Source organism: Peromyscus leucopus, chromosome 5, assembly GCF_004664715.2.
Source record: "Peromyscus leucopus breed LL Stock chromosome 5, UCI_PerLeu_2.1, whole genome shotgun sequence".
NCBI classification, from domain to species: domain Eukaryota; kingdom Metazoa; phylum Chordata; class Mammalia; order Rodentia; family Cricetidae; genus Peromyscus; species Peromyscus leucopus.
Genome location: NC_051067.1, coordinates 143,906,990 through 143,979,078, shown reverse-complemented (window position 1 = coordinate 143,979,078; position 72,089 = coordinate 143,906,990).

Sequence of the window (72,089 nt, the reverse complement as noted above, 5' to 3'; positions counted from 1 at the left end):
CCACTAGCATATTTCAAGAATGTCTTTTTCTTTATATTAAAAATAACAAGATTTAGGGATGTAGGGAATCGCTACAAATTTGCCACTAACAAAATAATTTCAAACCTAGTTAAAATATGATATACTTTAAATGGATATTAGGTGCTGGGGAAATGATTCAGAGGGTGAGAGCTTGCTGAGCAAGCATAGTACCCAAATTCAAATTCCCAGAACCCATGAAATAATCCAGGTATGATTGCATACATGCCAACAACTCCAATGCTGGGGTCTTGGAAAACAGATAAAAAGACTTCTTGGCTGGGGTCTTCTTGCTAGCTGCCAGCCTAGCTCAGGCTCAGTGACATACTCTTTCTCAGGAGAAGAGAGCAGAGAGTGATAGAGCAGAAGACCTGACATCATCATCTAGATGCCACATGAATGCATGAGCATATGTGTCTGCACAGATCCACTCTTAGTTATGAGCTAGGGAGGCAAAACAATGGGAAAACACTTACCTGGCATATGCTGAGGCATTACATTTAATGTTAGTACCGCAAAAGGACACTATATTGTTTCTATATAAAGATATCCTATAACAAACCTTATTTATTAAAAAGGCAAAAGGGAAATACAAATATACACTAGAAGGAAATGTTGAAGTTGCTGAGTTATGGAGATAAGCACAAACTGAGCAAAGATGAAAAATGAATAATAAGCAGTATGGGGAAGCACACATAGCAAGACTGGCATCTCCGTCCAGTCTGTGAGCCAGAACAAAGTATCTGAGGCAAGGAAACATGTAAAGCAAAGAATTTTACTTGCCTGACAATTCTGGTGGCTGAAATTGGCAAAGGTTACTCTGGTTCCATCACAGTAGGCTAAAGGGGCAGAATGAGGATGGGCTGTGCATAGTAGACCTGTGGCGTAGCCACACTTTGTAACCTGTCCTTTCGAGTGTTAACTCATTCTGGAAGATGTGAATGAATCCACTTCTGAAGGTGAGCTCCCCTCACTACCACTTTAGAAACCCAGTTTCCAGCACATGAGCCTTTAGGAAATCCACTCAAAATGTCCAACATACCACTAGGCCAAAGAAAGACAAAGAGTTCACAGTCATGTTTTCTCAATTGCTTCCTGTGCTCCCCTATGCTTACTTACTTTGTGTTCAACTGTTGCTAACAGGTAATGTAAAACACGAACCTGCTGGAATACCCATACATCAATGGGAGTTTATTCCGAATGATTGCCATCACTCTGCTTACACTAATCACTTAGGAACTATTTTTGTCACATACATTTACAAATATGGATTGGACAGACTCTACCTAGGAACATATCCAATAAAAGTTGTTCAACAGCAATTTGGGAAATTTACATGGTGTTTTTAAAGTGCATTTTTGGAGGGACCTTAATGAACTGCATTTTAGATTGTATTCATGAATGTGAACATCCCAAATTGTAAAGGTTTTCCCAAATTGATAGATAGATGCAGAACAATGAAACATTTTAACAGGCTTATTTAAAAATTATTTAAAGATGATTTTAAAATGTGTGTGAAAGGATGAAGATCCCCAGGAGCCCAAGCTCTGTAGGTTTAAATTGAGAAATCTTGACATATATGTGGTTTACATACATACATGTAGTCAAACACCCAAATACATAAAATTAAAATAAAGTCTTCTTACAAAGTAATAAGGGATAAGAAGTCTTACTTTACTGGCTATTAAAAGCTAAATAAAATTATAGTAGTTCAGAAACTGTCAGGTGTAGTGGTGATGCAGTGTTGGGTTAGTGAAGCCGAGCAAATATGTCAGAAATGGGTTGAAGTACACACTTAAACTGGATAGATAACTGACATTGGAGACTCCTCTAGAAAGGGATCCTAATTCAGTAAGTGATTAGGAGAATGAAACCAAAGAGGTTCAATTCCATTTCTCCCATACACAAGAATCAACCATTGACAGGATCAAGGTCAAACTATAAAAGGAAAAAAAAACTATGGAGGAAAATATAAGAAAGCACTTCTGGTATCAAGTGAGGAAAGAATTTCTGAAATAAGAGAAATGAAAATGAATCATAAAGGGAAAAATGAATAACTTCACTTTCATCAGAATTGATAGTTTTATTCTTCAAAAGATAGCATAAAGAACATGGAAGGGCAAGTCATATACTACCAAATGATATTTGAAACACAGAATTGCCCAAGGACAGCTGTTGACTAGTAACTGAACAATGAAGATAAATAATGTGTAAAGGAAAATAGACAAAGAGAAGGTACATCACGGAAGAGAAAATAAAAATGGTCAACACATAAAAGATGTCCAACTTCGTTAGTCATCATAGGAACATGCATTGATATCAGAAAGCATACTATTTTCTATCAACATGTTCACACAATTAAAATGTGTTATCGTTCATTTTTGTCAACTTGATTGCACTGAAAGATGAGTACATTTGTAGAGTCTGCCTTCTCAGTATGGATATGAGGAGGATTACTGAGACAGTCACACTGTGCACGCTTTGACCAGGCCAAAGGTTCAACGCACTGACGACTTACGCTCCGAATAGTTTATAAGAAGTTGGTAGGACCATGGAGGCAGAGCTAGTGGGGGAAGTGGTTGCTGACTACTTGTCTTTGAGAGAGTATCCTGGCTCAGGCCCCTAATTTCTCCTGTCTGCTTCCTGGCTTCCATGAGGCAAAGAAGCAGCCTTTTCCCCCCATGTCCTTCTGCCAGGATGAGCTGCCTCCCCAAGGCGCAGACCATGCAGCCAGCTGGCCACAGACAGTAACCTCTTACCTTGTGAGCCAAACTATGTCCTTCTTTCTTTTAAATTGCTGCTTTCAGATGCTTCTCGGGGTAAGAACATTCTGATTAATACAGTCTGGCCAACCAAATGCTGGGGAATGTATTTGCCCAGTAGGAGGGTTCTAACAAAATACCTTAGATGATAAGACACTCATTTTCTACAGTGCTGGGTGCTGTAAGGACAAAGATAATGTTATAGTTTGGATGTGAGCCCCACAGGCTCACCTGGGAATGTGTGGGTACCAAGTGGTGGTGCCATTTTGGAAGGTTCTGGAACTTTTTAGGAGGTGGGGCCCACTGGCAGAAGTAGGTCAATAGGGGATGGGCCTTTGGAAATTATATCAGGTTCTTCTTCCTGTCACAGTCTGTGGTTTCTGGTTTGCAATGACATGAACAGCCTTGGCCATAAACTCTGGTCGCTGTGAACTTGGCTGCTCCCCACACCCTCCCTGCCGCAGTGGACTGAAACCCTCGGAAACCTTGAGCCAAAAAGAGACATATTCCTCCATGAAATCATTTCTTTCACCTGTTAGGGTCCCAGTGCTGTGGGAAGTGACTAATACTGTGGTATTGCTAGCAGAGTTGCTTTCTTGCGAGCCCTTTCTGCCTCGCTTGCATGAGTCCATCCATCCACCATCTTCACAAGCCCTGTCTCTTCTCTACATGTGTAGCGAGGTCTCTGATCTCTTTTTTTCTTCCTGTACAGACACATTACATGACAACTTATTGCTTTGCAACTACATCCTCGCGATATCATTTAGCCCCAATTCACTTCATTGGAGAGCCTACTTCTAAAAGCAGTAACATTGGGGCTTCATATTTAAGTATGTGAATTTTGTGGTACACAAATAAGTCCATAGCAATGATGATATGAAACAACAGGAACCCACGCTTTTCCGGTGGTGAGGTGTGTGCAGAAAACTGTTTCCATTATCTTAGAGAACATCGTGACAACACCCAGAGAACTGAAGCTGTGTGTTCCCCACGGCTTAGCAATTTCATTCTCAGGATGAGAATTTCACAAGGTGGTCAAACTTATCAAATAAAAATACAGGTTTCTTAGGTTAAGCTAAAAATTTTACTATAAATATGCCCCAAATATTACATGGGGTATATTTGTTAAAATATTTCATTTCAATCAGGTGACCTATATTTTATGTGTTTACCCTAGGTACTCAGGAAACACACAGAAAATGTCTATGACCATAGAAGTATTGTTTATAACACAAAAACAACCCTATGAACTGGGTATATCCACACTTTGCTCAAGTACCTGATGTGTGTGTGTGTGTGTGTGTGTGTGTGTGTATACACGTATACACACACACACACACACACACACACACACACACAAACACCGCATGGGTTATTGGGAAGTCAAACATTTTGATATCCCAGATGAATAACCTCACCTTGATACAGAGAGGAAGAAAACACAGAACAGTAAAAAGTAAACGGACAGTGATTACGTGGTTATAACTTCAAAATGACATAAAGGGAAATGACTCATTGTCTAAACCTTGTGGAAATGCCAGAAAACCATGCAGCAAAAGAAAAGGAAGATGAATGGAAGTTCAAAGCAGTGATCACTCCTGGGAAGAAAAGGGAGATGTGCTGTGTAGAAATACAAGGCCCTATAACAGTGTGGGTCATGTTTTAATTACTGAAAACATGAATTTATGTTCTGTTTTTATAAATTTAGAACACATTCATATATATATATATATATATATATATATATATATATATATATATACATATGTACTTTCATAATGGTTGAAACAACTTTATATATATATTGGTTTTTCAAGACAGGGTTTCACTATATAGTTTTGGTGTCTGTCCTGGAACTCACTCTGTAGCGCAGTCTGGCCTCGAACTCACAGAGAACAGCCTGGCTCTGCCTCCTGAGTGCTGGGATTAAAGACATGTGCCACCACCACCTGGCTGAAACAACTTTATATTTAGGAATAAATAATATCCCGTTTAATAAAAGCCCAACGGATGCCTCCATTGAGTGTATTTCTTACTCATTACTTGTCAACTGTTACATTCCTGACCATTTACAAAGGTCCATCCTATTTCTCCACAAAGAATAATCCTGATATGCCATTTGACATTATGTGTTCACTTGCTCATTTTGTGGTTTGCACTATCACCCTGCCTGGAATGAAGATAATCCTGAGTGGGTGAGCACTCTGTTATTGTCTTGCACACACAGCATGCTTGATAAATTATGAAGTAAGTCTCAAGCTTTGGTCTGATTTCAAATCCCAGGTCTCTTCCTATATACATCCTATGTGATGCTCCCCACTCTAGAGAACACACTGTTCCATTCTCAGGCACTTCTGGTTCCTTACATTGAGTTTTTACATCCACAATCATTAAATGTACTATGCTGCAAAGAGATGATAAAAATAGCAGCAGAATAGACAACACTGAAGTGCATTATATATAATGAGGGTAATTGCTGTTTTGCAGAGATTTTTTTGTAGAGATTTTTGTTTACATTTTGTGTATCTTTGTATATTAACGTAAAATATATTTTTTACTGTGGCTGCAGTCAAAAAACGTGAAGTCTTCTGACACAGATAACTCAATTATTTTCCTTCCTAATTGGACTTTTTCTAATTCCTCACCTCTTTTAACTTTTCACAAGATTAAGAATGGTGGTAAAGGTAACACAAAAATAATGGATATCTTTCAGTTGTGTTACTAATTCAAATGTTCACCCTACCAAACTGAGTAAATAAATTAAAAAATTATTACAATAGTCCTGTCTGTTCTGTTGAATGGAAGTAGAGATCAGCACATGCAACTTGTATCATGCCTGACTTATTTAGGGTTTCTATTGCTGTAATAAAACACTGTGACCATAATCAGCTTCTCAAGGAAATAGATTATTTTGCCTTACAACTTTTCCATCAGTCAGGAAATTGAGGGCAGGAACTCAAGGCAAGAACCCAGAGGCAGGAACTGATGCAGAGGCCATGAAGTAATGCTGCTTACTGGCTTGCTTCCTAGGAATTACTGAACCTGTTTTATATAGCACCCAGGACCATCATCCCAGTTGTGGTACTATCCACAGTACTGGGCCTTTCCACATAAAACATCAGTCAAGAAAATGCACCATAGACTCGCCCATAGGCCAATCTGGTGGAGACATTTTCTTAAATAGAGCTTCTCTCTTCCCAGATGACTCCAGCTGGCGCCAAGTTGAAATAAAACTATGTGACATGACTCAATTTGCCTGCATTTTCTGACCAACTACTCTACTCTTCATCATTTGTCCTCTTCAGGAAGAACCCCTCAAATATGTCTCTTGGTTTCTTATTTCAATTTGTTGATTAAAAAGAAAAATCAAAATCATTTTAAACACTTCTGCCTTTCAAAAAGAGTGCACTTCCTTCCTCAAAGATAGGAAATAAGGGGGGGAAACGAGTTCTCTGTTTTTAGAAGCTCACAAGGATCGCAACTGCAATTTCTAGAACTTTCTAAATTGCACATTCCTGGTTTGCTTTCCGTTGCTATGATAAGGGTCACATTAAGACAAGTTGGGGAATAAAGGGTCAGTTTGACTTACAGATAACAGTCCATCATTGAGGAAGCCACAGAAGGATTACAAGGCAAGAACCTAGAGGCAAGAACTCAAGCAGAGACCGTGGAGAAACACTGGCCTGCTCTCCACAGCTTGCTGAGCCTGCCTTCCTTTGCAAGCAAAGAGCACCTTCCCAGAGGTGGCACTGCCCACAGTGGGTCGGGTTCTCCCTCATCAATCATTAACCACGAAAATTCTTCATCGACTTCAATAAGCCAAATGGATGGATTTATTTTCTCAGTTGAAGTTTCCTCTTCCCAGATATGTACAGATTTGTGTCAAGACGACAAGCAGTGACCAGTACAGGTATAGTTCTTTCCTCTTATTGATGATGGAACTTAAACTCTTTGGCATAGACATAATCCTGTTTTAAAAGCCCTGCCTCTGCCTCGTGTCACCCCTCCTAGAATCTTCCTCCACCTCGACTCAGCTTAGTGAGCTGTTCACAGGACTCCTAAGGCTCCCCTCACCTGCTCTCACTCACCAACTCTGGAGAAGCAACACTGCAATAAGATCTGCTGCCATTTCCTCTTTAGATCACGGGACATCACTGGACTGGAACTGTTAATCCCCTATTTACCCTGCCACCAGCTTGTAATCTCTCTTAGGACACGAAAGATTTATTCACTATGTTCTCCCAACACCCATCCCAGTTCTGTGTGAATATTTCTTTTTGGAATGGACTAAAAAAGTACATAAATAAATTCCAAATGCAATCATAAAAAATTAATTCTGAAAAAAAATTGGATCGGATCCTCTGTAACTAGTTATTTCAAATGTATCTGTTATTAAGCAGCTTTTGTGAATATGCACCCTTCAGGGATAACAGCAGCTTTGTCAGACTTCTCAGAGGTCCATGAAAGAGCTGTGGAATTACACTGTGGTGGGTTGTTTAATCTCTTCCAGAATCACACTGATCCTATCGGTGGATGGACCACTCTTGCCATGGTAACATTCCCTTGGGCACAAAAGCTCAGCACTCTGAAAGCAATCACTCAGGGATGCTGTTCTTGCCAAATGCGAAATCCTGATTAACTGGGAACGTGGACCCAAGAGAGGGCCCACAGAACAAGTGATACTTTGTGATACTGATGAAATGAAAAGACGACATAAACTATGGCTTGTGGATCTGAATTGCAATCAATTGCCACAAAGAATGCTACACAATATTTTCTCTAAGCAAAGACCAAATATGAACAATATGGTTTTTTGGGGGTGGGGAATGATGATGTAACAGCAGAGCCAATGTGTTCTAATGTCCTATTGCCCTGCTCAAAGATTTGGTGCCTCCAACCAAGAACTTACAACTTAGAATAAGAACTTACAACTTTTTTTTTTTTTTTTTTTTTTTTTTTTTTTTTTTTTTTGGTTTTTCGAGACAGGGTTTCTCTGCGTAGCTTTGCGCCTTTCCTGGAGCTCACTTGGTAGCCCAGGCTGGCCTCGAACTCACAGAGATCCGCCTGGCTCTGCCTCCTGAGTGCTGGGATTAAAGGCGTGCGCCACCACCGCCCGGCAAGAACTTACAACTTCTTAAGGTAAATACTGGATAAGTCTTTAGTATTTTGAAACCCAGAGTTACTGAGACATGCAGATACTGATATGGTTATAGAATGGCAGACGGAAAGGGTTACTATTATTCTACAGCCACAGCTGTAATGTTGGAGCACCAAATCAGCAGTGAATGTCACGTGACACCCAGAGACATCGAGCCAAGAACTAGAGTGATTACATGTGTCAATACTGAAATACTTACTTTTGAACATACTTACGTTCTCTGTTTTGGAAAAAAATCTCAGATGCAAGCGAGGAATGAAGATTATCATGTGATTTATAAAAACCCTTGGCAATGAACTATAAATGTTTGAAAGGAACTAGGTTGCTAAATCACTACCAAATGTATTTCTCCTTGCCTGTGTGGGAGTGTCTCAGGTTTCATTTTATTTTTGTCAATCTGGTATATTATAAAAATGAAATAAACTGAATTAATTACTTGATTCAGCAAGCATCTATTGGATACCTATTACTCTACCCTCTTTTTTGATATTTAAAAATCTGAATTCTATTGATTTGTTTATGTGTGTGACTCAGTTCTCTTCTTCTACCATGTAGGTCCTGGGGATTGAACTCAGATCCTCAGGCTTGGGAGCAAACCCTTACTGCTGAGTCATCTCACTAGAACACTGGTCTATTATGGCTGAGAACTTCATTACGGTCAAGACGTCTTTGGAGACGTGTTCTAGTGAAAAAAGTGAGACAGACAATAAGCAACAGGCATAAGAAAAGCCACTAAGTGGTAAAGGATCATACAATAAAGATAACATCATGGTGGAAGAAAATGAAAACAGATCCAGAGATAGCCTGATAGTTGGAGTAAGGTCTAAGTGCCACAGAAATCTTAACCAAAGAATAAATAAAAATTAAAATTGTGCAGTTGCCTATAAAGGGGAATTTTAAGTAACTAATGGCCTTTTATGCCTCTGTATTAGTTATATTTCTCTAGAGCAGTAGAACTGATAGAATGAATATATATCTGCATGATACATAAACACATGTGTGCACGTGCACACACACACACACAGAGAGAGAGAGAGAGAGAGAGAGAGAGAGAGAGAGAGAGAGAGAGAGAGAGAGAGAGAGAGGAGAGAGAATTCTTACAGGCTGTGGTCTGTCTAGTACAACGATGTCTATCTCCCAGTATAAAGACCAATAACCTGGTAGTTGTTCAGTCCAAAAGGCTGCATGTCTTTACTGGTCTTCAGTCTATATTGGAATCCTGAAGAAATAAGTAAAGTGATTCCTCAGCATCAAGGCAGGTAAACTTTCCAGTGCGAGTGAGAACAAGCAGGCAAAAGTAAAAACTACCTTCTTCCATGTCCTTCTACACAGGCTGCCATCAGAAGTATAGCCCAGATTTGGGGTGGGTCTTCTTACCTCAAATGATCCAATGATGAAATCCTCCACAGATGTGACAGGTGTTTAGGGTTTAGTTGATTCCAGATGTGGTGAAGATGAAAACCATGATTATCTACCACAGCATCCTTCATTTTTTTAAGGGAACAAGGGTCAGTATGGTTAGTTTGTTAGTTAAGTTAATACAATGGAGAATCAAAGGTTTATCAGAGCAGAAATTTATTTTTGTTGCAAACAGTACAATGAGAAGAAAAGCAGTAACTTGGGGCTTTATTATATGTAGTCCATGTCTTTCAAGGTCACACTGTTATCTTGATATCCGTTAGATGTCAGAGTATGGAGAACTAATAGGTTTCAATAGGACTGGGTTAGGTTACCGATTCTCCACGTTCAGGGAAGGGGTTCCCACAGATGTGAGACTTTCCGTGTTAAAATGGGAATGGTCCTGGGAAAACAAGGACAGTTGGTGGCCATTGGTCAGCCAAGAGGCTATGGTCATGGGACACATGCCAGGGCCCCAAGTCAGTTATGTGACCTCATATAAAATAAAGGGGTTTAAAATTGCAATCAAAGTGAATGGCAGAACAGAGGGAATGAAGGCAGACAGGAGTGGGAATAGATCATGGGTGACAGACTACTAGAACTTTGAATTTTAAGTTCAATGAGGGAAGCGGAAAGTAGAGAAAGTTAAAGAGCAGAATATAATTTTTATGATTTTACTGTTATTTATTAGAACATAAAACATGCTTTAGATAATAAACTCTCCTGTGAGCATTTAAAACTATGCACACATTCGATGTTTGTTACTACCTCACAAAATAAGAGACCAATGTCTTGCATAGGCTTATGTATTTGAACATTTGCTCTCAGGCTAGTGGTGTCATTTTGCAATATTCTGGAATTTCTAGGAGGTAATGCTTCACCAGAGGGACCTGTGTGGCCAAGCTCTGAGGTTTTATAGACCAGTTTTACCTCCTTGCTGCTTTCTGCTTGTGAATCAAAAGCAATGCAATTGACTCTCTCATCTCCTTAAAGCAATGCAATTGACAGTCTCATCTCCTTAAAGCAATGCAATTGACTATCTCATCTCCTTAAAGCAATGCAACTGACTATCTCATCTCCTTAAAGCAATGCAATTGACTATCTCATCTCCTTAAAGCAATGCAACTGACTATCTCATCTCCTTAAAGCAATGCAACTGACTCTCTCATCTCCTTAAAGCAATGCAATTGACAGTCTCATCTTCTTAAAGCAATGCAACTGACTGCCTCATCTCCTCACAGTTATGCAACTGACTTCTCATCCCCTTACAGTCATGCAACTGTCTCATCTCCTCACAGTCATGCAATTGACTGTCTCGTCTCCTTAAAGCAATGCAGTTGACTATCTCATCGTCTCTGTGCCTTCCTTCCTGATGGAATATGTCTCAAACTGGAAGCCACAATAAACCCTTTGTCTTTTCAGTTCCTTCTCGAGAGATATTTAGTCACAGCAACAAGAAACGTCCCTAACACACCCTTGTTACTCTTTCTTGCGGAGGTGGGAACTGAGGCACAGTGAGATTCAGTAACTTGTTCAGAGTCATTAAGCTAAGTGATGGAGCTGATTCAGTCCAGGTCACATAGGAGAAGCTTCCACATTTTTAACCACTACAGTATTTACCGCCTACCCAACCCTGGGCTTCTGCAGAATCCTCGGGAAAGGAAATAGTGTGGTTTTATTTGTCCTGTCTGTGAGCCTGCTTGTCTAGCAGCAACCTCGATTCTCCTTCCAGAGTGATACGTCATGTGCTTGTGCCATTACTACTGTCCCCCAGATGAACAATGGCCAGCACAGCAACTGCACTGTGACACTGCGATGGATCCGAAAGGGACATGGGTGACAATGTAAGCTCCATCTCAGGCCTCCCAAGCACCTTTTTGCCTTTTTTTCTCCTTATTTTATAGTGTTAAGTTTGCTTAGCTGGGCATTGGTGGCACACACCTGCATTCTCAATACCTGGGAAATGGAGACTTGAGGGTTAGGAGTTCAAGTTCATTCTCAGCTACACTGAGAGTTTGAGATCTACCTGGACTACATGAGAACCTCTCTCAAAAAATCAGTCAATCAACCAATTCCCTTGCTTAATATTTCAGAACTTTTGCTTTAATTCCAAATAGATTTTTCTCTATTATCATTTTATTAAATATGACTTTTCAACATAAGCTCATGCTGTTGTGAAGATTTTAAATAACAAAATCAAAATCTTGGAGAATCTTGCCATCTGCTCTTACATACCATGAATTATAAAACAAAGGGAAGTATCTCTGGGAATATATTTAGTTGAATTCCATAATAGGCAGAGTAAACATTAATTATAATTTCTAACCAAGAAATGCTAAACGCACCAAAGGGTAATATGACACACAGTTTATTAGCTAAGTAAACTTAAAAAGAATGAGATGTCCCAGGAAAGATCCACAGTCAATACTTTTGACTCACAATAAATGGTATTTAGCAGTTCTAGCAGTGAGGACAAAACAGTCAGAAAAATCCACACAGACAACAGGAAAGAAAAGCTGTAGACAAGGCAGTCAGAGAAACTGAACAGGAACAACAAAGACAAACCACGAGTCTTGAAATTAAGGAGTGGGTCAGAAATACAGCTCCTGAAAACTGTGCATGAAATGATGAATGTGTTCAGACTTCAAAGTCACACAAAAGTTCTATCAAGGAATGTGATATTTTTCATTTTGTTTCTGGAAAAAAAAATAATTGAGTTAGCAATTTTTGTTGACAGATAAAACATGTGTTTGTGCATAGAAAATAATGCATACTCATCACTCAAAATACTCTGTCTTCATAAAAGCAAAAGAATTTCACCTCTGATAAACCTGAACACTAGGGAATGCTCCTAGTACCTATCTAAAATTTTTAAACATCCCTCGAAGCATTGGAGGGGGATTTAATTACCTCACACATATGGCACATTGCAAGGATGTAATTAGTGTACTTTCATTTCTTCTGTAAATTAAAGGAGGAAGGCCTTTGACAACCTGATTAGTGGGTCATGGACTTGGCTTCAGGGTGGGCAGCAAATCTAATAAGCATAAGAATTTATTTATTTTTATCAGTATATCATTACCAGGGAATGACGGAATTAGGATGCATTCATGGGCTTTCTAACATTAATTAGCTTCTTGTATGGTGAAATTGCTGGTGGCCGTTAGTAATCAGGCACCAACAAGTTTGAAGCGGGAGTTAATCAATGCAGGCTAGCTTCCTTATTTTAGGCTTTCATTGTGAGAGGAAAAGAAGAACTATGTTTATATAAATACTGAAATTTCTCAGCTCCAATATGTCAGATGATATACTGAGGTTAGAAAAATATGTTTATAACTTCTATTAACTTAAGTCATTAAATTATTATCTGTTTTATAGTGTTTCTACAACTTCCTACTGTGAGAGCATTCATAGACACACAGATATAAATAGTTTGGAATTGAATTCTGAGTTTTTAAAATTTAACAGTATGCATATTCCAAAAAATGTTGCAATACCTAGCATCACTGATAAATGACTCACAGTCTGTCTGCTGGCCTCAGAAACTACTTTAGCATAAGAATGTAGAAAGTAAAACATCCTAAAGGAGGAACCAACAGGTTGAGAGCAGCTGACCTAGGAATATTTTGGCTGGCTGGGATGGCACACACCTCTTTTTGTGTACCTGGAGCAGATGCTCCTGCTGTCCCAGTGCACACCCCTTTTCCTACCTCTGATTTCAACTACCACTGTGGGGGTCCCGCAGCAGGGGCTTAGCCTCACCCTGGCATCTGGCACCTCCAGCCTGGTCCCAGGCTCTCTGGCTTCCTGCCAGACCCTAAAGCATTTTTTTTTAATTTAGGGAAAACAAAACAAAACATGATGTAGCTGAGAACAATGAAGTGGTATTGTCTAATCACATGTGTTCTGTTAGAGAATGGATGCTGGCAACTATTAGATATTTCTGGTTTAACAATATGGGCATCAGGAGAGGGTAACAGAATGCGTGCGCTGTGAAGTCAGAAGGGAGGTTATTGCCAGGCAGGAAGGAGTCCAGCAAGAGGGGGTGGAGAAGCAGGGAATACTTTGGGCAAACATGAACATCATATAATATACAGATGTATGAAAATGTCATGGTAAAACGTATCTTTGTATGCTAACTAAATCATTGATTTAAGAAATAATCTGGGTGTCAATAATAATTTATATTTTTGTAACCATGCAAATGAGAGCCATGGGTCCCAGTGTTTGTGTGAATTGAACCAATTGACTCTTAACTAGACTTCAAAGGAAGAAACTAAACAGTGTTTTCCAATTAAAGCAAAAAGTCATGATGAATGAAAAGCCTCACCAGTTTAAAATCATAGCAGCAATACTCAGAATGAAGGCTTCTCCGGAAACAAATTGCAGAAGCCAATTGACTGGCCACACATGTGCACAAAAGAGCTTCTCAGCATCCAGGTTTGTGTGGAATGACAGCCCAAGGAAGCTTTAAGTGCCGTGGTTCCCCCTTATTCAAACATGGAATGCCCTAACTACACATTGCGCTGAGCCATAGATATACTACATTTGGCCTATGCCTCTGAAGAGGTCCACTTCACATGTTAGGTTTAGGAACAGATTGACGACAGCAACAATGAAATAAATCAATTATAACAATACACTGTCCTGAAAGTTCTGAAATGTAGCTTCTCAACCAAGACAGGACATTCCCCTGTACTATATTATAGACTGTGGCTGACTGGGTTATTTTATTGAAGCTGAGCATGAAACTAGGGTACATGGAGACTAATGAATATGACAGTTTAGACTATCCAATGGGCTCCTTAAAAGCTACTTAATCTGAAGCTAAAGAAGTGACTCAATGGGTAATAACACTGGTTCTGCGAGCACAAAGACACGAGTTCTCATCCCCAGCACCAACATAAAACCCAACTGTAGCTTCACATGCCTGTAGCGCCAGTGTTGAGGGTGGAGACAGGTGGGTTCCAGGAGATGGCTGGCTAGCCAGTCTAGCAGAAGTGAGAAATGGTGAGGTTCAGTGGAGGTGAGTGGTAGAGTGCTTGTCTAGCTAGCATGCGTGAGGCCTTGGATTTAATCCCAGCAATGTACACAAGTGACTTAATTGTATGTAAACATTAACATTCGCAGAAATACATCTAACTGGTAAAGCCTAAAGAGAAAAAGAAATGCTCCTTGTTTCCATTTTAAGCTTGTTTCTGGGACCCTCTTGGTAGTGGAGGTTTTGTGGCCGCACTTGTAGGAGTACTTGAGACTCACTGTCCTGTTCGCTCCGCTGTTCATCCCCTTTGGCTGTGTTCTGATCTTTCTGATGTCTCTGGCTTTTTGCATTTGCACACCAGTGACTGAGAGCAGCGCCCCCTATTTTGGCAAACAAGGCCCCTTCGTCTTTAGTGAGACTGCGGTCTGTCTCCACCTGTGCCAGGGTTGATTTCCACATGGTCCTTCCAGAGTGTGCTCAGTGAACTTCTGTGTCATGACAAATTTGGGGGGTTACATAAGTCTCGGTTTCGTTAATCTTTTAGGGATATCCATCATAAACCAGTCCAGCTACAGAATCATGATCTTAGCACCATACTTTCTGTCTGTTCTGGTTGGCCAGCTTGGCCATCTCCACTATATTAGTCTCAAAGCCAATTTTCAATGTGCTCAGACAAATCCAGATAGAGGGACATTTTATGGAAATATTTGAGCTGTACTCCTTGAAGTTATCAATGACCTAGAAAACAATATGATGACTTGGATTGTGGAACAAAAGACAACATTCAGAGGAAGCTAATTCAATCAAAACATGGTGTGGAGTTCAGTTAATTGGAAGATACTATCATTGGCTTCTTAATTTTGACTACTGATATCATAGAGATAAACAGGCTAACACTGGGATAAAATGGAAGAAGTAGAGTAAGGAACTATATTTTTACAACTTTTCTATAATAATATTCTAAAATAAGTTTATTGAAAAGAACAAAATGGAGAAACACTACAATAATTCTTTTCAAATCCCTGTTTCCCATCACCAGCAGTGATGAAATCCTAGGGTGAGCCGTGGCACTTAGTGGTAGACTGCACCAAGTAGTATGATTCAAGTTGGCTCAACTCCAGCAGGCATTTTTAGACGATTTTAAATGCCTTATCTTTCTTTCCATTTTATTCCACAGTTCTTTCCTGAGTAGTTTTTTTTTAAACACAAGGTAAAAGAATAAGGGGTCAGATAGTCCTCCTTATTCTTTATCATTCTGAGTTCTAAATGATGGCCCATCCTGGTACTTGGAGAATGCAGGTATTTGCAAGTCTTCCCTCCTCATGAAGGTTCCAAAGGAAAAGTTTATAGAATTGTAATAGGAAGTCAAGTCAGAGGGGTCCCTGCTCATGACTGTGGTTCATGCTAGCAAAGGTATTTTATTCTCAAAGTCCAAAGGGAAGTTTCTTTCCTTTCCATGGTAAATTCATTCTTCTCTCTAGATAGCAGAAAATGACGATCGTCCAAGTATGTAATTTGTGTATATTACATAGAGATATGCATGTATGTGTGAATTTCACTACCACCCACAGCACTATATGGTTTTATTGACACTCAAGTGCAGTAGCATCCAGACAGATTATGGCAAAGTTGAGCTCGAAAGCAAGCAGATAATGTTTAAAAATTTAGCACCCCTTTTCAAAAACATACTTCCTCAGGACTAAGACAATGGCAGCTATTCATCCAGCATGCTACTCCTCAGGAAACATTAGAAGAACAAACACTTTGGAGTTGCACACCTTCTGTTTTACAGTCTGTACATACTTGTACAGTCCCATCTCAGCTTTTAGAATATTTATCAGGAGGCAAAAACTAAAACAACATCGGTCAGCATAGCATCTGCATATTTAGGAAAGCTGGAGTGGGGTGGCAAGGGGAGAGTGCCGTTGGAGCAGTTGGGCAGCATAGTCTTTTCAGCTGCATCTTCGACACTGTCCTTTCACGCTTCACCACACTCCAGTTTGACAGCTACTTGTGACTGTCCATCCCCTCCCTTTGCCTCCACTCTGTGTGCTATTTTCTCTTCTGCCATTCTACTGGAATCGCTCTTCTCTTACATTGTTTTCTGAAGCATATTTCCTGATGTGTACATTTCTCAGCAAGCTGCTTTGAGACCGTAGCTTCTTACACTCATTCCTCTCTTCCATGTTTTATTTATTCTTTTGGTCAGTGGAATTACCTTTTTTTTTAGGTGAAGGGAAGATGAAGTCTAGGAGTGGTTCTTTTGACTTGAGGTTGAGTATCAGCTCCAGAGGGGGCCTGAAGCACATGTCTAGGTCTTCCTACCTGAGCCTCAGAAGGAGCCATGGGGAATAGAAATGAAGGTAGTGATTTGTTCCACTCAGTTCTACACAGAGCTGCCTGGCCACACTTGATGCCTGTGAACTTCATGTCCTTGGATTTGGGCCCAGTCATCAAGTTCAACGTGCATGATTTATAGGCATGTAAATCTCCCTCCCTTTGGGTGGTGGGTGGGTATCACGAGGTAAATGAATTCTCACACAGCATCCTGCATTTGCAGGAGCTTCTGACCTAAATCTTTGGGAATGGAAGGTGTTGAGGAGTTTGAGAAAGCTGACTAAACATCAGGGAATGTTTAAAGAAGTGAAACTGGGACCTGTGAGGCCCGTGGAATTTGTGCTTTGTGCCTGGTATCCAAATCTGAAAGCTGTGTTTCTGACATACATTATACATCAAGGTACTGGCTCATATGTTAACATACTGACATCTCCATGCTTTTATTAATGGGCAATTAATGCCAAAAGTGAGAAGCATGCATTCACAAGGAGGCTAATTAAAGACTACATCATTGTCAAAATGTCTAAAAGCTAGAAACCCAATAGGCAGGAGTCCCAGCCCACTGACTTATTGTTCATGTTCAAATCCTCTGCACTATGGGAACTTGTCAAGCAGCCTAGAAAATACTTTTTCCTGGCTTAATATTTTTCCTAGGTTAAATTAATAATTTAACACAATCCTAGTCAAATTCATGAAAGTGAGAGAAAAGTAAACCTTTTTATTTTGCTTTGTTTTATTTTTGAGACAGAGTTTCTCTGTGTGTAGCCCTTGCTGTCCTGGAATTTACTCTGTAGACCAGGTTGGCCTCAGACTCACAGAGATCTGTCTGCCTCTGCCTCCTGAGTGCTGGGATCAAAGGCATGCATGACCACCTCCTAGCAAATAAAAACTTTTTAAAGCAAAAACATTTATCATGTATGTCCATACTTCAGGCCCAAGTAATGTGGAAGAACTTTTATTCTCATAATTAAAAAAGGAAGTGGACACAATAATAAATATATTAAATGCTCAAAAGTATATTCCGCCATTGTATGATATAACTTAATTTTTGAAAAGGCCATAGTTTATTGGGTATTTTGGCATCTTTCAGAAGAAAAATTTAATCTCTAGTGTGTTACTTAATAGTGGGGTAGCCTGAAAAAACCACTTGTTTATTTTTAACTACTCTGAATTTAAATTTTCCTATTTATAGTTGGCATGGAAACGTGTTGCATTGCAGCACGGTGTCAGAAGTAACGAAGTCACTTTGTCCCCTTGCAATGTTTCTTGACTTCTCTTCTTCTGCCATTTCAAAGAGTCTGGTTCCCTCAGCCTTCTGCAGGCAGGTGCTGGGGAAGGTGTGTAGATGAGTAGCCCACCACTACCTGGATTGTCTTTTCTAAATGATTGCTCACAGAACTCACAGATTTTACATAAGGAAAAGGAAGAGGAGCTGTGGGAAAGGGAAGAATATGGAAATCCCAGAGGAAGAAGAAATTCTCTCCATCTCCACAGATATACAAGAGTGCCTGAGAAGCAGAGGAGGGGCCTGCGGATGCTGAAAGCAGATCATCCAGGAAGGTTACAATGTTCCCAAAAGGAAAGGCTGGATGACCAAAACAGGCTGCTGAAACACAGGAGTCCTCCCTGTAGCCCCCAGCTTAGGTGGAGTCTGGAGGAGGCTGAGTACACTGGGCCAGAGAAGCTCTGCTAGCTAGAGGGAACATACTCATCAGTGATCAGTGAGTGAGCGCCCCTCACCTCATTTTCTTGGTTTATTATCTTACCCCAGGCAGGGACATGACTCTAAGCTTGGTGGTGAGAAGACCAGAAAATGACTGACCTTTCCTGCTAGCCAGAGAGATGAACATTAAATAAAAGTGAAATTGATTTATTTATAATAAAGATAGGAAATACTTATCATATGTGTGAGCACATGAAATGAGATTTAAATTTAGTCCATATGTAAACCAGGTAGTGTTACCTCAGGTGTGCAGAAATTGCTCTGTGAATATTACCCAATGTCTACTGACATTGACAAATGCGAAAAGAACCATTGCTGTGAGATGTCCTTCTGTACACTGTGAATATGTGTTGCTACCATTTTTAATAAGTAAGCTGCTTTGGCCTATGGCAAGGCAGCTTAGAGGCAGGTGGGAAACCCAAGCAGAGATACAGGGAAGAGCAAGGCCAGATTGGAGGAGATGCTGAGTACCTCCTGCTGCTGGGGGAGCAAGATGTAATGGAACCCATGTAACATCAAGAAATAGAAATGAGTTGAATTAAGTTGTAAGAGCTAGTTAATGATAAGCCTGAGCCATAGGCCAAACAGTTTGTAATTAATATAAGCCTCTGTGTGTTTACTTGGGACTGAGCAGCTGCAGGACACAGGAAAACTTCTGGCTACAAACCATTGTGGTAGTTTGAATGTAATTGGCCCCTATTAAGTTAATAGGAAGTGGCACTATTAGGAGGTATAGACTTATTGGAGGAAATGTATCACTGTGAGGGGTGGGCTTTGAAGTCTCCTATGCTGAAGCTATGCCCAGTGCCACAGTTTACTTCCTGTTGCTTGTGGATCAAGATGTGGAATTCTCAGCTCCTTCTCCAGCACCATGCCTGCCTACATGCCACAGTGTTCCACCATGATGATAATGGACTAAACTTCTGAACTGTAAGCCTCCTCAATGAAATGTTTTCCTTTATAAGAGTTGTCATGGTCATGGTATCTCTTCACAGCAATAGAAACCCTAAGACAGACATATTAAGAAATAAAGGATCTCTTGGTTCTACCTGGCTGACTCTGCCTGTCCAAAGCCACAGGCCACATCTGCCAGAAGTGGGGAAACCCTAACCAAGCAAGTGAAAGATTTATGTGACAAAGACTTCAGGTTTTCTAAGAAATAAAGTGAAAATGGTATCAGAAGTTAGAAAGATCTCCCATGCTCATGGATGGGTAGAACTAACACAGTAAAAATGGCCATGCTACCAAAAGCAATCTACAGATTCAATGCAATCCCCATCAAAATTTCAACATGATTCTTTATAGACCTTGAAAAAACAAGACTCAATTTCATATGGAGAAACAAAATACTCCAGAAAGCTAAAATAATTGTGAATGATAAAAGAACTTCTGGAGGTATCGCCATCCCTAGTTTCAAGATGTACTAGAGAACTATAGTAATAAAAAATACATGCTATTGACATAAAATTAGAAATGTTGATCAATGGAATTGAATTAAAGACCCAGATATAAATCCATGTGGACATCTGATTTTTGACAATGAAGCCATAAATATACAATGGAAAAAGAAAGTATCATTAACAAATGGTGCTTGTCTAACTAGAGGTTTTCATGTAGAAGAATGCAAATAGATCCATATTGTTACCCTGCACCAAACTCAAGTCTAAGTGATCAAAGACCTCAACAGAAAACCAGACACATTGAGTCTGATAGAAGAGAAAGAGGGGAATAGCCTTGAACATATTGGCAAAGGAAACAACTTCCTAAACAGAACACCAATAGCATAGGCACTAAGATCAATAATAAATAAATGGGAGCTCATGAAATTGAAAAGCTTCTGAAAGACAAAGGATACCATCAATAGGACAAAATGGCAGCCTACAGAATGGGAAACAATTTTCACCAACCCCACATCTTACAGAGGGTTAATTTCCAAAATATATAAAGTACTCAGGAAAATAGACATCAAAAAACAAATAATACATTATAAAATGGGGTACAAATCTAAACAGAGAATTCTCAACAGAAGAATCTCAAATGGCCAAGATACACTTAAAGAAATGCTCATCATCCTTAGCCTTCAGGGAAATACAAATCAAAACAACCCTGAGATTCCATCTTATACAAGTCAGAATGGCTAAGATAAAAAACACAAGTGACAGCTTATGCTGGTGAGGATGTGGAGCAAGGGGAACACTTCTCCATTGCTGGTGGAAGTGCAAACTCGTACAGCAATTGGGAATCAGTAGAGTGGTTTCTCAGAAAATTGGGAATTGATCTACCTCAAGACCCAGCTATACCACTCTTGGGCATACACCCAAAGGATGGTCAATCATATCACAAGGCTAACGGGGGACCTGTACCCACGACCCTGAGATTAAGAGTCTTATGCTCTAGCTGGGTGCCAGGTAAAGTGAGAAATCCACAGGAGTCTGCTTAAGGAGTATTGGGGGATTTATTAGGATATAAAATGGGGAAATACACTCATGAATACAGAACCAAGTAAACAGCTGAAATCGTCCTCCATTCTGACCAGGAGTGAATCTACCTGGCAGTTCGTTCACATCAAGAATCAGGATCCAGGGAGAAGGGACCTCATGACCCCTCTCCCTTTCATTTTAGGAGGTCACTTATGATAACAAGAAGCACTGCCTCCTTCGGGCCATATAGCCCAAAAATCATGGCAGAGCAAATACCACTATAGAATAGGTTGGCTTCAAAAGCTTTAATTTGCCTTACTGGATAATGCAAAGCCTTAACACATATATCCAAGGGCTTTCTAAACTCTTTACTTTTGGCTTTGGGTATTTCCCTCTGTTGACTTAAGCAGTGAGAATCTTACAAAGGTTAAAAAATAGCTTTGATTAAATGATACCTTTGAGTGGTTTAACACAGAGATTGAGTACTAGGGAATTTGGGTTTGGTTATGAACTTAAGCTCTATGATGTTGGGTGAATATGAGTATTGAGATGGGGTGAATATTAGAGATACCTTCAGCTCCCAAGAAGGGCTTGTATGTATTTTACCCATTTTCACAGCCTTCCCTGCAAACACCTTCTTGCCTGGCATTTCTTTTAACTTCCCAAGCTGTAGAAGCCCTGAAAATCTAGGGGGCTGAGGATGTAGCATAGTTGGTAGAGTACCCGGCCAACATTCATAAATCCCTAGTACCTCATGTACTGGCTGTGCTGGTGTATGCCTGTGATTCTAGCACTTGGGGGATGGAGGTAAAAAGATCAGAAAATCAAGGCCTTTCTCTGCTATATAGTAAGTTCCAAGACAGCTTGAGACATATGATACCTTCTCTCAAATTAAAAAAGGAGTCTGAGGATGTATCTTGGGGTGTATATACCAAGTTACTAAAATAACTGGCCTTGCATCCAGAAAAAAGGCAATTATAGCTTTTCTATTTGAATTCTTCCAACATCTGCCTGGTTCTTAGACCCAGGCTCAGAACATTCTTTTGCATGCTTAGCAAGGAATATATGGACAAAATGTTGGGAAAGCAGATACCAGCTTTCTGTAAAGTTCATCTCTCTTGCCCAGTCTTACCCTCCTAAAATCCAGGGTCCTTTGGATGTTTATGGTTGTCTCAATGCAAGCCCTCACTGTTTGTGAAGGATGATCAAACACTTCGTTTACCTAGCATAGCTTCAGTTTGCTTGTGAAATTTAGTGTATTCATCTTTAATTTTCTGTACCTTGGCTGCCATATAAGATGGCAATCAGCTAATCTGATATGTCAGTTTATTGTTACTGCTGTTAATAACAGAGATGTCTCATATATTATAAATCTGTTGTCTCTATGCTTGTAGATGGACCTTTCCCTTTCCTACATTAGTCCTAGCTCAGTAAATGGAGAGGGGTACTCACTAATGACCTATGAGTGTCTTATTCCACTCAGATTGGCAATCAAAATGAATCATCCTGGATAAGGATCTATTATCATGCTTAGCATATAGTGACATCTCAGCATCCTAAAGGCTTTATAATGCTAGGGGTAACTATGCCCTAGTGATCCTGGACAAGATGATGCTATGGCCCAGATAGTCATCATTATTATGCCCCATCAGTGAACTTTCTCTGTTCTCCCTGCTTGGAAGTGGCCTGAGAAATGTGCAGATGCTGGACTTCCAAGAGGGTATTTTTAGTTCTTTGACATTACTTGATTTTTTATATGACATCTTATGAAAAAAATTTCAATTAAAATGTATACCTACAGAAAATTCATAAACTGGAAATTCAAAAATAATACAAAATTGTATCTCAACAGCTAAAGAAAAACTACAATGAACACTTTAATGTTTCCTTGGAGTCCTTTTTTTCTATGCTAGCCACCAAACAGTGGCATAAACGACACTAATTTGACATAATAGATTAACTATGGGACTTTACAACGAAATTTGTTTAAACTTTTATGTACTTAACAACGTTTTGTCAAATATTTAGCTTTTTTATTTTCTAAAACTTAAAAAATGCATTCAAGTCTACTTGTTACCATTGCTGTTCACTCGGGATTGAGGAACCAGTCATTGAAGAACTTTCAAGTTTGCTCTAAGGGGTTTGGAATTATTGTAATTGGGATGAAAACACAGTGAAGGGCTTAAGGCAGAGACTGACAGAATCTGGAATTTTAGCAAATAATGAAGGCAAAGCATGCATGACAGGGACAGATTCTATGGAGGATGGAGATTTCTGTCTCTTTGGTCAAATGCTCTGTGAGGGTTGAAGCTAAGGTTGGAGGCACTGGATGTACAGAGAAGTGGGTGGGGCTGAGTGGTGCTTCCAGGACAGATGGGCAGGATTAGATCACGGACCAGAGATGGACTTGAATGAGTGAAAATGGCAAGAAGTCATAAGGTCCTGGTTGTCTCATGGTGGATGCGGATGCCTTGTGTAAGATGGGAAGAGCAGAAGAGGATGGCAGTCGCAGGAAAAGATCAGGAGTTCATCTGGGGACATGACATGTTTCCAGATTGTTCTCCTACTTTAGATTAAAGGCCACCCTCTGTCTTCACAGGGGTGGACCTGTGTAAAGGTCATGCTCTACTGGATATAGTTGAGAAATGTGGGACAAAATGAATTTTCAGTGCAATTTTAATGGCTAGTGGTAGAAAAATGTTAGGAAATACTCTAGTGAGATTCTCTTTGTTTTTAAATTGTTAAAACTCAGTTTTAAACATGCTTCATTAGTTTTGTTTCATGTGTCAGCAGCTCAAGAATGCCCCAGGCACAGCTGACTCTTCAAATGCCCAGAATGTGCTGCACTCTCCTTCTGTCCATGTCTGCTATACTCTGTCTCTTCTGCATTGCCCCATTCTCATGCTCTCCTTTCCTATTGTCAAAACTAACTTTCAGCATCAGGTTAACAAGGTCCTCAGAGCTCACAGTCTCATGGGAGTGCAAGCAAAACAAGCCACATCTCATGTGCCCCTATTTCCAATCACCGTAAAATTGGAGTCTTTGGACTGAACAGATTGAATAATGCCTTCATTCCTGGTAGGACATGGTTGTCCTCCTAGGAGTAACTGTATTCCCAGAAGGGAGGGGGAGATCAAAACTAGTCAATGACAAGAAGCAATGGCTTTTGATAAGTAAAGCATTCCCCGGACAAATCCCCAGACCCACAGAGAGGAGGCAGGGATGCCAGACCAGAAGAACCACGTGTCTGTTTTCTGGGGTGCCGCTTATATATCCCCTGTGACAGTGGTCTTGAGCCTCTCAGAGAGAGGAGCTGTGTTTGGCTGACTTTGACAGGGCGAATTTGGGGAGGAGCTAAGGAGGGGAGCCAAGGTGGATCTTCCACCAGACTCCTTCCAAAAAGCTTTGTTTTCAGAACTGTTACCAGTAGTTCTTCTTTTGGAAAGAATTTTATGGCCAGGCTCATGTAGTAAAGGGAGGTTATGACATGGCCTTCTCTTCTCTCTGTATGAAGCTTAGATTTCTGTTGGTTACAATAGAAGACATGTGACCTCATAATCCAGAGGTGACATCAAGTAGTCATATGTTTGAAAGGACAATGGAAGAAAAGAATTCTTGAGAGACAAGATAATAAAGCTCAGGTGGGTAAGTTGGGGAGGTAGATTGAAGAATAAGAGTAGAGAAAGTTCAGAACTCTTGGGGCTAGGTAATGAGCACCCAGCAGTTTGTGGGAGCTACTCTATCTTATTTGTCTATATTTGGATTTTCATAAATAAAGGATATAAGTGGGTAGCATTAATGAATAACAAGAATACTATATCACTATAAAAGAAATCTAGAAATTATTGTTTTATATGTCAATGCATCGTTCTCATTGTGCTCTTGGGTTGATATGGAGGTCAGTGAGGCCTGCAGTGAGTTAATCCATTTCAGCCCATGATTAACCAATTATCTGAGTAAAGCTCTGAAAAAAGAGTTTTCAAACCTAAACATCATCTTTTATTATTTTTAGCAGATGTCACTGGACAAATGTCCTGTGGTAGGTTTGTCTATAGTTTGGTTAGAATTTTGACCCAATAAATTTCCTCTTTTTAAAAAAAGACAAAATTTCTAATAGAATGTGCTATGCTGTTTGCTTTAATAGCTGAGCACATAAATTTCACTTCTTAAAAAATGAGATTAGTTGCAATTAGGGATGAAAAAGAGCAAGAAAATAAATAAAACTAGTCATTCCTGTTAATATAGTGGTTAGTATCCCTGCCTGTCACATGGGAGACCCGGGTTCAATTCCTCGATGAGGAGATATGCCATCCTTTTGGGCTGTAAAGATGGCTCAGAGGTTAAGAGCTTGTGCTGCTCTTTCAGAGGTCCTAAGTTCAAGTCCCAGCACCCACATGCTGGGTTCACAACCATCTATTATGAGATCCGGTGCCCTCTTCTGGCCTGCATGCATAAGGACCGACAGAACACTATATACATAATAAACAAATAAACAAACAAACAAACAAATAAATAAATAAAGCTAAGTCGCAAACCAAGGATGAGTGTGTTCTCTTACACTCTGTGTAGTTCTAGGGCCCAGAGCATTTTGCTTCAGGCTCTTGAGAGCATTTGCCTTTTAATCTACTCCAACTGGTCCTTATCAATGGTCAGTAACAGTGAGAAACTGAATAAAGTATCCATGGCTCTTGACCTTGGCTTATAGAATTTGGGCAAATAAGTTTCCAAGGTGTCAACTAAGAATAATCTAAGTTTCTGTCTGACTTTATGCACTAACTTTATGCCTTACACAATTATAATTTTAAACAGTATTCAGAGGTCACACACAGGTTTTCTGTGATGAGTTTTTTAGTTTTTGTTATAAGAATGACTTAAGTAATATGAGTTATACCATTATATTTCAGCTTCAATAAGCTCAGAGTGTCTTTACATTTTCATTCTGCATGTCACTGCACTAACTCAACTATAGTATATAAATATATATGTGCATAAAAGAAAATCCACGTGGTAAAGTAGTGCTTAGGATGTTATAAACATGTTACCTCTTTGTCTGAACCCTTTTCTCTCATGTATCCTGGGATCTGACATCATTTGAATAATACTCATTTGCAAGAGAAAAACCACTATGGAACTGAGTATCAAGAGTGATTGCTTTATCTGTCTGTGCTTATATGAACCAAAGGAGAAAAGAAAAGTCAAGAGATGCCCTCTGAGTCTCAGCCAGATGGCTGCTCATCATACTCATTCTTGCTTCCTCCACATTGATTGGAAACAGCACCAGAGAGGAATAGCATCTGAGATGTGTGTCATTACTGTCCAGTTTCCTTTGTCCTTGGCTTCCATTTGGGAATTGATAGGGTTTGTATGCCCAGAGGGATGTCTAAGCACTCGGCTCAGATTTACTTTCATATCCCAAAGTAAACGAATAAAAAATGTTCTAGCCAATTCTACTGAATAAGAATGCTCAGGACAGTCATGTGGGATGGAGCCACACAATGGGCATGTGGTAAATGTTCTTACATCAGTGTATTTGCTTCTGGGCTACATTTGGTAACAACCCCAAGTCCCTTTCAACTTAGCAATTTCAATGTCTTCCATTAAACTCTCTATGTTCATCTCCTTTGTCAGACCATCTGTGTTCAGAAATTTTAATCACAAAATTTGTAAATATCTTTACTAAACTGAACAAACCATTGTTTTCTACTAATTAAAGAAATCTCCAAATCCCACAGAATAAGTGCAAAACCAAAAAGAAAAAAAGTGTATTTATTCCTTGGGACTTATATTGATAGGTGAATTGAGGGCACGTATTTTTGGAATATTATTGATTCTCACCAGTTTTTTAGACACACAATTTGATCTACAGTTATTTAAAGAGACTGTGGTAAATCTTGTTCCAAGAATTTTAAGGTATTTTTTTCCTTTTTTTAAAAAAATTAAACATTTATTTATTTTATATCCCAGCTGCAATTTCCCCTCCCTCTCCTCCCATTCCCTACTCCCACCTTCCCTCCACCACTGCCCTCAATGCAGTCCTCTTCTCTTTCTCTTCAAAAAGGGGCAGATCTCCCATGGATAGCAACAAAACATGGCATATCAAGTTGCAGTAAGACTAAGCACTTTACCTTGTATTATGGCTGGGCAAGACAACCCAGTATGAAAAATAAGTTTCCAAAAGCAAGCCAAAGAGTTAAAGAAAGCCCCTGCTTTCAATGTTTGGAGTTCCACAAGTAGATCAAGGTACAGAACTGTCACATATATGTAAAGGGTCTAGGTCAGACCCATGCAGGCTCCCTGGCTGTCTGTTCAGAAACTGTGAGACCCTATGAGCCCAGGTTAGTTCATTCTGTGGATTCTCTTGTGGTGTCCTTGAACCATCTGGCTTCTACAATCCTTCCTGCCTCTCTTCAGTGGGATTCCCCAAGGTCTGTCTAATGTTTGGCTGTAGGTCTGTTTCCTTCAGTTACTGCATGAAGGCTCTCTGATGACAATTGATGTAGGCACCAATCTATGAGTATAGCAGAATATCATTAGGCATCATTACATTGGCTCTTTTTTCCTCCAGTCCTGTTTGGTTCTTTCCTAGGTCTCTGGGCCATCCAGCCTCTGGGTCCTCACACTCCAGGCATGAATCTCAGGCTGGACCAGTCACTGGTTGGCCACTCCTACAATTTCTGTGCCACTCTTATCCTAGCACATCCCATAGGCAGGAAAGCCTGTAGACCAACGGTTGTGTGTCTGGGTTGATGCTGGGCAATGTCGTTCTGTATGCTGTGAATGTGTGTTGCTCTGATTGGTTGATAAATAAAATACTGATTGGCCAGTAGCGAGGTAGGAAGTATAGGCAGAATAATCAGATAAGAAGAATTCTGGGAAGAGAAAGGCTGAGTCAGGAGTCACCAGCCAGACACAGAGGAAGCAAGATGACAAGGCAGAACTGAGAAAAGGTACCAAGCCACATGGCTAAACATAGATAAGAATTATGGGTTAATTTAAGTGTAAGAGTTAGTCGGTAATAAGCCTGAGCTAATGGCCAAGCAGTTAAAATTAATATAAGTCTCTGTGTGTTTACTTGGGGGATGTGACCTGACCGCTGGCTGGCTGGGACACAGGAAAACTTCCAATTACAGGTTGGTGTCCCAATACCTCCACTGTAAGTCTTTCCTGGTCACAGGAGATGGCCAGCTCAGGATATTTATCCACTATTGCTAGGAATTTTAGCTGGGGTCATCCTTGTAGATCCAGTCATCTCTTTCAGTACTCTCCCCCTCCACCCACACTCCTCAACCCGATTCCTCATGTTCCCATCGCCACCCACCTCCAGTCCACCCATAAGATCTCTTCTATTTCACTTTTCAGGGAGATCCATGTGTTCCCTCTTGGGCCTTCCTTGTTACCTAGGCTCTCTGGGTCTGTGAATTGTAGCACAGTTATCCTCTATTTTACATCTAATATCCATGAATAAGTGAGTACATACCATGTTTTTCTTTCTTGGTCTGGGTTACCTCACTCAGGATGATTTTTTTTCTAGGTCTGTCCATTTGTTTTCAAATTTTATGATGTCATAAGTTTATAATAGCTGAGTAATACTCCATTGTGTAAAATGTACCACATTTTTAAAATCCATTCTTCAGCTGAGGGGCATCTAGGTGGTTTCCAGTTTCTGACTATTATGAATAAAATTGCTATGAACATAGCTGATCAAGTGTCCTTGTGGTATGATTGATCCTTTGGGTATATGCCAAAGAGTAGGATAGCTTGGTCTTAAGGTAGATGGATTCCCAATTTTCTGAGAAACCACCATATTGATTTTCAAAGTGGCTGTACAAGTTTGCACTCCCACCAGTAATAGAGGAGTATTCTATTTTGTTCTATTGACAGTGTCCTTTGCCTTATAGAAGCTTTTCAATTTCATGAGGTCCCATTTATTAATTATTGATCTTAGCATCTGTGCTACTGGTTTCTATTCAGGAAGTTGTCTCCTGTGCCAAAGCATTCAAGATACACTTTCTCTTCTATCAGGTTCAATGTATCTGGATTTATGTTGAGGTCTTTGATCAACTTAGACTTGAGTTTTGTCCAGGATGATAGATATGGATCTATTTGCATTCTTCTAAATGCTGACATTCATTGATCCACCTATCTGTTTTTATACCAATACCATGTGGTTCTTATTACTATTGCTCTGTAATAGAGCTTGAAATCAGGGATAGTGATACCTCCAGAAGTTCTTTTATTGACAGGATTGCTTTAGATATCTTGGGTTTTTGCATATGAAGTTGAGTATTGTTCTTTCAAGGTCTGTAAAGAATTGTGATGAAATTTTGATGGGGGGTTGCATTGAATCTGTATATTACTTTTGTTAAGATGGCTGTTTTTACTGTATTAAACATACCAATCTAAGTATGGAAGATTGATCTTTCCATCTTTTGATATCTTCTACAATTTCTTTCTTCAAATACTTAAAGTTATTGCCATACAACTCTTTCACTTGCATGGCTCAAGTTACTCCAAGATATTTTATATTATTTGAGGCTATTGTGAAGGATGTTGTTTCCCTGAGGGCTTTTTTTGTTGTTGTTTTTTTAGTTAATCTTGTATCCAGCCACTTCACTAAAGGTGTTTAGCAGCTATAGGAATTCCCTGGTAGATTTTTTTGAGATCTCTTATGTGTACTATCATATCATCTGTAAGCAATGACATTTTGACATCTTTCTTTCCAATTTGTATCACCTTGACCTCCTTTAGTTGTCTTATTGCACTACCCAGAACTTCAGGTACTATATTGAATAGATATGGAGAGAGTTGACAGTCTATTCCCTCCAAGTACAATTTAAATATGAGGAAAAATGATATAATCCCTGATCTTGCATTATTTATATGCTATATGGCAATATGAATCACCAAGAAATTATAATTAGGATTTTGTGATGGGGAAAATGGGTTGAGAAATTTTATTGTTTAAGAATACAATAACGAAAAAATTCTATATAATGGAAACTCGAAGTCTTTTCTACAGAACCAATGTTTAAAAAGATAATGGGGAAAGATGATTGGGGAGATGGTTGAGAATCTGGAAGAAGAATAACATATGATTTTGAGGAATTATAAAGGGATATGATTATCTAAGTTCTTGCAAGGAAGCTGGATAGGTGTATGAGGCATAGTCAATCCAGTCAGCAAAGTGAGAAACAATCACAAGAGCCTTGCCCTATCCAAACAGAACAGCGACCTCCACAGCCTGAGGTGGAGATAAAGGCATGTGGAAGTTTATACACACAGGTTTGGAAGACCAGACTATGTGCATCTCCTCCCAATTCTGAAGTCAGTTATATCACATAAAATGACACAGGCATGGTACAAGTATTTCTAGCATTTAACTGGTGAATGCTGCAGATCTGAGCTTCTCTCTATATTTATCAATATATCACTGGTCAGAGACGAAGGATGATGAGCAGGAGTAGGCCATGGTAGGGGATGAAGAGGTGATTTTCATTTGCTCAGTAACTGATTCAGCTCTAAGTTTAGTTCCAGTTCTCTGTTCACCTCCCATGATTTACTGACAATAATAGCAATGATACTAATACAAACTAATCATCAGTGTCTAGTTATTATGCTAGCAGTATGATAGATAGTTTTCCTAACCAGCTCATGTCATTTTCACACTTAAATATTACACAGAATAATTCTGAGATCAAGTTTCAATGACTGCTAAGGATCAACAATGGGTAAGCAGACTCATGGCTTTCTTAGACACTCAAGTTCTTTGTATTAAGTTTCTTCTCTCCCTTGTTTTACTTCTATTCATATGACAGTATTTTATTTCTTCTTCTTTTTTTGTTTTTTTTATTTTTAATTATTTTTTTTATTTTACAATACTATTCAGTTCTACATAACAGCCACAGATTTCTTTGTTCTCCCCCTTCCTGCCCCCTCCCCTTCCCCCCAGTCCACCCCCCATTCCCACCACCTCCAGATCAAATATTCTACCTTCTAAGATTTAAAAATGCCATTGCCATTCAGAGGCCAAAATACCAAAATTGGCAAAAATCAAACAAGAGGAGTTTTGTAAAACTGTAAAATTACACACAATGGTTTGAAAAATAACTGTACCCCACCCCCTAAAATTCACATATAGAAGCTGAGGGCTAATGTGATGGGATTGAGTTGAAATGTTCGGAGAAGTAATCAGGCTATGAAAGCTTCTCTCACAAATAGGAGGAGAAGATACATGACTTACTTTTGTATAGCTATGACAGCAAGAACCTAGGGGAGGGAGGAGGATTTTGTTTCACAGCTTCAGAGGCTCAATCTGTGCCCACGTGGCTTTGTGTTTCTAGGTCTTTTGTAAAAACATCATGGTAAAAGGAAAATGTGTGGGAAGAGGTTGTTGACCTCAGGATAGGCAAGAAGCAAGAATACAGAAGGGAATCGTGGCTAGCTAGGCATTTCCTTCAAAGGCACAATCCCAGCAGCTGCCTCTTCTAATAGGCTCACCTCAGAAGTCTTCAGAACCTCTACAAACAAAATCATCATCTGGGAACCAAACATTCAACACATGAGACTATGGGGGACATTTGACACTTAAATCTTAGCGGACACCCCATGGAAAGGGCTCAAGGGAACTAATGAGCCATTTTCCTCTATTGCTTCCGATGAAGGCTCAGATTCTTCCCCTCCAGAGGACGCAATTACAAGGAGCCATCTTGGAAGTAGCAGCTAAGTTCTCACCAGAAACTGAAGCTGCCAACAACTTGATCTTGAGCTTCCAGCTTCTAGAGCCGAGAGAAAGTACACTTGTCTCATGTATAAATAAAGCAACCAAGATACCGCTGTACTCATGAGACATGTTGCTATGTGAGCCCATTACTTTTCTTAATTTCATAAAACCATTTTTTTTGTTAAAGGGAGGGGACTCATTCAAGAAGGAGGATTGTGTATATACAATGAAAGAACAAGGAAAGGCTGAGCCATGGGCATGGAGAAAATGCTTCCAAGAACTTGTACATGTAGCCTACTCTATAACTCAAGAAACAAACAAGGCGTAGAGTCTACTAAAACCAGAAAACAAAGGTAGTATCAACAGGCAGATGACAAAGTACTCACTGTTGCTAATCACTGGCTAAAAACTGGAGCCACAAGTCGCAACTTTGCACACTGACGTGACAAAAGTTAACACTTTAGCTCCCTGGTGTGAGTCTCCTGGGACTAAAACAACAAAGTGTCCTAAGTGTTGGAGTTTGAACATCAAAACACTACTTTTACATAGTTCTGGCATCCGGAAGCCTAAAGACAAATATCAGCAGGGTTGGTTCCTTCTGAGGCCTGTGAGGGATTGCCCTAGCTTTTCCTATTTTCCAGCAACCTTTGGTGTTGCTTGGTTATAGATATACAACCCTAATTTCCACCTTCAGGTCCAAAGTCACTGTTCCTGTATCTACATCTGTCTCTGGACTCAAATTTCTACATTTTATAAGGGCAAAGTCATGGTAAGAGCTCACACCAGTTTCTTTATCTTCCCTAACCATTTCTTCAATGAGCCAATTTCTTTTTCCATGAAAGGTCACATCCTAAGCTATGTTTTAGAACCCTAGCACCTTTGAGGGGTTTAAAATCTGCACAATGTACATGAGTATGTGGTATGATCAGACTTTTTTATACTTTTTAGAGAAAATACAAAATGGAAATACAATTTTGGAAAATACTTGTACAAGTTTTTACAAAAGGGAACATTTGTTTATCTTATGATACAGCAAGTCTACACCCAGATATTTACTCACAGGTTTGCTGAATAAATGAATGCCAATCTGTGAGATCCAACTGTTAAACTTCCACAGATATTGTGTTTTACAAGAGAAAGAAAAAATTCCGACCCACAAAGCATGATTGGTTTGGAGCTGTTTGCATCTACAATGACACATGCCCGTGGCTCCAGGCAGGAGACCCCATCTCCGCAACACTTAGGACACTACAGAGTGATGACTGTCTTCAAAACATGGCAATGGTCCCCATCCAGAATCTGGGATTGGATAATTTGAGAAAGGAAGGTGTCATTATTTCTTTTGTGGGCTATTCTTGGAATTCATATATGCCCACTTCCACCATTAGAAATAATCTATTCATTCCATCTCATATTCAGGGGACATAGACCCATATGTCAAGGAGTCTTGAATAACTGGGGATAAAATTTAAAGTTTCTATATCATTCTTGTCTTCTCTGATGAAGACTATATGCTTAATTGTTAGAGAGCAAATGGCAAATAACACTATGCATTAAAAAATTATCTTCTTTATTCTAAATAACATATATTTAGAACTGAAGCAAATGTCATTTGAAAATAAAAATCTCTTTTAAAATGGTTATAATAGTGACAAATATCACAAGCCCAAATTAGAGTTGACCTGTGAACCAATGAAGATCAATGAGGGAAAATGTAAGATACAGCACCCATCTGAAAGGCGTGTGCATACTAAATCCACAGCTGAAGAGGTATCATTTTTTTGAATCTCAGTGGCTATAAAGCATGTGGTATTCTGTAGAGCAAAGACTAATACACAATAGGTGTTTATGAGATCTGACAAAAAAGAATGGTAGCTAAAATCTAGCTTTTGCAACTTTGGAATGGCCACTGGGAACTAGAGACATAGACTGTTACCATGATGTCCAAATTATAAACAGAAACTACAACAAAATAACAAAAGACACTGTCGCTTTGTCATTGTCTCAGCAGGTGAGCTACACTAAGAAGCCTGCTCTCATTCGCAAGTGGATAAAAGGTAAATGTCCTGGCTAGAGAGTCCAGAGTGTGTGGTTTTCCTATTTAAAGATTGTGGTGCTAATAGGACTCCTGAATAGAGAAGCCAATGCTAATTCTATTGGTGTGGGTTTTTTACATCAGCAGTTCAGGGTGGACTTAAAATAAAGCAGCCAGAATTCAATTACCTTTAGAAAACAAAACATACACACACACACACACACACACACACACACACACACACACACACACACACACATACACACACACCATGCTGTTAGCACTAAATATAAGGAAAAAACTGTATTAGTTGTTTGAACTGTAACCACCCAAGTAATAGTGGTAAATTAAGCTTATGTGATTAAAACTATTTTAGAAGCTGTCAATTTTTATGCAATTAAACAATGACCATATTCACAGAAAGGACAGAAATTGCACCTTGACATTTAGGCTTCTGTTGGCTTTTCATTTCATTAACATAATGAGTGCATTGTATTGACAGGCCGAATGGGGTTTTAGGATTGCCAGCTCCAAAGAATAGTGAAGCCAGTAATTTATCACTTACATATTAAGGCCATTAGTAGTTCTAGGACACACACACACACACACACACACACACACACACACACACACACACACCAGAAATGGGTGTTTAAGGTTTCTGTAATTAGGATACAGGCAAACCTTCCTACTTGGAGAAATGAACAATTATTTTAATGGATTCTTTCTGAAATAACTTTTTAAAATCCCTTCTTATAGAATTCTTACATAATAGAAGGTACTGGTTTCAACATTTCTGAATTTTCTGGAATTCTCTGAACAGATTAGAGAGGAATCATTTCTTTGATGTAAGTTGGCTTCATTTTGAAGAGTTGAAATAAGCTAACACACTCAAAAGATTTCTTAAAGGCTAAGACCATTGGAGCAACATAATAAAATAAATCCAAGTAAGAAAAACTCAGTAATTCAGTGCAAAGCTCTGCTCTCGGACAAGTTGCCCTTTGGTAACTTGGGCCTCCTGAAGAAGGCAAGCTGCAGTGCGAACACAGCCTCCCCTCAGCAGGGAAAGTGATGGGGCTGGGAGACATGAATAATTTACTAAGGGAAGCCTTTGGGGAGAGAAGAGCATTTTAAATAAGAGAATTAGAAGAACAAGAAAACACAACAAAGCAACGCAAAACAAAACCCCCAGGTGTGCAGAATGCTTGCCCTTCTCTTTCCCACTTGCTTTTTACCTTGGCTAGCTGCACAATTATTTATTATAAAAAATCCCACAAGAATTCAATTTCCTAGACATTTTTTTTTTTCTCCAGAAAAAAAAATGGTGAGAGTAGTTGAAAACCTAGGAGGGGACTCAGTGGTTAAATTTCAGAGGAACAATTGGATTTTCAGATGTCCTGTATTCTGGTATCACCAATGTACACGTTCTAAGGTTTCCACCACTCCTCCCAAGAGGGTGGGAAAGAGCGACGTTTCTCCTCCCAAGAGGGTGGGAAAGAGTGACGTTTCTCCTCCCTTACATGTCTACAGGGACCATTGAACAGTTTTCTCCCTTTCTTTTTCTTTTTGTAAAACTCCTTTTCCTTTTGAAACATTTCTTCTGGTCAGCACATTGTTCCCCACACAAATCTCTGTGTCCAAGAGAGCTTCAGCAGCAATGTTTTAACTGAGGCAGAAAAGGGAGGGCTGGCTCATTAGGGTTGTCAGATCACAGGCAGGAAGGACTGACTGTCCTCGGAACAGCCCACCATCCTGTCAGCATGTTCTCAATGAAGGAGCATGATGCTATAAACAATGGGGCTGACAATCCTGGGGAGATGACACCCGAAGAGTGATCAGATAGATAGATAGATAGAGAGAGAGAGAGAGAGAGAGAGAGAGAGAGAGAGAGAGAGAGAGAGTTCTGGTTTATGTAAAAATATCTGGTGGTTATTGCCAATAATGACAATAAAAAATGGGACAGGGAAGCCTGTGATGTCTTAATGAGCATTTGCAAACCACTCTAAAAACTCATCTGAATTTATGCTGGTGTGTCTTAAGAGCTGTAAGAGCCATGATTAATAGGGATCCTAATAAAGTTGAATTGTATTCAGTTTTGAAAAAACAATGCCATATATTTGAAAAAATTATTGTCTGTCTTTTCTGTAGAAGACAAATTTAGATTTGGCTAAAGATTAAGGAAAAAGAGGCAAAATAGAAAATGTACCTCACAGGCTATTAGAACATTGTAAATTATATCTAGACTCCAAATTACTAAAGCTGGCACATAAACACAAAGACTTTGTAGATATGTGTGGGAAACAGTGATTTTTTTAACTACAAATAAATAAACATATAGATACATGATTATATTTCCCATTAAATTTATGCAAAGGAATCAGCCTAGCCCCCAAAATAGCTTTGTAACTTCAGCAGCAAAATAAAATAAATCTCTCCAGATGTGCTGGCACATGTCTGTAATGCACTAAGGAGGTGGAACCAGGAGGATTAGCAGTTCAAGGCTATCCTCAGCTATAGAGTGAATCACAAGCCAGCCTGGACTGCCTGAGACCTTGTTGCAAATGAAAAAAAAAAAAAAAAAAAAAAAAAAAAAGGTTCAATCCATTCCAAATACTATACCATTACATATCCCTGCCCCAACCCTGTTTTCAATGGCCTTATTTAGTTCATTTGTCTCCTATGATGTCAGACATAATAGAGTATTTTGAGTCCCTAGTATGTGCAAGGTTCCATGCCAATCATAAGCAATATCATAGAGAATAAATTGGACATAGTTCCTGATCACAAGGAGCTTACATTTTAGTGAAGCAGCAAGCAATCAGCCAACCCCACAGAAAATGGAAGGGAGGAAGGAAGAAAGGAAGGGAGAGAGGAAGGGAGGGAGGAAGGGAGGGAGGGAGGGAGGGAGGGAGGGAGGGAGGGAGGGAGGAAGAAGACTGTGTATGTGTCCTGAGGGAAATGGGATGTATCTGAGAAGGAGACCTATTTTGGGCAAGGTGATCAGGGATGGTCCCTCAGTGACACAGGGATTGGGGAATCTCTCTGGAAGAAGGAACAGTAGGTGAGGATGAAGAGAGCCAGTAGAGACAGCTGTAAATCAAGTGGTGGTGGTCTTTGCTAGGAGAGGGGAGTGATTGGAGTCAACCAAGGACTTATATCTAGTTTGCATGGAGAAGACTTATCCTAGAATATGCAAATATGCAGATAGGATTGATCCCGTAGAAAAACTGATGCTAGAGAGAGTGAAGGTCTGGTGGGGGTGGGGCTTGGAGGGAGGCAGTTGGGGCAGCAAAACAGCACAGCTGGTAAGACGGAGAGAAGACGAAGGACTGAGTGGGGTGGACATCACCCAGGAGGATCCAGGTGTGAGCAGAGCAGCTGGAACTGAAAGAAGGGGATTTGAATCTGGTGGTTGTACTTGCCCCAAGAATTACAAGAAGAGGGTATCAGTTGTGATGGGCTGTGGAGGACAGATAGGGAGAGATGTGAAATCACAGAGCTGCCCCGATAAACAAGGAGATGCTGTCGTTACAGCTGTTCTTTCATCCCCTGGCTAAAGACTTAATGCACAATGAGCCTCTGACTGAAAAAAAAATTACCTTCTTAGAAGCCTTGATTGGGGGCTTATCTGCAGATTCAGTATAGAAATGACGACCTGTTTCTTGATTCAGTTTAAGCTCTAGACCTTTTTCTCTCTTGTGTTGGGTTTTAAAGTCCAAGAATTTGGGAACTAAAGAGACATAGGATGATTGTGACAAAATTTTTACTAAGACGTGTGGGCTGGTTTCATCTCAACTTGACACATCTGAGAGGTCTGAACCTCGATTGAAAAACTGCCTTCAGAAGACTCGGCTACAGGCAAGGCTGCAGTGCATTTTCTTAATCAGTGATTGATGTGGGAGGGACCAACCCATCGTGTTTGGTGGCCCTCTTAGGCTGAGTGTGTTATAGGAAAGCAGGCAGTTGGTCTAAAGTTCATAAGTTGCCACTAGCTTGGCTCGGTTGTCTCTGTAGGTTTCCCCATCATGATCCCGATATCCCTTGCTCATAGAATCTCTCTCTTTGACTAACAGCTGTGGAGCCTCCATGGGGACTGGACTAGGCCCTCTGCATAAGCGAGACAGTTGTGTAGCTTGATCTGCTTCAGCCCCCACCCCACCACCCCACCCCACCCCACCCCACCCCTGGCAGTAGGATCAGAATCCATCCCTGGTGCTTGGCTGACATTTTGGAGCCCACTACCTATGGTGGGACACCTTGTACAGGCTTGATGCAGGGGAAGGGGCTTGGACTTGCCTCAACCTTACCAAGCTTTGCTGACTCCCAGGGGAGGGAGGCCTTACCTTTTTGAGGAGGAAATAGCAGGTGGGTTGGGAGGGAAGACTGAGGGGGGTGGGAGGAGGGAAGAGAGGGGGAATCTGTGGTTGGTATGTAAAATGAATAAAAAATTTCTTAATAAAGAAAAAAACAACAACAAAGAAAGCAAGCTGAGAAGGCCAGTAAGCAGCAGCCCTCCATGGCCTCTGCATTAGTTCCTGCCTCCAGGTTCCTGCCCTCTTTGAGCTCCTGCCCTGTCTTCCTTTCATGATGAACTGTGATATGGTAGAGAAAGCAAAATAAACCTCTTTCTTCGCAACTGGCTTTTGTTCATGGCGTTCCTTCACAGCAACAGAAATAATAACAAAGACAAAAGAAAATTAAACAAATATTCTGCAACACTCAGGGCTGCTTCCCTGGTGCCTTGGGTGTGGAAAAGAATTGCCCAAAGTGCCATTCCCATTTTTTTGTTTGTTTTGTTCTGTTTTTTTGTTTGTTTGTTTCTCAAGACAGGGTTTCACTATGTAGTTTTAGTGCCTGTCCTGGATCTCGCTCTGTAGACCAGGCTGGCCTCGAACTCACAGAGATCCTCCTGGCTCTGCCTTCCGAGTGCTGGGATTAAAGGCCTGCGCTGCCGCCGCCGCCGCCACCACCACCACCGCCACCACCACCACCACCACCACCACCCTGCCTACCCGTTTCTTAAGGAAGAGCACAGGAAAAGTAACTGACCTAACTTGAAGGCTATGTCAGCTTCCTCTAAACCAGGAGATGGAGGAACTGGGGCAGCAGAGCCAGGCATTTCCCCAGGACTCCAATTTCTACATGGGGAGCCTGAATGAGACTAGAGCTATGGTCAAAGCAGAGGAGAAGTAAAAGAGTGTCTAGGGAAACACTAGAGGTAGATGGTGACTTGGATGATTGGGACAAGAAAGCCACTAGAGTGTCATGAAGTCAACAAAACAGTTGCAATCCGAGACAGCCACTCCATGTACTGAAGCCTTGACATTTAACACTGTGTCATCCCGACATTCCAAGATGACCTCACTGAGAAGAGAAAAACGTTTCCTAAGTCTGTGTTGCTTGTGGGGGAGAGGGCACCAGTAGTATTTGCAGTTGAAGAAATCAGTGTGATGGCATTGCTTTTGATGAGGATGGAGAAAGTTCCAGGAGGCTGTCACCACCATAAACAGTGGGAAGAATCTGGATGGCATATAAAATGTTGTGCATATCAAGCTGCCTTTTCAAGGCATTTTATAACCTGAGCAGCAATCCTTCTTGAAGACTCAGGCCCCCTAGGACGAACGTGGAAGGCCTCTCCTCCTTGTGCTACGATCTCCTAGCATACTAAGCCTCTCATCTATTTCTATTCATACCAGACTTTTTGTAAAAAACCTCTCTGCTTTAAATATACATCTATCTTTTTCTTTTTGTGTTAGTAAAGAATGTTTTCAGTGACAAACAACAGAATATATGACCACAGTACTAATATAACATATATGATACCAGCCATTAGAAAGACTATATTGCTACTAATTGTGTAAATTATAATGTAACTAGATACCCTCCTAAGGATTTTAAGCCCTGAAACATTTCATGAGTTGTTACCTTCATCAGGTTTTTATATGACAGCCATTGGACACAGAGAGGTTGAGTAACAGCTAATCCTGCCTCAGAACTGATGGTTTTTCTATGACAAGATCTTTAGAAAGGTTCTCTGTGCTTGATTATCTGTGTGTGTCCAGCTAAGTGGGCCCCAGTGGAAACCAATTAAGATCACTGCAAGCCTTGCCCACGAAAGTGAACTATGATAAAACACAGACTTTCAACTAACTTGCTAACTCATGCTAATCATTCAATTAATGAAAAAGTATTTATTGAGTGTTGACCAAATGTTAGACACCGAGAATACAATGGCACAACAGTAGTCCAGTGGATGAAGCTATTATTAGGGGACATTTTTTATGAGGCCAGATGTGATAGCATAAGCCTTTAATCCCAACACTTAGGAGGCAGAGACAGTGGATCTCTGTGAGTTCAAAACAAGCTTGGAACTTATTTTACAATTAAAATAGTTAAAATGACAGTAATAGCTTAAAGGAGTATTCTTGATACATGGAAAGTAATCATGGAGTTACTAATTTAGAAGGATTTACACAAGGAGCCTAGGATGATGGACACACATGTAACAGCACACACAAACCTTGAGCAACCCATTAATCATCAACTTGAGTGACACTGCTACTTACAAATAAGAAGTGTTCGATTCACAGAACTATGATTGGTTTTTCAGAGATGAAAAGCCTTCTAATTGAGGATTTGGGATAGCCCAGGTCTTCACCTTTGAGATACTTCATGCTGCCTTCCTGAAGCACTCTTCTCACTTTCCAGATATATGCCATGGTTGACATTTTTTTTTTTTTTTTTTTTTTTTTTTGCCCTGTGCAGTCTAGACGATTATGGGGCCGTGAATAGGAGCATAAAAGCAGGGCATTGCTGCATACTGCTCTCATCCACAAAGCATGCTCTTGCACTGACTACTTTACCCACAGGTGGTGGACTGGTTCAAATTACACACAACTCGGGATGATAAATGGTTCCAATCTTACTGAGACTGATACCAGCTTGAAGGAGATGGCATGGCAGAGTCCCCACTGAGAGGACCCATGAAGGCTGCAACTTCATGAGATTCACCAAATGAATCCAGATAGTCTTACTGGAAAGAAAGCTAGAGTTTCTCAGATTTGACCAAAAGTTGCCCACTAAGCATCCAAGAACCTGAAGCATATAACAAGAAATATAAGTCATTCATGAATATCAAGAAAACTAATGGTCCAAATAAGGCATTTTCTAGGCCAGAATTTTTTCTCTGGGTGAGACAAACATTTCTCGCAACCAAATTTTACCACGATAATGGAAAGTGTGATGATCGAACATATGGAGTAGTCTGGATGACTCTAGAAGTCTCATGCTTGAATCCATCCATTCCTTTTCCTCACTCATAGTCCTTCTAGACACCTCCATTTCTGAAGGCTTTATAACCACAGTTCACCATTGTCACATTAGTTAGAGTGATTGACTGACATACAAGCCCAATCATCTAACTGTGCCTGGAATTCTTGTGTTAGAATCCTGTTCCTCTAATGGCCCCAGCTCTTCTGCCACCTCTTAGACATCTGCTGAATGATTAGACTCTGCTAAGAACTGCAGCCACTGCTGTTTAACATCTGTCCTTCACTCAGGCTCAGTACACTGAATCCCCCTAATAGTCTCTAATTTACACCATCAGACTTACTTCTAAGATTTTTTTAAGTGACGTATATACGATGTTGTATCTACAATTCTCAAACTGCAACAGTACAGACTTGAACTTTTGAACAGTTTGTTAATCATCATCTATGCCATAAATGTTTAAATATAATATATATTTAATATGAAAAGCTAAATCCCAAGTGCTTTCTCCCACCCTAAATTATTGGGCTCTCACAGATTTGGAATGCATTCATATCCACCTTTTTTACAAAGTCAGGAGAGCTCAGGAAATATAAAGTCAAACTCTGGTTTCTCTTCAGATCGTATAAATCTTTCGCCTTTTACTTCTAAGATTTTGATCACTGGCTGTAGACTGTCCTTTTCCAGTGTCCCCATCCCCTGTTGTCCTGGATAGCATCTACTGATCATTGGAAATTCTTTCCTTCCTCTAGAATAATTCTCTAGCTCTGATTCTTGCTACATCATTCCTGTTCTTCACCCATAGAAACATTTTCCTAGTTCATTACCTCGCCTACTCTCTGGCATAGCCAATGAAGTCAAGGAGCCATTTCATTCTCTGAGAGATCTGTAAAGACAGGCACCATGTCATTTTCATTCATCAGCTAGTACCTACTAGAACACACACAAATCAATAGACAAGACAAAAATGATGCATTGTTAAATAAATCCATGCATTTCAACGTGATTTGGATCAAACTGTAATAAAATGATTATACATTTTTTTCTTGCCAAGGAACTTACTATTTTTTTTCTAGACCCAATGCCAAAGTATAACTCTCTGGTTGCCCACCACTTTTAATATTAAGATAAAAATCTATGAGCATTTTAGATATGCTATTGGCAGAAATGAGTTTATAGACAAGTTCTTGTCCTCATTTGTGGAATTAAAAAGTGTCATTTCCAGGGAACATTTTGATAATTGTGTGCCGCTATCTATTATGGGTTCATTCTGTCCTTTAAATATTAGGTGTTTTTTCTTTCTTTTTTTTTTTTTTCCTATCTCTGAGGCCAACTGACAATGCCATTGTACTCCTCACTAGCATTTCGGTGGAGAATCTGATCTCCATTATTCTGAGGTAAAACACTAATTAGAAAAGATAAGAATAAGCTAGGAAGAGAATGGATGCATTTTTAGAAGGCTACTAATGGCTTCTGTGTCTGGCTCGTCATTAGCTGTTCCCAGTTCTCACTCCTTAAAGTTTTCCCCTCATGATCCTTAAGAAAACTAAAAAGTTTAAGAGTGAAAAAAGAGTAAGTTAGCAAGTCACAGTCACTTCTCTGTGGCATGCAGACATGGTCCTCTAGATTTTTTTGAAAGTAGCTTTTCATTGTTCTCAGGGTCTGAGTGTGTGTATGTACATAAATATGTATATATACATGAGTATATACACACAGACACACACATAATTCACTGTGGCATGTAGACATATTCCTCTATACCTAGTTACAAAGTAACTTTTCATTGCCTTCTGGATCTGAGTTTGCATATGTATGCAAATATATATGTATATATACATGAATGCATATGTATACACACATATACATACATAAACACATACACATATATATGTATTTATGAGAAGCTTTGAAAGTCATTAAATGCTTATAAAGATATTTCCAAAACTATAGTATTCTAAAACAAAATGATTTTGGATCAGTTTTTGATGACATAATCAACAATTATAAAACCTCAGCAACTTAAGAAGCACACATTCACTTCCTGATCCCACTATAGTGAGCCTGGGAACTGCATCTCTAATTCTTTTATTTTGAGTCCTGGCTTAAAGAGAGTCCCTGAGAGGGCCACACTTGTCTCGTCTCACAGACCAACACAGAAGTATCAGAGGCCAAGGTCCTCTTGTGACTTTGTACTTGATGCTTTGACGAGGCTGAAAGTCACAGCTCATCTCTTCACATTCCATTGGCCTGCACTAGTCAAGTGACTACGTCCAGAACCAAAGGCAGGAGGGTGTAGCCATCTCCCAGTTGAGAAAGTGAATTAAGAAACACAACAGCATCAGCACAACGTCTTGTCCAAACATTGCCTCGAATACAATTTTCATTCAGGAAGATTTTTAAATAGATCCAAATGGCATAGTTCTTATTTTAGTAAATAATTGTATGTAATTTCAAATTGCAAACATTAGCTTAATAGCATAGATTTCATTAAAAAAATATTGTTTCATTAAATCCAGGAACCATAATTTCTCAATAGTTTGGCCCTTTAGATCCCTCCCAATCTTTTGTTCTTTGTAACTATCATTTCTGGTCTTATGAAAACCTTTGCAATTTTTTTTCTGTTCATAAAATCCTTTCTTTTGACTAGACGCCCAGACGAATAATAACTGGGTCAAAGAGTGTGAATATTTTTAGACTTCTTAAAATACTTTGACAAATTGCTTTTCAAAGGGTGCTAACAATTTTGACTCCTATTTGCACTGCATAGGAAGGTCCCTCTGCACCAAATTCTCACCAACAGCAACCTTAGTAATGGAGGAAATACCTCTGGTATTATTACTTGCTCCAGGTGTGTTTGCCTGTCCTGCCATTTTTCTTTCTCTCTTCCCTTCTTTGCACAACTTTCCCCTTGTGTGAGGCTTTCTTCCTTTAGTGCCAGCAGCCTCACTGAGGGTAGGGACTCTGCGTCTAGCAGCTACACCCTCCACACACTGCAGCTACCTGTACAATAACTGCTGGCTGAGTCAGTCACCACTGAATGAGCAAACAGAGAAGGAGTTCCTGTTGCCTTTTTTCTCGTGGTCACTACAAGGTGAATTGCTTTCCTATATTTCGATCCTGATGGTGTGGTCTCTCTTCTCAGCTGAGCATTCTTACCCTGAAGCTCACTTGGTTCTCAGGACCCATGCCTCTTCCTATTGTAGGCTAACTCCTTGGGCTGAGGACTTCGCTCACTGGGGCAGCAGCCTTCCTTAATCCCCCACTGCAATGGGTAGGTTACTTCGGCATACTTTAATTTTTTATGTCACATTCATCATTTGGTCTTCTGTAAGTTTTCCTTTCACTGCTTCCTCATTTAAAATTTTCTTTTCCTAAAAGTGTAACAGGTAAATAGCCTAGTGTTTTATGGTCTTTAATTTTATGTTTGGTCTTTTGATTTATTTATAATTTTCCAGGTTGTGGGGAGTGGGTTGAAATTGTGAACTGGTTATTTTTCCAAATGGTTGATAAATTCTTCCCCTTCATGCAACATAGAGCCATGCTAAGGGATACAGAACGCATCTGCCATCTAACACTCAAAAGTAAGTGAATGTTGTGCCTTTTGTGTCTTAAACTATTTAACTTCTTAACATTTCTTACATAATTAAGGGATAAGTGAATGAGAATGGATTAGCATTTACTCTGTGATCACTGGACTGTGTCCCTGACCTAAATCCACAGTCTGAAATAATTTCCCTGCAAAGCACAAAAAGAACTGGACAGATGAACACAGATCTACCACAGCAGAGATAAATCCCAAGCAGAGCCTATAAAGCCCACACCTCAGTGAATCAGGAGCACCTGTTCCACGTCTGGAAGAGATAACTCAGCATTGCATAATCCAAGTCCACTGTAATGTGAGCTGGGAGGTCAAGGCCAGATGCCCTGTAGGACTGTGGCTGGAACTGAACATGCGGCAGCTGGGGTTGTCAATGAACATTGCTTCCACCAGCCACTCAGGTTACCCCTTTTGCCTTTCTAGAATAACTTCACTTAGAGAGGAAAGGGAGGGGGGTCTGGGGACAAATGGCTGCTCCAGAGACACTATAGGTGGTACTTCAAGGCAGGAGGGTCAATTTTGGTACTCTGGAAGAAGGATAAGGACATAGTTACCCTTTAAGCAGACTATACAATATCCTGTTTGCATAATATTGTATCTTTAGTTAGCAGTATTAGACTGTGCATTTGAAAGTTTAAGTGGGTAGACCTCATGTATTCTTATGACAATATCTGGAGAACTAAGCCATCGGACATAAACATCAATACTATCTGGCAAATAGCAAGGTGTCAAGGGCAGGCCAAGCTTAACCCAGAGCCTTGGCCAGGAGTTCAGCTGAGTTTAGGTGGAGCTCTGATGCATGTGGCACAGAAACTCACAGGGTTGCAGTTGGCACGACACTTGGGTTTTATCACTAGTAAAGGCATTTGAAGTTGACAAGTGTAGAAGCATCAGGCTGCCTGGAAAGACTTGCCTAGAGCAGTCCGTAAATATTTAGTACCTGCTGCGGATGGTAGTGTGGGGACACAGTGACAACAAAGTAGATACAACCGCCCCTCTCATGTCAATCATATTCTCAAGCAGAAACTGGCATCACACAGTAAGGGTAAACAGGAAGGGAACAGTCGAGCGACAAGGCAATGCTGCTGTCATGGGGGCTGAGGAGCAAGTATTCTTCCCTGTTTCTTCAGGGAGACATAGTTCTGGGCAGTGTTAGCACAGGCTGTGCTCGTGTTCACCCTTTCCAAATCAATAGGCGTCCCAACGTTATCACTTCCTACTTCAAAGAAATGGCTGAATTTTCAATGTCATTAATTTAAAAAAAAAAAAGCGTTTTGTCCAAGTGTCTTCCATTTCCCATCTGTGAAGGGCAGAATGCTGAAAACTTATAAGTGTGATGTGTCTTGAGCTCTAGGTGTGTGATGATGCGAAGGGGGACTACAGATAGATTGCTCACGCTTGTTTTGTTTTGTTTTTCCAGACAGAGTTACTCTGTGTAACAGCCCTGGCTGTCCTGGAACGTGCTTTGAAGACCAGGCTGGCTGGCTTTGAACTCACAGAGATCCGCCTGGCTCTGCCTCCTGAGTGCTGGGATTAAAGGCGTGCACCACCACCGCAGCGCCACCGCCACCACCACCCAGCCCACACATGCTCTTTAATCTGTTGAGATTGCTCAGGTATGTCCAGTATAATCATGGGGCCCTTCAGTTTGGAAGAAGGCAACAGAACAGTGGGAGACTTGCCCGGATGTCAACGGCTTTGAAGGAGAAAGAGGCCCAGGGCCTAGGAACACAGTGTCTTAGTTTGAAAAGAAATTAAATATATCTTCCCCGAAGCCTTCCCAGCCCCTTCACTTTAGTTCAATGAGACCTGGCAGGTTTCAAACCCACAGAACTAGAGGAAATGAATTTGTCTTGTTGAAGACACTGAGTTTGGGATCATTTGTTTTTGCAGACATGGAGAATGGATAATTTTTTTTCTTTTGTGTCATTGTTTCCAAACTTAAGATCTGTTCCTAATTCTGAAGAATGTAATTTTACCTCATTTTCAAGGTGAGCTCTGTAACTGCAGACACTATTTTATTGACTGTTTTCTCTTTTTTCTATAGATGTTAAGAGAGTCATTTTGCTCCTGATTCTATCTTGTGCTAATGAGATGGATGTGCCTTTTGTTTCACACAAGGAGTGAAGTCCTGGATGACTATTTGATACTTCAGAACACAGGACACCTTGAGTGTTTTTCAGATTGATCAATAGTCTGTTTCTATAATTGTCAACACCGAGAGAATGCCACATAAATGCATGCCACCGAAGAGCAGAAATGTGCTTAGGGATATGACAGAATTTGTTAGAAATATTGTCTGAATTCTAAGCCAAATTTCTTTGAATGGTGTTTATGGAATTCTGTTCAACAGGTCAAGCAGCAATACACAAAGCCAAATATTCTAAAACAGTCCAATCCAAAGAGACACTCATAGAGTACTTACATGCTGAGGAGTGATGGTTAGAAACTATTAAAAGTCTTCAGGGTTTTTTGTAATTAAACCATTATTTGTATAAGATCAGAAAACTTTGTGTGCACAGTGAAGGCACTACAGTTCAGAACACACAGTAGTCTCAAATATGACCAGTGTGGTTCAGATGGAATTTAATGACACTGTGAGTTGTGACAGCACGTATAACACAAAGTGCTCATGGTGTGTGCTCAGAAGCATGGCTGGAACAATCAAATTTATTCCGTGTTTGATTTTAATTAATTTTTGATCACTGTATGTTCAGTAGTAACCTTTTACTGATGCCAGATTTTCCTGGCCCCTGCACTTGGTTTTGAAACCCCATTTGAGGTCATAACTCATAGTTTGAGAAGCTGGTGTCTAAATCCAGTTTACATTTTTCCTTGCTCTTGTAAAGGAAAAAAATCTCTGTTGTACTTTAGCATTTTATGAACTAATGAAAACCTATTTCTGAAACCAGATCAATCTTTCCTTCTATTTGTCCTTCAGTATCCTCTGCCTCCTTCTTCCATCTATTGCTAATTTGTTTATGTCACCAAAGTAGTAAGCAGCTGTTGTCAGATTCATCTGCATTATTTGCTACTAAAGGCCACTGATATGCTGCACTAGAAAACCAGAACATAAACTCCTCTACACTTAAATCTACAGTAGTTTGTAAAGAAGGTCTGTGAATCACCTCATAGATAAACAAATCTGATAGATAGCAGTTTTGCTGGTGAGCTAAAGACATCCTCTAACTATCATTGAAGAAAAGATTGTTTAATTAATTAAATTAAGAAAATTAATACATGCAAATTCAGTCTTGTTATTATTAATGCATTGTACAACCTGCCTACAAAAAGTAGCATATATTCTTTGCCAAAGAAATAATGCTTTGCAGAATTATATAAAACTAGGAAATAAAGACTCCAGGGTCCCTAAGATAAAACTTTCTGAAAAATAGACACCAAGTCATGTATAATTATACAGATTTTTACATGCATACCAACTTATTGAACCAATTAATTTCAAAGCATTCCCTTGACAGAAGGGTGCCATATTGCACATCTACTTTAGAAAGGAGTCCACAGTAGTAAAACCTCTTTCTCTGAAGCTTTAGCCCCCACACACAGAAGCTAGATCTAAACTAAACTAAGGACTTGTCAGTTGATAATTAGTACTCAAGGTAGAGAAGCACAAATCAGCAAGGTGACCTAACACATTTGTAAGCCATTTACTCTGATATTTATGGGCCATCTGTTTATACAGAAGGGCCTTGAATGAGTTACTCTCACAGTGCTGTGATGAAACATATAAGGGAACAAGTGAAGGAGGGGACATTTATTTTGGTTCATGGTGTCAGTAATGTCCTCTCATTACATTGGAAAGTATGGTACATCATAGCAGGTCCCATCAGGACAGCTAGAAATCAAAGAGAGAACTGTAGGAAGGCACCTTGGGAGACACAGGCCAAGGTTGTGCTCCAAAGCCCATTTCCTCCACCTGGCCTCCATCTTCAATGTTTTAGGGCTCAACAATAAGGTCATTCACCAGGGGGTTAAATCATTGATTAGCTCAGAGCTCCCAGGATCCAGTCACTTCCTGAAATCCTGTCAGCTGACACCTCCAAACACATAGACCGATAAGGAATGTCCAAGCCATAGCATGCCCCATGAGGCATCAGTGAAGGTTAATCTTTGTCGACAATTGAACTGAATCTGGAATGAAAAATAAGGCAAACTACTGTTAATATCTGTACTTTGTTTTTTATCAGAGTATTTGAAGTGGGAAGGTCCACCCTAAATATGAGTAATATTATCTGCCAGCAGGAGATGCAAGACAAAAGCTTTGCTTTATGTCTCCTCGCCTTGGCTCTCCCAGGAAAGTTCATCTGCTGTGTTCCTGTTGCCGCATACCTTCCCTGGAAGCAGAATCAGGCTTCTCTGGGCTTCCAGTGCAGACTGCAGACCAGAGAACTCCAAAAACTTCCAGGTCGTTAGAACTTGGTGGGTACTTCTGAAGTGCCAAGCCTCATGGGTTGAGTAGCTACTGGGTTCTCAGCCTCTCTAGTGAGAGGCAAGTATTGTTGGATTGCCCAGATTCAGACATAGGACGCAATCTAATAAATGTCCTTTCGATATATATTCATTCTATCGGTCTTCTTCATCTAGAGAATCCTGACCAATACTGTATTGGTGATACAAGGCAAACAAGACTCCTGGAATAAATCATGAATATGGCATTTCCTTTAACACTAAGAAGCTTATATCCTTACACTTTTCATGGGAGAATTTTTAATTCTCATACATTCTGAAACTGTGTATATGCTAGTACCTGTATTCATCCCACAGGCAGGCCAAATTCTGTCCTCTGCTATTCAAACACACAGAAAACATGGCAGGCAGTGAGCACCACTTCTCCCACCACAAACTGACTTGGAATTTCTAGTTGTCCTTCTATTTGAAAAGCCTGCCTCTTGACTGTTCTGCAAAAAGCAGAGGGGCATGATTGTAGCTAGCAGTCTGTGCTTTATTTCTGAGAAAGTGCTTCAACATCGCTTTGCCTTCCTTGTCTCTCCTTTTCCTACCACCAGGGACAGGTCTCAGTTGTGAGTGTCCAGCAGAGAGGCAACATCATCCACTGGTGACTGATATGGGGAACTAATACAGAAAAAGGCCCCCCTGTTTGCTGTGAACCCAAAAGCTTTCTGTGTAGAAGATAGACAGGTGCTCTCTGGTTGCCAAAAAAAGCAAGCTGGTCAGAGCATCATGGCCAATGATTTATAACACAAAGTCAGCTCTCCTTCCTAAGCATAGGTTCTTTTTTCCAAGTGGATTTATGAGGATCCCAGACACTCAGCTGACATCAGAGTATAAAAGAAACAGAATCTAAGATCAGCACTGACGAGGGGATAGCTCTATTCTTAGACATGAACATCACAAATTGATGTCTTATCAGCAACTCCTCTGCAGGCTGAAGTGATACATTATAAAACCATCCACATTCCAGGCCTCCCTCTGCTCATCAGTAAAATCAGCCACCTGAGGCATCAGCCAGTGTTCATTCCTTTACATAGGAATGCTCTTTGCATAGGAATGTCAGAACACTTCTTCCCACTGTTTTCTCTTGTGAGAAGGAATTTCCTTTTGTAGAGTGATCTTGCTACTTACAGGCAAGGCAGTTCCCCCACTGGGAACTTCTGGTCATCTTCATGTATACCTAACTCTCTTCAGCTTTTGAATATTTCCAGCTGTCCTGCATCTGCAATCATGAAACTCACTTTAGGCATTATGGGAGGTTAGTACATGGTGGTGCTCATGTTATGTTAAGTCCGAGCCACAAACTTGAGGCCACTACTAGACCACTGGTGTGATTTAAACTTTTTTTTAAAATTTGTTTATTTTTTCATTTTCTCTTCTACTCTTGACAATACCTTATTATATGGTTGCATTGAAGGTGACTAATATTTAAAACTTCAATATGTTTAATGAATACAACTGGATGATTCTGAACATGTGCATTTACAGTCACCCCAGTCAAAGCAATAACTAGGTCCATCACTACCTATAACGCCCTTGTATTTCTTTGCTGTCTCCTGCTCTTCTTCCTCCTCCTCTTTCTTTGTGATAAAAAAATGCAACCTTTATCCTCTTTTGCAAATGTTTATCCCATCCAAGTACTAACCAGGCCCGACCCTGCTTAGCTTCCGAGATCAGACGAGATCGGGCACGTTCGGGGTGGTATGGCCGTAGACTCAAATGTTTATGTGTATAACACCATATTGTCAGCTACAGGTACCCCATTGTACAGCACATCTCTAAAACTTACTCATTTGTTTAATTATAGTTTTATGACCACTGGACATGATTTCCTGCTTTCCACCACTCCCCATCCTTGGGTAACAACAATTGTGCTTTCTGCTTTTATGAGTTGCATTGTTTTAGGTTCTTTCGATAGGTGGTGTGACTAGACAGTTTACATCTGTTATTATGGTTATTATTTTTTAAGTCAGCAAGTATTGGTGAGAATGAATAGAAACTATAATCCCGTGCTATAATGACAATGAAAAATGGCACATCAGCCTGGAATATAGTTTAGAAATTTAGAAATGCTAAAAACATGATCGCTGTGTGATTCTACTCCAACAGAATTGAAATATGTGTCTTGAGAATTCTGTACTCCTACGTTCATTCCAACACCATTCAGAACTTTTAAGTAGGACAATTCACATTTGTTACTTTTCTTACCACTATGACAGGTGATCTGACAAGGGCAACTTTAAGAAAGAAAGGTTTGTTTAGACTTATAATTGAGGAGGTTGTACAGTGCATCATGATAGAGAAGTTGGAGCAGTGTGTGTGTGTGTGTGTGTGTGTGTGTGCATGTGTGTGTGTGAGTGAGAGTGTGTGTGTGTATACACATGTGTATGTGTGTGCATGTGCGTTGTATGTGTGTGTGCGTGTGTGTATGTGTGTGTGTGTGTGTGTGTGTGTGTGTGTGTGTGTGTGTTTTGCAGGGGATTCTTGTCTTATTGTAGCCATGGCCAGGAAGCAAAGAAGTGGAGAAAGGCTATGAAACCTCAAGGCATCTTACAGTGACCCACTTCCGTAATGGCTCTATGACCTTCCATATGGGGTTACAATCTGGGGACCAAGTGTTCAAGCATAGGAACCTGTGAGCGACATTTCAAATTCAAACCACAGTGCAACTCAAGTAACTGCTGATGGATAAATGGATTTAAAAATGTGTGACACATTACACACAATGGAATATTATTCAGCATTTAAAAAGAACAACACCATACCATTTTGACAACATATGGGCTTGGAATACATTATGCTAAGTGAATTAAGTCATAGGAACACAGACACAGCTTTTGAAAATAGAAATAATGTTTAAAACTAAGACTTATAACCTATCACGTTTCTGGTTTTTTCCAAGATGATTTTGAATCTGACATCCTTGAACTGTTCCCTGAGGCAGCTGTGGCTGGGGTCGAGGAACAAAGAAAGCTTAAGAACGCTCTGGGATTCACAGTGCTCTCAGCCCACAAGCAAGTTTGCTCACCTCCTTTGATTTTATGCTCACTGCAGACCTCAGAGATCTGCCTTCAATCTCCCTCTCACCTCCATGATGCCTCCTCCCCTTTTGTTTCCAACTTCGACTTCTTGATGGATAGTTCACTTGGAGAATTGCACCTCAGACTGGCCTAGCATTCATCAAGGTCCTGGCTTCTGGCCATCATTGCCTGGGATGTCTATCAAAACATTAGAGCTGCCTTCTCTTCTGCACCCTGTCCTAAGGCCAGAAAGACAACACCAGACCAGGCTCCCCTGCCTGATTGGCCTCAAGCTTTCAGATAAGAGAGATTGGAACACTGAATCCCTAGCTTTAGACTGGTACAGAAAGCAGGCCACATCTAGGAAATCTCCTGGGATAAAAGACTTAGAATAAATTCTTCAGAACCTATGAAAATGAAAGTGTTTTACATTGATGGAAGTTCATGGCTGGATAATTAGATACCATTTTGCCTAGGATGCACTCCACAGAGTGAGAACCATTAATCATTACTGTAAGAAATGTGACTTGGTAACCCTCTCTAGAAAACAGGCTGGCAAGTGTACATTGAAATTTGTGCCCCACCCAGTACTCTTCCACTCCAAGGGAGTAACTCATCAGGAGGACAAAAATCACTTTGCAAAGGTATTGTTTAAACATTACTTATTGTGATAAGGTATTGAGAATGATCTTAACATGTATTCTCCAGTTGTTTGACAAACAAGACATACTGCATCTGCTAAGGGATTATTATCCAACTTCTGGAAGTGGTGTTTCTCAAGCAATTATAATCATATGAGAGAGAAGTTCATGGTATAATGCTAGGATTTCTTTTTCTTTCAAAAGCAATTTCATATTTAGAACAGTCTCCATGACAAACATTTCTATAGAGAGGCTCAGGCCTCTGTGGTACCAGCCTTGTAACAGTGACAACACTGGGGGGACTTTAATAGTAAAATGCTTTGGGAACAAGTTCAGTGGACACTGGTTCTCTTTCTCTGATGAATGACTCACTACTCTCAGTTAAGACTGAGTTGTTAGTAGCTGTAGTATTCTATGTAAGTGAGTACTCACCACGTTGGCTTGACTACAAATGAACTCTCAGCATGAACTCAAGAAAGCAGGTTGACCCTGGAAAGAACCTGGGGTTATTTTCAGGAAGAGGGAAGATGGAGTTGTAACATGTGTTGTGGTCATGGTTGGATACATGACATGAGAATGTGAAGAAAACCATGGTGCAGCCACAGAGAAGGGTAAGGGGAGAGCCTCTTCCACCCTAATTTCCAGGATTCCTGTCTTTCTCATGTCAGCTGTCCTTGGCATATTGGGTGCTTTGCATGAATTGCTAATTTCATTTAAGTCAAATCAACATGGGTTTCTGTCATCAGCAACCAAGAGAATCTGACATATACAAACCAGCGAGAGCTTCTGAGAATAGTAAGAATGGTGAAAGATTACACAGAGCTTTTATTTTCTTCTTTATGCTTTTGTGAATATTTGTAGTTTTTCTAAAGGAAGCAAGACAATTTTCATAATAAAAACAATGAAGTGTATTATGAAAGAGGAAATATTTATTTCTAAAGGCATGTTTTGTTTTTTCTCCCACAACAGAGAGATCCTCATGACTCAAGTATTCTGGCACATAATTCTTGTGGTGGAATATAAAACTTACCTTTTAAGTAACTTAGTGCATTGTTATGTGGTAGTGTTCCCACTAGCCTGAGAGAACCTTAGGTTAAGCAAACACCACGTCTACAGCTGAGCTCTGTTGATCAGGAAATGGAATGAGTCTCTTTGTAAGCAACTGCTTAAGTCGTGTGACCTGATATGGGGTGATGGAACTCAAAAAGACCTACAGAAACTTTCTGTTATGTTTTTTTCCTGAAGATCTTCAAGAGATTGCCCTTACCTCTTAGAGATGGAGACCAAAGCAGTTGCCGCCACCTTGTTCCCACCTTCAACAACTAGACAGAGGAAAGGGGAAGGAGTGGAAGGCATATAGTGCTGACACTCCCATTCAATCAGTGCTGACCTCAGCTTAACTTTGGACATCCACTTAAGGGAGCCAGTAACTTCTGTTGGCTTTTAGCTAGCTTGAATTGGGTCGTGTGTCTTTTGGATCTGAAGCTTCTAGACATGGCTATGAAATCAGAGCTATTACTATGTTACCCCCCTCCCCCAGTTATTAATCCATAGTCTCTTTCCAGTTATTTCTATGTCACCCTGTCCCTGAGCCAGATTCCTTATTTCCTGCTGGTGTTAGGGCAGTTCATCTTATGATTAGCATACATGTGGAACCTACTTGGTGGCATCTCTAAACTTTTACCACTCTTCCCGCTGTTCTCTTGACTACACAAGCATCCTCCATGGGGCTTCTCTCTGTGAGAAGACATTGGTACTCTTACAGGTGACTGCTCAGTCAGCCCACCCTTTTCCTGGCATGCTCCAGCATGTGTTTTAGAGAAGTGAGCACTGGAATGCATCACTTGATACCTTGAGATGATCGTTACAAATTAATTCTACCGAAGAGTGATATATTCAGTAGTAATCTATTCTGTCTTGGTTTGTGCTGGTTTATACAAAATACCTCATGAAGAAGTAGGTAGACTTTAAAGGCAATTAAATCAAAGTTCTTATGTTGTAGCTTCTAGGGTATAATCAACATTGATGAAGCTTCTGAACAAATTTAGCTGTGAGAGCCCTTAGGAGATATGACTGCACAGAGTCCCAGTAAATCAGCCCCACTTATACAAGAAGTGTTGACTCAAGCAAGGGCTTTTCACCAGTTTCACTTGCTAGTCAAGTGAGGAAAAATGTAACTGTCGAAGGGTGAATTAAGCCACGAGGGCAAAGAGCATGCCACAGCATATTCCCCAGTGGCCAATGAAGGCAAACTACATCTAAGACTTCAAGATCCTAATAATCTCCTAAAACATTACAGAGAGGCAAAGGGGTATTTGTTTGTTTGTTGTTTGTTTTAGGTACTGGGGATTCAACTTAGGGCCTAACACATGCTAGACAAGGGTTCTACCATTGAGTTATATCCCCAAGCCACAAACACAAGAGTTTTGCATAACATCAAGGACCAGGTTTACAAAACTCTAAAACAAATACAAAACTTGATTTTCCATAGATTTTTTTTTTAGCATCTTAAGGCTATTCTAGTCTTTTGTAATAATATTATTCTATCTCTGTCCATATATTTCTGGGTATAAAATAAATTGTGTACAAGTGTATCTCCATTATAGTGCTCGATGGATCATAGACCTTGGCTCAACAGGTGTCACATTTCGCAAGACTTGTGTCGATGACTAAAGTAACAAGTGGAAATAAATATACCTTGGAAATTCTCCAAGAACAAAGTGTTATTGTGTGTCAGGATGACCCTGAACTCACAGTTCTCCTGCCCCCTCATTGTGAATACTTGGATGATAGGAGCATAAGACCTGTCTGGCTTATGTAAGCTCTAACACAGAATTTCATGCATAGTAGGCAATCGTCCTGCTAATTGAGCAATTGAGCAGTAACTATAGCCCATGAAAAATAACTTTTCAGAACTGATCGGAAAAGACTCAAAAAAAAAAAAAAAATCAAATTCAGCCATGTAGAGTGGCCCAACTGAATTTTCTAAAGGATCATCAAACCAGAATATGGGACCAAATGATATAGAGAAAACTCTTAGCATCTACGGATCACTACCAGAGGAGCTGAGAATCAGCTGTCTGCATGACACCCTATGAAGCCAGAAGAGGGTGTTGAATCCCATGGGACTAGAGTCACAGACAGTTGTGAGCTTCATGGGTGTTCTGGGAGTTGAATAATCCTGGTCCTCTAGAAAAGAAGCCAGTCCTCTTAACCACTGAGCTATAATCTTTTTGTTTTGTTTTGTTTTTTTGAGACAAGGTTTCTCTGTGTAGCTTTGCGCCTTTCCTGGAACTCACTTGGTAGTCCAGGCTGGCCTCGAACTCACAGAGATCCGCCTTATATTTAAATACAAAAATATTAGCATTTGGGGGAAAGGATAATATAAATAGCAGAATACATCTACAATACCCACAGAATAGAATCCTTAATCATGATGGCCAACATTAAGTAATCCCAAACAAATTATTTTGTCTCAGCATTTTTACCAGGTTCTGTGAACTTGTGTCATTAATTACAACACTGAGAAGACTGAGACAGGAGAATCACAAGCTTTAGAGTTCAGGCCAACCTACCTGCATGGTGCATTCCAGATCAGCCTGTGATGCAGATAGACACTTATGCAGAAATCAAAGAACAAAAGCTGACCAAACAAAGGGCAAAAGCCCACAAAGGTTGCAGAAAAGGAATAATTGAGTAGATTTCACTTCATGCCCTGAGAAATGCCAGATACAAAGGGGCCTGAACTCAAAGGTGTCTACTGTGCCAATGCATTCAAGGCAATTCCCCACTTTCTCTTCTATTAAATTTAGTATATCTGGTTTTATGTTGAGGTCTGTGATCCACTTGGACTTGAGTTTTGTGTAGGGTGATAAGTATGGATCTCTTTGTATTCTTCTACATGCAGACATCTGTCTTGACCACATCATTTGTTGAAGATGTTGGCTTTTTTCCAGGTGTCTTTCTGGCTTCTTCATCAAAAATTATGTGGATTTATGTCTGGGTCTCAATTTCTTTTCTATTGAACAATGTATCTGTTTTATGCTAATACCATGCAGTTTTTTATTACTGTAGTTCTATGGTACAACTTGAAATCAGGAATGGTAAGACCTCCAATAGTTTTTTTATTGTTCACAATTGTTTTAGCTATCTTGGGTTTTTTGTTTTTCCATGAGTTGAGAATTGTCCTATCAAGGCCTGTAAAGGATTGTTTTGGAATTTTGATGAGGATTGTGTTGAATCTGTAGATTACTGTTGGTAGGATGGTCATTGTTACTATATTAATCTTACCAATCCATGAGGATAGGAAATCTTCCCATCTTCTGATATCTGTTACAGGAGAATAGTCTGCACAGCCAATCCACTGTGCCAATAAAGCAACCTAGAATTAAAGGACAGAGTCAGTGATTGACTGACAAGGATTGGCCATAAAGTTCTTGGAAGACTCAGGAGGGGGCAAGAGGGGATTGGAAGTGAGACGAAGGAGTTCCAGAGATTTTTTTTCACTGCTGATGGTTCGGGAAAAACATGGAAAGAGGGTCAGCCAATTGTTCCACTTTCCTTGGATTTTTTAGGTAGTTATCTTAATTTCTGACTCTGGAGTTTTTTTATTAAGCTATAACAAATTAGCTAATTGTTTCATCTGGCAGCCTCATTTGGCATTCAATGCATGGCGTTATTAAAGTATGCCAGGGCAACAAGTCCACCAAGCTACTGCCACAAAGGCCTGTTTTGTTTCCCTTCCCACAGGACCTCTGTGCCTTTTGCCAGAGTTTTCCATTGTAGTTTTTCTATAGCAGCCTTAAGCTGCTGTCCATCTCTGTCCCCAAAACTCTGCTGGGGTTAGCTGCTCCACTGCTGGCCATTCCCTCACTTCCTGCTACAGGGCCTTTCTCCATGGACTGCCAACCCAGGCCAGCTCAGCCTCCTTGAGACCCACTCGGGCTTGAACTCTTACTGCTGCTGCCACCACTGCAAGCTGTCAAGGGGCCTGGCTGTGCCCAGCCTTGCAGCACAGTGACAGCCAGCTAAGTTCACTCCTGGTCAGTCACCCACTGCTGCTAACCCACCGGTGGGTGGTCCTATCCCAGCAGCACAGATTTCTCCTATCAGTTTCCTTACATTAGCTCTTCAGACAGTTCACACTCCTTCCCAAATGACATGTGAGCCCCCAGCCCAAGAGTGCAATTAGCACAGCTGGGGCACCCTGTCCCTACCCCACTACAGCTGGCTACCCACCCCCACCCCTACACCCAACCCCCATCTCTGTCTACGCTGCTCTCAGTCAGCATCATTTGATGTAGTAAGATACTTGGGAATTTTTAAACAAGGAATCAGGATATACTTTTAACAAGGGAGAAATATTTCCCATGTTAAGAATTGAGGCTATCACAATGCAGAAAGTTAGGAACCTGTTTAGTGATACTACAGTGGATAACTTGCAAATGGAAAAAATAAATGAGGAAAAAATTAAATAAACAACTTATGGGATTGACATAATGTCAAACATAATTATTATCAATTTAATAATTTGTATTTTACCCTTAAAAATGGTTTGATAACTGCCAAATATGATAATTTGACTGGTAAGATATAGGCCTTAGAAAAACTTACTAATGAAAATAAGAAAAATTTGACAGATAAAATACAAGCCTTAGAAGAACTTACTACTGATAAGATGCAAGCTTTAGAAAAGCTTACTACTGATAAGGTACAAGCCTTAGAAAGACCTACTAATGAAAATAAGAAAAATACTCAGACATAGACAGAGGAATTTAGAGCAGAACTTACCTTACTATTGCATTATGAAACTGAAGAGGAGTGGCCTAAGGTTATTAGAAAACCAACTATAATTTATCCAGTTACCATACAAGAGTGACCACCAGATAATATGCACCCTGAAGGCTATGCAGAAGTTAATTGGGATTCTGTAGAAATATTAGATTTGAGGAGACTTAAGGAAGTAGTCATTTCATATGGTATGCATTCACCCTTTGTGAAAAATGTTAAATTCATGGGTGACTCAGAACAGGATAATTCCAGAAGAATGGAAAGATTTAGCTACAGCAATATTAGATGCTGATCCTCAGTTAAAATGAAGAACATAGTACAAAGAAGAAGCTAGCTAGGGTCATAGAACAATGAGGCAGGGCTAGAGGTATTGAAATTTCCTAAGACCAGGTACTCAGTAAGAGCCACTCTGCTGATGTGCAAAAACAGTATAGATTTGATGATAACACTTTGTGCTATGTCATATAGCAGCTTTGAATGCCTGGGACAGGGTTGAAGATATCAGGAAAGAGGACTGAATCATTTACTAAAATTATACAAGGCCCAAAAGAAGCCTTCATTGGCTTTTTTTAAAAAAAAAAACAAAGATTGACTTCAGCTGTAAATAAAATGATATAAGTTCCAGAAGTTAGACAAAGAGTCTGGCTTTTGAAAATGCTTATTCAGAATGCAAAAGGGTGATCAGACCTTTAAAAGCAAAATCACTATTAATAGATGAATGGATTAGAAATACGGCTGATATTGGATCTCATGCTTATGATGCTTCTTGGACAGGAGAAGTAATTTCTAGAAATTTTAAGAAAAATCAAAATGTCAGATGTTTTAATTATAAAAAACAAGGTCATTTGAAAAGGCATGTAGGTGAGATGCTCCTAGAAATTGCTTTTTCTAGAGATAGTCCAAAAAGAGGGTTCTAGCCTTCTGGGGTATGTAAAGGTATGGCAAGGACCAGGATTAAACTAATGAATGCAGATCAACAAGGAAAAGACAAAGTAACCCTTTACCATTGGGAAATGCCCTGAGAGCCTCCCCCAGGCCTAAATATCAAATTTCGCTCAATCACTCCCTGTCAGCATTCGATAAATTCATCTACAGAGCAATTAAAAGACTTACTACCTGTTCTTAAAAACTGCACTGCTCTGGATGTGACCAAAGACAGAACAACTTCTATAGCTACAACAAAAAGTTCAGGAGAGACCAGAAAACAAGTATTTTGGCAAAATGCTATAAATGATCAGAGACAAAAGCTAAGAATACATGTAAATAGCATTGAGGCTGAGGGTCTCATAGACACAGGGGCAGATATAACAACAGTGTGACCAAAATCTTGGCATCCAAATTGGCCTCTTCAGGAGGCAAATTTCAGTTTCTAGGGATTGGAGCTTTATCTCAGGTAAAGCAAAGTACAAGATGGGTCAAATGTATAGGGCCAAAAAGACAGATAGGAAAATTAAAACTATGTGAGGCTAACATAGCAATGAATTTATTTTATGGGGATGTGATTTGTTGCAACAGTGGAAAACATAGATTAACATTCCTCTAATTCTAGAAACAAACCATAAAATAAAGATTTCTTCTGAGAGAAATACTGAAAGGTATTATCAAGAATGATCACAGACTGCCCAGGTTTGTAGCTTGAGTTTTTCTGCCTTGCCCACAGTCAGGACAAATCTCTGTCACCCGCCAGTCCCACAGCCGCTCAGACCCAACCAAGTAAACACAGAGACTTATATTGCTTACAAACTGTATGGCCATGGCAGGCTTCTTGTTAACTATTCTTATATCTTAAAGTAACGCATTTCTACAAATCTATACCTCGCCACGTAGCTGGTGGCTTATCGGTGTCTTCACATGCTGCTGGTCATGGCGGCGGCTGCAGCCAGTCCTTCTGCCTTCCTGTCCTTTTATTTCTCCTCTCTGTTAGTCCCGCCTATCCTTCCTGCCTAGCCACAGCCGATCAGGTTTTATTTTATTGATCAATCAGAACAACTTGACATACAGACCATCCCCCAGCACAGCCAAGTGCAGACCATCTAAAACACCTGCACTCAGGCCCATGGTCCTAATCATCCTCTATACGGACCTGCTGGGTAATGCCACAAAGAACCCAAGAAGGGCTCCCACAGGACATACAGATCATCCCACAGCACAGGTTGTACATAAACAAGGCACAACAGCTGATGATCTTTCAAAGGTACCAATAGCCCTACCTTTAAAATGGTTAACTGCCCAACCTGTGGTACAATGACCTTTGACATCAGAAAAATTACAAGCCTTAGAACAGCAGGTACAGGAACAGCTAAATGCTCAACATATTGAAGAATCAACCAATCCTTGGAATTCTCCTATATTTGTCATAAAAAATAAATCTGGAAATGGAGACTGTTAACAGATTTAAGAACCATAAATGAGGTGATTTAGCCAATGGGCTCTTTACAGTCTGGAATTCCCTTGCCTTCTCTATTACCTAAAGGATGACATATTATAGTGATTGATTTAAAAGACTGATTTTTTTTTTTTTTACTATATCTTTACAAGAACAGGATAGAGAAAATTTTGCCTTCACAGTGCGTACTTATAATAATTCCCAGCCTGGTAAAAGGTATCAGCAGAAAATTCTTCCACAAGGGATGTTAAATAGCCCTACCTTGTGTCATCATTTTGTAAAACAGTTGTTGGAAATAATTTGTAAACAATTTCCACAATGTAATTTACCATTATATGGATGATATTACACTAGCTAACTCAGATGCAAATACCTTAATAAAAGATGTTTGAAGAAGAAGAAAAAAAAATTCCTTGCTCAGGATTACAAATTATTATTATTATTATTATTATTATTATTATTATTATTTGGTTTTTTGAGACAGGGTTTCTCTGTGTAGCTTTGCACCTTTCCTGGAACTCGCTTTGGAGACCAGGCTGGCCTCAAACTCACAAAGATCCACCTGGCTCTACCTCCCGAGTGCTGGGATTAAAGGCGTGCGCCACCACCGCCCAGCACAAATTATTCCTGAAAAAAAATACAAAGAGGAGATTCTATTAATTACCTATGCTACAAGATGGGTTCACTAAAAATTCAACCACAGAAAGTACAAATCAAGAGAGATCAATTACAAACTCTTAATAATTTTCAAAAAATGCTAAAAGATATTAGCTGGTTATAGCTCACAATTGAATTGACAATTCAAGAACTAAATAATTTATTTTAACAAGGTGATAAGGACTTACGTAGCCCAAGAATATTATCAGCTGAGTCTGAGACAGAATTGGATTTGGTAGAAAAGAAACTTCAGGATGCACATGTGGATTGCCTGGATCCTGAGCTTAATGGTGTCTTGGTCATACTACCCTCTATGCATTCCCTTACAGAAATTCTTGTGCAAATTAAATGATCATTACATCTGGCAGCCTCAAATGTCTTCTTCATTTTCTTTCTTTAAAGACTTGAAGTTTTTAATCATACTAATCTTTCATTTGCTTTGTTAGAGATATCCCAGTATATTTTATATTATTTAAGGCTGTTTTGAAAGGCATTGGTTCCCTGGTTTTTTGTTTTGTTTTGTTTTGTTTTGTTTTTCAGTCCATTTGTCATTTGTATATAGGAGGGCTACTGATTTTTGTGAGTTAATCTTATTTTGAGTTACTTTACTGAAAATGTTTATCAACTATAATAGTTCCCTGGTGGAAATTTAGGGTCACTTATGGATACTATCATTCATTTGAAAATAATGATGCTTTGACTTATTCCTTTTCAATTTGCATCCCTTTGATCTCCTTCAGTTGCTTATTGCTCTAAGACCTCAAGTACTGTATTGAATAGATATGGAGAGAGTGGACAACTTTGTCTTGCCCCTTATTTTAGTGGAATTGCTTTGAATTTGTCTCTATTTAATTTGATAGGTTTGTTGAAAATTGCCTTTATTATGTTGAGGTATGTCCCTTGTATCCCTAATCTTTCAAGGATCTTTATCATGAAAGGGTATTGGGTTTTGTCAAAGGCCTTTTCTGAATCTAATGAGATAATCATATTGTTTTTGTCTTTCAATTTGTTGATATGGTAGATTACATTTACTGATTTTCACACATTGAACTATTCCTGTATCTCAAGGATGATGCCTACTTGATCATGTCTGTTAGCTCCAGTATTTCTTTGTTTAGTTTTTATCTGGCTCACCTGTCTATTCGTGAGAGTGGGGTATTGAAGTCTCTCACTTCCAGTTTGTGAGGGTCAATATGCAATTCAAGCTGGAGTAGTGTTTCTTTTACAAACTTGGGTATCCTTGTGTTTAGTCTATAAATGTTAAGAATTGAAATGTCGTCTTGGTGGATTTTTCCTTTGAAGAGGATGTAGCATCCTTCCCTATCTCTTTTGATTAGCTTTGATTTGAAGTCTATTTTATTAGATATTGAAATGACTATACCAGCTTGCTTCGTAGGTTCATTTGCTTGCAATATCTGTTTCCAACCCTTTACTCTGAGGTAATGCCTATCCTTTATGTTGAGCTGTATTTCTTATATGCAGCAGAAAGATGGACATGTTTTTTTTTTTAATCTATTCTATAGCTGTGTCTTTTTATTGGGGAATTGAGACCACTGATATTCAGAGATATCAATGTCCAATGATTGCTGATTCCTGTTATTTTGTTGTTGTTTTTGTTTGTGCTGCTGCTGGTAGTGGTGGTGGTGGTGGTGGTGGTGGTGGTGGTGGTGGTGGTGGTGTGTGTGTGTGTGTGTGTGTGTGCTTCCTTTCTTTTAATTTTGCTGGCATGAGATTATTTACTTCCTGTGTTCTCATGGATGAAATTAACCTCATTGGATTGGAATTTTCTTCTAGTACCTTCTGTAAGGCTAGATTTGTAGAAACATACAGCTTAAATTTGGCATTTTCATTCAGTATCTTATTTTCTCCATCTATGGTGATTGAAAATTTTGCTAGGCATAGTAGTCTTGGCTGGTGTCTATAGTCTCTTAGTGTCTATAGCACATCTGTTCATTCCCATCTGGCTTTTAGAGTCTCCATTGAGAAGTCAGATATAATTATAATAGTTCTGCATTTATATGTTACTTTATCTTTTCCCCTTGAAGTTTTAAATATTCTTTTTTTCATATGTTTAGTGTTTTGATTATTATATAGCAAAGGGACTCCCTTTTCTGGTCCAATCTATTTAGTGTTCTGTATGCTTCTTGTACCTTTAAAGGCATGTCCTTCTTCAGGTTAGAAGAATTTTTTGTATAATGTTGTGGAAAATATTTTCTGAACTTTTCACCTGGGATTCTTCCCCTTCCGTTCCTATTATTCTTAGGTTTGCTATTTTCATTATGTCCCAGATTTCCTAGAAGTTTTATGTCAGGAATTTTTTTATTCAACATTTCTTTGACTGATATATTTCTTCTATCATATCTTCAGTGCCTAAAATTTTTCTTCCATCTCTTGTATTCTGTTTGTGAAATTTGCCTCTGTAGCTCAAGTTCGAATTCCTAAATTTTTCATTTCCAGAATTCCTTTGGTTTGTGATTTCTTTGCTTCAATTTCCACTTTCAGGTCTTGAATAGGTTTTTTTTTGTTTGTTTGTTTGTTTTTTTAAACTTTAATGGTTTGTTTGTGTTTTCTTTAAGGGATTTATTCCTTTCCTCTTTCAGGACTTCTATCATCTTCATATAATTGGTTTTAAAGTCCTATTCTTGTGGTTAAGCAATATTGGAATATTCAGGGTCTGTGATGGTAGGATATCTGGGCTCCAGTGGAGATATATTGTTCTGACTGTTACTGTGTTACCTTGGTGTCTAGGCATCTGGGTTTGGTTCATTATAGGACTAAGTGCTCATATCTGTGTTTTTGTGGAGTAGGTGTTTTGTTCATTGGTTTCTGTCTCTTCTCTGGATTTTCAGAGAGGGTGATGGCTGTGTGTTGCCTGTTTTCTGGTCTGCTCAGCTGGTATGTTCTCGGTGTTAATCCTGAGGTTTGTCAAGGGAAAACCAATTTCACCCCTTTGAGCCAAATTTGAAACATGTTTTATTTAAATATTAAATACTGACCAAGACTTATATGGACTTTGGTCAGGACCACTCCCTGGAATTTCCCAGCTGAGGGACCCCAGGGCACAAATTGTAGGGGCTTTATGGACAAAACCATTTATCCACCATACTTTCCCATGAAGTATTGCTGTTATTTTTCAAGAACTACAACTCCCAACACTCCAGGAAGTTAGCTGGCTCTAGGGCAAGTGGAGCTTACAATTATAACTCCCAGCATTCCATGAAGTTACCTGGTCCTTGGGCAGATGGAGCTTGCAGATTAATTTTGGATACTACAACAGGAAATGTCTTCTGGCATTGGAGGCAAGGATACTGGGGTGAGTTGGGGGAAGGACAAATGGGGGAGAAGGTCTTTGTGATCCTTTGTGGATGAGGTCAAAGAGGAAAATGAGATCATGGCAGGTTTTCTGCTACAGAGCTGGGGTTGCCAATAGAGGTATTGGATCTTAGGAGCAATACTAGAGATATAGGCCCTCCTCCAGCTTACTGGTTACCCTGGGAGGAGTGACCCTTGGGTTAGTAAGGGTAGGGAGGCTAGGGGTAGATGTACTGTGGGATCCACAGCAGATGTGGGCAGGGGACAGGAAGGCTGCAGCTGGTGCTCTGTTGCAGTTCTGAGAATGACACCAGGGGACTGGATTTGGAGGGAGTGGTGAGTGGTGAGGGTCTTCAGTTAGCTTACCCCTCTTCCTGTTCTGCTCAGCTGGTGTGTTCCCAATGAATGCCTGCTGATTTTGGAGACTGGGATACTGGGATGAGTTAGGGAGAAGAAGGTTAGGGGAAGATCTTTGTGATCTGTTGGGGATGGTGTCAGATAGGAAATGGAGATCACAGTAGGTTTCCTGCTACAAAGCTGGGGATGAGACAAGAGGGACTGGATCTTAGGAGCAGTAGGAGAGGTGTGGGTCCACCTCCACCCAACTGGCATCTTTCTTAATAGTTCCCTAATAGTTACTGAAGCATTTTGCATTTCCTATGCATGGTATTCTACAGGAAATTCTTTGTCCTATACCTGAAGATACCAATACGGAGTACCATAGGATGAGAGAAAAAATGTTCTTCCCTAGTGTGGTGCATATGACTTGTGGTGGTATTGTGTTCCCCAAAATATTGTGCACCCTAATAAACTTATCTGGGGTCAGAGAACAGGACAACCACAATATTAAACTTAGAGGTTAGGCAGTGGTAGCACACGCCTTTAATTCTAGCATTCCAGAGGCAGAGATCTGCCCGGATCTCTGTAAGTTCAAAGCCACACTGGAAACAGCTAGGTGTGGTAACAAGAGCCCTTAATTCCAGGAAGTGATGGCAGGAAGCAGAAAGGTATTTAAGGTGTGAGAACCAGGAACTAGAGCTGGTTAAGCTTTCAGGCTTTTGAGCAGCAATTCAACTGAGATCCATTTGGATAAGGACACAGAGGCTTCCAGTCTGAGGAAACAGGATCAGCTGAGGAATTGTGAGGTGAGGAAGCTGTGGCTTGTTCTGCTTCTCTGCTCTTCCAGCGTTGACCCCAGTACCTGGCTCCAGGTTTATTTTTATTAATAAGACCTTCTAACGATTCATGCTACAACGACTTGTGAGGAAGAAATCATTTTAGTGAGCCTTGCAGTTTGGGGCAACAGTGTGTCATGTCTGGGATTAGAACTTGGTTGAGGAGGAGAATTACTTCCATGGGCATAGAAGATGGTAGGACTTTGCACTGCTCTGTGCCTTCTGCACTGGCTTTGGTCCAGAGGTGTCCTCATAAAAAGGTGTGGTGATTTGAAAGAAAATGCCCCTCAAAGGGAGTGGCACTATTAGGAGGTGTGGCCTTGATGGAGGAAGTGTGTCACTGTGGGGGCGGGCTTTGAGGTCTCTTTTGCTCAAGCTTACCTCAGTGTGACTGTCAGTAGACTTCCTGTTGCCACTGAGTCAAGATGTAGGACGTTCAGTTCCAGCATCATGTCTGCCTCCATGCCACCATGCTCCTCACCATGATGATAATGGACTGAACCTCTGAAATTGTAAGCCAGGCCCCTCCACTAAATGTTTTCATTTATAAGAGTTGCCATGGTTATGGTTTCTCTTCACAACAATAAAAATCCAATTAAGACAAAAGGGAAATGCCTGAGGTGAGATATAAACTGTACAAATTGAATCCTACAGTAAATAGTTTTGGTCAGGGTAGCATGAGTTTCTATTTATGATTTTCTATGGTTCAAAGAAAAAATAATCTGGTTAGAAATAATCCTATGAGGCACAGTGTCTTGTACAATTATCTGTATCTGTCTACAAAATACGCACACAACAAGCATCGCTCAGTATAAGTGTGGCTTAAGGAAAAGTACCACCATTTTATCTGAAACATATTCATTGTGAAAACCAAATATTATTCTCTATAGAATGACCTAAGCCATTAAAATTACATGTTAGTTTACTTGTGATCATTTTAAAATAATGTAGCAATCACCAATCTATATGTTATGAGAAGTCCATGCTGGGTGGCAGTGGCGCATACCTTTAATCCCAGCACTCGGGAGGCAGAGCCAGGCGGATCTCTGTGAGTTTGAGGCCAGCCTGGTCTACAGAGTGAGATCCAGGACAGGCATCAAAACTGTCTGGAAACACACACACACACACACACACACACACACACAGAGAGAGAGAGAGAGAGAGAGAGAGAGAGAGAGAGGAGAGAGGCCCAATGTCTGCTACTTTCTGCAACATACCCAAGCACTCACACATGTGCTCACACACAGAAACTGTTAAGTCCAGGGATTCTCAGGGGACTCGCTGCAATTGGTCATTGCTTCGATGTTCTCTTTGCATTGAAATGTAAGCCTCTGCTGTGTTGTCATTTCTGTTGAAGGTTGGTACCTTCTACCAATGATGACCTTAATGTTCACCACAGGTCATTGTGTTTTGTGCTCCTAAAATCCTTCAGATACAAGTTGCTCTGTATTGTTTTATTCAAGCTTATGAGTGATTGAGGCAGATCCACTATAGAATGGCCCAAACTGCAAAGGTGTGTAATGGCATCTTTGTTCTTTAACATCCTTTCTAAAACCCCCCACTGTTCACTGACTGTACCTGGCTTTCTTTCCAGGCTCCTGGCCTATCATGAGTTCTTTCTGGCCCTTCCTCTTTTAATTTCCACTGCTCTCTTTTCCTTTCCTGCAGGGAGTTCCAGGAATGTCAAGATTCTACTCATTCACAGAAAACATGCTGACCCGAGCCTTGACCATACCTGGTTGAAGGTATATAAATATAATCAAAATTCATTGTACAAAAATTTCAAACAAAAAAAGATATGGAAAGCAGGGCAGGTAGTATATCTCATGATAGACTGCATGATTAGTAATGATATAGGCCTGGGTTCAACTCCTAGCCCCACTAAAAGTGAAAGACGACAAACCAAAATGTAAAGAAAAATAGATTTATCACATATGTAAAATGCTATGTTTGAAAGTATGGCTTAAGATAATAAAAGAGTCCTATACAATTTATGGTATGATTTTATGCTTTTTAGTGTTTTCTTCTGCTCAGAAATGGTATTATTATGACATTGCTACGTACATTGCCTACCAGTAGTGTGATAGGTCCTATGACTAGCTTGCTTGCATACATAGAAGACATGATCTGGTTTAACAATTCAGCTGGGCGTGGTGCCTTGTATACTTACCTCGGTAACTGTCCATCACACTGGCATGATCTGTGGACCTGCTTCGATCCTATGAGACTGTGTCTTCAGGGTAGAAACTCCATCTAATGCTTCTCCTTACCCCTGATACCTAGCAGTTTCTGGCAACAGTAGACGTTCAATAGCTGCCCGTTAAATGGATCAGTGTGTAAATGCTCCCTGTTTAAAACCAAATCAAGATGGCTCTAATGGGGATTTAGTAGTGTAGCCTAATAAAAGTCAGGCAGCATTCAGAAACCATTCCGATAATTGCTTCAGGAAATGGGTCTGTACTAGTTTTAGAATAATAATTGGATTTCAGTCTTGTCCAACCCGCTTACAATTTCATTACTTTAAATGGAAAAGACTTCTCTGGCTCTTTTTTATTGATAAATCCAGTTAATGTAGAATAACCATGGCACAGATTGATGAAAATAGTACCATAATCATGGTTATAAGTACACTTTTGGCCTCTCTGCAATGGTTAGTTATAATTGTCAACCCTGCATAATCTAGAATCACTTGGAAAAGGAGTCTCAATGAAGTATTGTCTAGATTAGGTTGACCTGTATCCTTTAGGTCTGTGTGGAATTATCTTGATTACGTTAATTGAGATGAGAAGACCCACCCATTACCAGCAGCATTATTACCTGGGCAGGGGATCCTGGGTTGGTGGAGAAAGCCAGCTGAGCACTAACATGCATGCATGAATTTAATTCTATGTGCTGTTAACTGTGGATGTGATATGAGTCCCTAAGTTCCTGCCACCTAGGCTTTCCTGCTTTGATAGATGTGACCTGGACTTGTGAGCTAAAAGTTGCTTCTGTCAGGGTGTTTTCTTATAGCAACAGGAAACGAAACAAAGAAAACCTTTGAAAATTATGAGTATCCTTTCAAGTCCTGAGTTCAGTCTTCAGTACCACATACATACAGAATGAGTATTGTTTTCCGTTCTCTAGTGCTCATAACAAACCAGCTAAGAGAAGCAGTGAGAGCCATCACCTGTCTGTCTGAGAGCAGCATGAGAATCATCACCTGTCTCTCTGCTAAGCCTTTAATTTTGACTTCTGGACAGGCTCAGGACCTGAAGGGACTTCTGGGCTGTCGTGAACTGGCTTAGTGGATTTAGAATTTGCTTTCTCAGATGTTAGATACCCATCTCTTCCCATAGAGCTCTGAAATCTGGTATGAACTTGACACTGTAGTTAGATCACTTTGCACACATCATTGTTGTAAGTGTGACCACGATGGTAGTAGTTAGAGGCTGAAGTGTTCCCCACAGCTTCATGTTTTAAATACTTGTTCTCAGCTGGTGATACTGCATTTGCATCCTTTGGGAGGGGGGCCCTGGTGCGAGTAGGCCATCAAGAGCAAGCCTTTGAAGATAATACGCACCTAGAGTCCTCACCTGTACTGCAGGCTTCCCAGTCTGCAGCTGTGTGAGACACCAGCACCTCATGCTCATTCTGCCCAGACAGAGTTGCTCCTGCTACATGTGTTCCTCCCCTGATGGAATTAAACCTCTCTCAAGTCATGAGCCAAAATCCATCCTTCCCCCCTTAAGCTGTTTCCTTCAGATCCTTTAATCCCAGGGAAAGAGTGTAACTAACACAACAGCCAAGAGTAGAAAACACTTTGATCAATAAAGGAGTTTCTACTGTACATTAAAAGAAGGTAGTGGATACAAAAACACCTCTTAGAAATATACCATTGCTTTGCTGGACTCAGACCCCAGGAATCCACCTGAGGTATTTCTACAGAATCATAGACCCTAGAATATCTGATATGAAGTGCCCTGTTGGAGCCACTAATCTCACCGCCGCCAAAGAGTTGTACCAGTTGTGTCCAGGAGAGCAGACCTGCTCTACTTCCAGGCTCACAGAGCAGACATGATCTACTTCCAGCCTTACAAGACAGACCTGCTCAACTTCCAGCCTCATAGAGCAGCCATGATCAACCTCCAGCCTCACAGAGCAGACCTGCTCAACCTGCAGCCTCACAGAGCAGACAGGCTCAACCTGCAGCCTCACAAAGCAGACAGGCTCAACTTCCAGCCTCATAGAGCAGACCTGCTCAACCTGCAGCCTCACAGAGCATACAGGCTCAGCCTGCAGCCTCACAGAGCAGACCTGCTCAACTTCTAGCCTCATAGAGCAGACATGATCAACCTGCAGCCTCACAGAGCAGACAGGCTCAACCTACAGCCTCACAGCTGAGTGCAGCAAAAGGCACTTCAGGTGATAAGCATCTGGTTTTTAGAGATGAAGCAAAATAATCCAGAGACTTTTAAATTTCTTCCCAAATATCATCTGATTATGTTAATTGAACTTACTGTTATTAACTGAAGAAGGAAAATGTGTGTTGTAATATCCAGGAATATTGATTATGTAATCATAAATTTGAGGTTTATAATGTAACTTCCTCTGCTTTTATCTCTCAGAACCTCAGTTTTCTCATAAAGGGGAATAATTTAATTATAGGTTTGGGATAGATAGGATAAAAATGAGATAAAAACTACTAGCACTATGTCTAATCTAGTAACTACCTGATAAACATATATACATGCATGTATAGGCAGATATTAAGTCAGCTAAATTTTAATAGATAATAAATACTTGCAATATACCAACATAAAATGTCTTAACTTACTCAAGTTTTCTCTCAGTTATTTCACGTGTAAATGCAGGTCTGTGTATGTGGAGGATCACATGTATGGATGCACATGGATATGTGTGAATGAGTATAAAGACCAAGGTGGACATTGAGAATCTGCCCCCATCACTCTCCACCCGACCCACTGAGTCAATTCAAATGAAGCCAGGGTATCTGGATAGCCACCTTGCTCCCCATCTCTTGTCTTCTAAGTGTTGTGATTACAAGCAAGCCACCATATCCACCTGGCATTTACTTGGGTTCTGGAGAACTGAACACTGGTCCTCACATATGAATGGCAAGTATTTCACCCACTAAGCCAGCTCCCAGGTCATATTTCCTCTATTTCAAATTACAATTTTGATGCAACAAATGTCATTTCTCTGTATAATGGAACTAACCAGAAAATATACAATTGAAACCTAGTTTTCAATATTTTACTTTTTAATAAAAATCTGAGATAGCCACACATCTTCCAAATTTCATTTCCTTTAACAATTAAATGAGGATGACAACATTGATCTTATAATACAGTTGGAAAGCTTAACTGAAGCACATATGAGGGTTACTATAAATATTTATTTGATGGATGTGTCTTAAAATGAATGCAAAAAGTTGGATATATACATACACACACATATATATACATGCATATGTACATATATACATGCATATATATCATTTGCTTCTTTCAGCTTTTAAATAATTTTGTTCAGCTTAGCAGACACACCTATAATGAGACTTACAAAATATAATGTATTGACTTGAAACAAACAGGCACTATGGACTTCTTATTCATAAATACTTAGCAAGCTCACTAACTAAATACATTGATTCATGCAACAAATATCTATTGACTATCTACTACATGACAGGAATGTCTAAGGAGCTTGAGCTTGGCTAATGAACAGGATTCAAAAGAGTTTCACTTAATAATTAGGGAAGAAAGGCAACACACTAGAAATACAACAAAACAGAAAATTACATTATAGTTTTGAAAGGAGTAAATATATAAAAATTAAAACATAGAGTCTAGAGGGATGACTCAGCAGATAAGATCACTGGTTACTCTTCCAGAGGACTGGGATTTGAGTTCCAGCACCCACATGGTGACTGACAATTACCTATAATTCTAGTTCCAAGGAATTTGATACCCTCTTCTGGCCTCCTCAGACACTGTACAGAAATACACATGAGTAGAACATCACACACATAAAATAAACAAATCTTTTAAAAAATATCAAATAAAATAAGAATCTAAGCACAGTAAGAATAATAAGAAGAATGAGATTGTAGGGCTATATTACATTTCAAATAAGTTGTTGGTGAGGATTCTTTGGGAAGGTAATTTATGGACAATAGCTTAAAGGAAGACAGGATGCTGACTGTGGTGGTGTCCG